Here is a 66,303-nt window from a genome sequence, read left to right as displayed (position 1 = left end):
TTTCTTATTGAACGTGGTATTTATTGGAGTATTTTTATTATATTTAATAGTTATTCATATATATCTATATGGGGGATCGGGTTGCACGCCGCAACAGATTTATTTAAAGTTTATATGGGGGAACGGGTTGCACGCCGCAACAGACTTATTTAAAAGTCTATATTCGGGGATCGGGTTGCACGCCGCAACAGACTTGTTTAAAGTTTATATTGGGGGAACGGGTTGCACGCCGCAATGGAAACAAGTTGAGGGATTGTGATTGCTGAGTTGATTTCAATCATTAATATTATTTACTGGTCTTACTAATATTTCCGTTATTATTATTGTTGTTATTACTACTATTGCGTACAGGTAATGTAAGTGACCCGCTTTAGCCTCGTCACTACTTCGTCGGGGGTTAGGCTCGGCACTTACCAGTACATGAAGTCGGTTGTACTGATACTACACTCTGTACTTCTTGTGCAGATTTCAGAGTTGGTTACAGAGGCGTACTGCAGATTTGCCCGGATACAGCTACCAGTGAAGACTTGAGGTATAACTATACAGCGTCCGCAGTTCTGAAGTCCCCTTCTATATTATCTCAGCTGTGTATTATATTTCAAACAGCTTGAATTTTATTTAGACCTTTATTTGTATTATTCTAGAAGCTCGTGCACCTATGACTCCAGTTCTGGGATGGTATTTAGATATCATGATTATTATGGAATACTCACTTTATTTCAAACTTTATTTTCGCATTTATTTTCTTGTTATTAATTAATTTAAAATTTTGTTAAAAATGGCTAATTATATTTTAACGTTGGCTTGCTTAGCAAGTAAAATGTTAGGCGTCATCACGGTCCCTAAGGTGAAAAATTTTGTGCCGTGACAGAAAACAACTAAAAAATCAATTATTGTGGACCGGATGGAGTATTATTTATGCTTACAACTAGAGAAGTGTCGAAAGTTGTTTTTGTTTGTTTTTTTGGTGGTGTTCGTTTACTACTATGCTTAATGGTGTAGGAAAGCATGACTCATGTGTTTATTATGAAAACATATAGATTTGTTCATTATATATGTTTTACTATATAGATATTTTTAGCTGTTCAATGAAGCAGTTCTTTTGAATATATATTTCTTTTAATTTAATCTCTTATTACATATTTTACCTACCAAAAAAAAACTTCATAACTTCATACAACATTATCATTATGTTTTCAACTGTCAAAGTTTTTCGAGTAAGTTTACCATTCATTATTGAGCTTGTATTGTTTTCCTTTACGATTTGTTATGCGCACTCATTTTAATGTAATTTTGTGCCACTTTAAAAAGTTTGTACTTAACTTGGTATACACTAAGAACTAGTGTATATATATATATGGAAGGGAGGGTCTGGGTGGGTGGGTGGGGTTATTGTTTTTCTTTTTCTTTTTTCCTCCTAAAAATAGTTTTTGTTTTTGTTTCGGTAGGTCCGTATCGTGATTTGGGATTTGGGCGTATGCCCGGAATCAAATTCTGAGGTCTGTAGCCCGAGATATGGAATTTTGATGAAAAATTAAAATGTTTAAGTTCAAATAGTGACCGGATGTCTAACTATGTGAAAATGACCCCATAATATAATTTTGATGATTCCAATAGCTCTGTATGGTGATTTTGGACTTAGAAGCGTGTTCAGAATTTTATTTGGTAGTCCGTAGTTAAATTAGGCTTGAAATGGCTAAAAACAAGAATTTAAGTTTGGAAGTTTGACCGAGGAGTTGACTTTTTGATACTGGAGTCGAAATCCAGTTCCGAAAATTTTCATAGCTCCGTTATGTCATTTATGACTGGTGTGTAAAATTTGAGGTCAATCGGAGTTGATTTGATAGGTTTCGACATCAAATGTAGGAGTTGGAAATTTTAAGTTTCATTAAGCTTGAATGGGAGCATAATTCGTGGTTTTAGCGTCGTTTTATGTGATTTGAGGTTTCAAATAAGTTCGTATGATGTTTTAGGACTTGTTGGTATATTTGGTTGAGGTCCCGAGGGTCCCGGGTGAGTTTGAGATGGTTAACGGATCAAAAGTTGGACTTAAAACAGTTGCTGCAATTTTTCCTTTATGCTGGAAATTCTGGCCCAAAATCGAGGCCCAAGATCGAGGCCAAAAATCGAGCTCCCAAAAATCGAGCTCCCAAGATCGAGGCCGAGGATCGAAACCGAGGATCGAAGCCGAGGATCGAGGGCTGCCTGGGCAGAATTATAAAAGAGGGCATTCATCCCATTCGCCATTTTTAACAAATTGGAGCTTGAGCATAGGTGATTTTTGATAGATTTTCAAGGAAAAGACATTAGGGTAAGTGATTCTAACTTGGATTTGGTCTATAACATAAATATATCATTGTTCTCATCATTTAATTAGTGTTTTGAGATTGAAATTTGGGAAATTTTTAGAAATCTCATAGAAACGAATTTTTGAGATTTCGGTATCGATTCGGAGTCGGATTTGAGTGAAACTGGTATGGCCGGACTCGTAATTTAATGGGTTATCGGATTTCGTAACTTTCGTCGGATTCCGATACGTGGGCCCTACAGACGAATTTTTAATTAATTTCGGGATTTTTATTAAAAATGTAGTATTTTCTTATAGAATTGATTTCTATAATTTTTAGTGATTGTATCGAATTATTTTGGCTAGATTCGAGTCAGACATAGTTGAATAATCCTGAAAAAGGCTTTCTAGTGGATTAAATTGGAGCAAGACGAGGTAAGTATCTTGTCTAATCTTGTGAGGGAGAAATTTACCCCATAGGTGATTAAATTAAATAATTGTTACTAATTGCGGGGGCTACGTACGCATGAGGTGACGAGAGTCCGTGCGTAGCTACTATTAATGCTAAAGTTCTGGTAGTTTAGGACTTAAATCATGAATTACTTGTGTAAATTATATTCTTTATTAATTAAAATATTTGATGTATATACTATGAATTGTTATGAAAGGTAAAAAAATATAAAATTTTCATATGCTTAATTTTTGTTTAGATTAATTAATTGTTGAAATAAATTGTTATCCTCTCGAATAAATTTTACAATAAATACTCTTATTCCAGAGGTACATAAGAAAATGTCCTCCTTTCTTGTGGATCGGGCCGAACGCCTCGACATGATAGATACATCTATGGATCGTGCCGCACGTCTCTCGGCAGTGTACACGACACTCTGGATCGGGCCGTACGATCTCGGCAGAAATCGTGCTTAATAATAATAATAATTACACGATACTTTGACAAATTCATTGAAATTGAATTGCAGCTTGTAAAGCTATTTGATAAATTGGAAATTCATTGAAATTGAATTGCAGCTTGTAAAGCTATTTGATAAATTGGAATTTTTATTGAAATTGAAGGATTTAATATATATATATATATATATATATATAAATTGAAGGATTTAATATATATATTGAGAATTGTTGCATTTTGAAGGAATTTAATTATTTCTGCTGGTTAAATAAATTATTGTTATATTCTGTGAATCATGCTGATTTAAATATTCTAGTTTTATTTTTATTATTATTATTGACCCATAGTGAGTGTCAAAGTCGACCATCTCGTCTCTACCACTTCGAGATTAGGCTTGATACTTACTGGGTACACGTTGTTTACGTACTCATACTACACTTGCTGTACTTTTTGTGCAGGATCTGAGACAGGTACTAGTGGAGGACCTATCATCACATATCCACGTCATCGCGAGGCATAGTGGTGAGCTGCCTTTCTGAGCTGTTCTACAGCTACCAGTGTCTCTTCTTATATTTACATTCTGTCTATTTCATTTCAGATAGTATTTAGAGTTTTGTATAATCTACTAGATGCTCATGCACTTGTGACACCGGGTCTTGGCACACACATTTATAGAATTTGGTATTTTATTATTTTCTTGGATTAAAAATTTAATCAATATACGTTTGATTTATCAGTTAGCTTGCCTAGCTGTAGTGTTGGGCGCCATCACGACCTATAGGTGAAATTGGGTCGTGACAATCGCGATGAGTAAAATCTGGGCAAACAGAACTTAAGTTCTCGAAATGGGATTTCGACCTATTTTCCACCATTTTTGATTTTGAGCTCAGGTAAGACGATTTTTGGACGATTTTTACGGAAAAGCATTAGGATAAGTGTTCCTTATCCTATATTGATTATATTTCATTATTTCATACTCATTTACATCATGAATTCGTGAATTTGTGGAAGAAAAATAAGATTTTTATAAAATCTTCCAAAAATGTAAAATAAAGATTTGAAAGTCAATCTGATGTCGAAATTCGATAATTTTTGTATGGTTGAACTCGTATTGGAACGGGTGTTCGGATTTCATGAGTTTTTCCGGGATTCGAGATGTGGGTCCCACTGTTGATTTTTAAAATGAATTTCGGATTTTTATCCGAAAAATTTATAAATTCATATGGAATTAATTCCTATGATTTGTATTGAGTATATTGAATTGTTTATGACTAGATTTGAGGATTTCAGACACGAATTCGTGAGGCAAAGCTTTATTGGATTCTTGAAATTTGGTTGCAAAGCGAGGTAAGTGTCGTGGTTAACCTTGACTTGAGGGAATAGAACCCCTGAATTATTTGCTATATGAATTTCATGTGCAACGATGTATAGGCAAGGTGACGAGTGCCTATACTTTGTCAATTTAATTATTTGCTTAATTATTTAAACATCTTAAATTGTTTAATACATAAATTAATTGTTATAATAATTGTTTCTCTCATATTTCTTGTCAAATATTAATTTTTGAATTTCTGCAATTATTGTTACATGTTTATTTTATTTATGTGTCTTAATTACTACTTGACCTTTAACATATTAAATATTAAACTGCCTCTTTTCTCCCTGATTTTCACAATTAATTGATAATTATCATTGTTGGTTTCATAAATAAATTATAATTATTGTATGCCTTGATACTTAATAGTTTCTTATTGAACGTGGTATTTATTGGAGTATTTCTATTACATTTAATAGTTTATATATATATATATATATATATATATATATATATATATATATATATATATATATGTGTGTGTGTGTGTGTGTGTGTGTGTGTGTGTGGGATCGGGTTGCACGCCGCAACAGATTTATTTAAAGTTTATATGGGGGAACGGGTTGCACGCCGCAACAGACTTATTTAAAAGTCTATATTCGGGGATCGGGTTGCACGCCGCAACACACTTGTTTAAAGTTTATATTGGGGGAACGGGTTGCACGCCGCAATGGAAACAAGTTGAGGGATTGTGATTGCTGAGTTGATTTCAATCATTAATATTATTTACTGGTCTTACTAATATTTCCGTTATTATTATTGTTGTTATTACTACTATTGCGTACATGTAATGTAAGTGACCCGCCTTAGCCTCGTCACTACTTCGCCGGGGGTTAGGCTCGGCACTTACCAGTACATGGAGTCGGTTGTACTGATACTACACTCTGTACTTCTTGTGCAGATTTCAGAGTTGGTTACAGAGGCGTACTGCAGATTTGCCCGGATACAACTACCAGTGGAGACTTGAGGTATAACTGTACAGCGTCCGCAGTTCTGAAGTCCCCTTCTATATTATCTCAGGTGTGTATTATATTTCAAACAGCTTGAATTTTATTCAGACCTTTATTTGTATTATTCTAGAAGCTCGTGCACCTATAACTCCAGTTCTGGGATGGTATTTAGATATCACGATTATTATGGAATACTCATTTTATTTCAAACTTTATTTCCACATTTGTTTTCTTGTTATTAATTAATTTAAATTTTTGTTAAAAATGGCTAATTATATTTTAACGTTGGAAATGTTAGACGTCATCACGATCCCTAAGGTGAAAAATTTTGGGCCGTGACAAAAAAACCACCAAAAAAATCAATTATTGTGGACCGGATAGAGTATTATTTATGCTTATAACTAGAGAAGTGTCGAAAGTTGTTTTTGTTTGTTTTTTTGGTGGTGTTCTTTTACTACTATGCTTAATGGTGTAGGAAAGCATGACTCATGTGTTTATTATGAAAACATATAGATTTGTTCATTATATATGTTTTACTATATAGATATTTTTAGCTGTTCAATGAAGCAGTTCTTTTGAATATATATTTCTTTTAATTTAATCTCTTATTACATATTGTACCTATCAAAAAAAAACTTCATAACTTCATACAACATCATCATTATGTTTTCAACTGTCAAAGTTTTTCGAGTAAGTTTACCATTCATTATTGAGCTTGTATTGTTTTTCTTTACAATTTGTTATGCGCACTCATTTTAATGTAATTTTGTGCCACTTTAAAAAGTTTCTACTTAACTTGGTTAGTATACACTAAGAACTAGTATATATATATATATATATATATAAAGAACATTATGGTTAGAAACGCCGACTTATGGGCTTAGCAGAAGAATAAGGAAGGGAGGGTCTGGGTGGGTGGGGTTATTGTTTTTCTTTTTTTTTTTCCTCTTAAAAATAGTTTTTGTTTTTGTTTTTTTCCTTATAATTCATTTTATTAATTATTATTTTGGACCCAAATACCAAATGTCATCAGTTAATTCGTCAATTTGCCACATCATTGACGAGTGTATTACACTCTCTCTAGTTTTTTGCTGGTTATCAAAAAAGTGTCTAATTGGTTCAAATTTTGAGTAGATAAGGTGTCTAAAACGAAAACCCGGATAAGTTTAGGGGGTTGTGCATGATTTTAATTGGTTTGGCTTTCTTCAAACCACAACTAAAGCTATTCTAAATGACAGAAGAAATCAGAGGCCGAGCCACAAAGTACTGAATTTCTTCTTTTAGCATTTGCAAATACAATTATTTTATTTGTTTTTACTCTGTACCTATAATTAATTTATGGTGCAGGTATGCAGTAGTTACAGGGGCAAACAAAGGGATTGGATTCGCAATATGCAGGCAGCTTGCTTCCCAGGGAGTAGTTGTGGTTTTGACTGCTAGAAATGAGAAGAGAGGGGTTGAAGCTCTAGAGAAGCTCAAAGGGTTAATTGGTTTAGCTAAAGAAAATTTGGTGTTTCAACAGCTTGATGTTATGGATCCTTCCACTATTGCTTCTTTGGCTGAATTCATTAAGACTCAATTTGGCAGGCTTGATATCTTGGTAAGAAGCATAGCTATGTTCTTGATTTTAATTTCTTGTTTATGATCAAAATAATTTGCTAAGTGATAGAGCTGTGGGTATTTTCAGGTGAACAATGCAGGAATTGGTGGAGTCACTGCAGATGCTGATGCCCTTAGAGCTACACAAGAGTCCAGTGGGGTAAGTCCTTTTAACTAGACTTAATCTATCGATTAATTGTGTCTTAATACAAGACAGTTGGTTACTACATGATAAGTATCAGGTTATATATATACTGGCACACTGACAATCAGTGTAGTATAGGTTTGTTACCGTTTTTACTAGGTCATCAATTAATGTTCATTGTAGAGATTAGCTGTTAATTACTTTATAACTGTGGCCTGATTGTGTAAGTTTCGGATTGATGCTTCAAAAAGAATTACCAGTAATTACCTTATAGCATAACTTACATGTGTTTATAATTGCCGTTAGTGCATAGAAACGTAAACTCATATATGTATGTTTTATAACACGTCAGAGAATTTACAACTCCACAACCCCAGAGGATTTATCATAATTAGACAGCCCTCAAATTAACTAGTAGACCATTCTTTTATGCTAGATGCTTGATTAGAAATTATATGTGCAACTTGATTTGGATATAGAGTTAGTTAACCATGAAAATGGCTTGAGGTTTCTGCTGTAGTTAAAAAACCAGAACAAGTCCTGCTTTATCTCGAAATCTTTAGATTCGACTATCAAGTGGCACAATCAGTAGCCATAACTCTCTGTTTCTGGAAAATTCACCTTTTGACGTGTAATCAATTGAAATCCTTGGCTTTAGACTTCATCTTTTGTACTCTTTAATTTGTCATTCTCTCTGCTATAGACAGGAGGATCTCAAGTCAATTGGAATAACATATTGATTCAGACATATGAATTAGCAGAGGAATGTCTTGAAACAAACTACTATGGTGTGAAGAGAATGACTGAAGCGTTTATTCCACTGCTCCAATTATCTAACTCGCCGAGGATTGTGAATGTTTCTTCCTCTATGGGAAGGCTAAAGGTATTAACCTGGCAACTCTTCTCCTCTTGGAATGGAAGGTCTAATCTACTGAAGTATCTCTACATCCCTACTCTTATCTTTCAGAGTTTTTTGAAATTTTAACACATCAACATAGCTGCATTTTTTCCGTTTGGCGTGATTTAACTTTTAAGGTTTTTGGCCTATACATGCTTGGCCCATAGGAATGATAAATTCTGAAGTAAAACTATGATTAAAACGTTTAGAACTACACAATTCTGCCTTTAATTGTCTTTTTTAGAGAATCCAATGCATATGCCATCTATTCTTTTTAGATTGGAAAAATCATAGATTACTGAAATCTTGCCGTTAACTACACCTTTGTTCTCATCAATTTATTGATTTTCTACATTATGTTCTCCTGCCTTTAACTTAAAGACTTAATCTTTCACTCTACTAGCAACAAAAATGAAGAAAATAGACCCCGAGGAAATCCTAATAGTAGTAGTGTTAGACTGATTTTGTTGTATATAAATCATGATCTGACCTTATTCTTGTCGATTTTCCTTTTGTCTTTAAATGATAAAGGGTATCTTTGTCTGCATAATATGTTAACAAACACAAGAAACTTAATGTAATGTAAGTAAGCTAGGATATTTATGAAGCTTGATAGTTTAAAAGGGCAGCCCGGAGCACTAAGCTCCCGCTATGCGGGGGGGCCCGGGGAAGGGCCGAACCACAGGGGTCTATTGTACGCAGTCTTACCCTGCATTTCTGCAAGAGGCTGTTTCCAAGCAGCTTGTTAGTTTCAATCTTCTTTTTCATGTGGTGACAAGTTTGTCATGCTTTCCTAAGTGTCAGTACCCCGATGTTGGTAATTGGATAATCTCTATGAGTAGCTGACTGAAATTCTCTAATTGCATTTCCAGAAGTTGAAACATGAATGGGCTAAAGGAGTATTAAGTGACAGTGATAACCTCACATAAGAGAAGATAGAAGAGGTGATAGCTCAATATCTAAAGGACTATAAAGAAGATACCCTTCAAGCCAAGGGGTGGCCTTCTTTCATGTCAGCCTATATACTCTCTAAAGCAGCCGTGAACGCTTACACGAGTGTCATGGCAAAGAAGTATCCGTCTATACAGATCAATTGTGTTTGCCCTGGTTTTGTGAAAACAGATCTCAGTTACAATCGCGGGATATTGTCAATTGAAGAAGGCGCGGAGAGTCCTGTAAGGCTAGCTCTGCAGCCGGATGATGGCCCTTCTGGTTTGTTCTTTGATCGGAAAGAAGTTTCATCATTCGAATGAGAGTATGTTGTTCATTGTATACATGTTAGACTAGCATGTAATAATCTTCAGTGATATGCATTAATGTATGTTGTATGAAATACCATTTCATGTAGGCAGTTAGCATCTAAAATAATCCTTGGTTTTAAGTTTTAACAGTGAAAATATAGGGTGAATAAAAGACACAAAGAATGAATTGCCCTTAAAATTTCTGTGTCTGAAATTGCCATTAGCTGTCTCTTCTCCAAATCTTGGAACTTCATAAGGCACTAGAAAACTACTGATTTTATTCAAAGAACAAATCAATATTTGAACATTATCTTTCAGTTGTTTGATGAGTTAAGTTTTCTGAAGAACCCAAAAAGAAAGCAAATTATATTTCAAATATTGTATACTATTCTGTTAAACAAATCACAATCAATTTCCTTGGGAGTCTTCTTTGTTTTATAATCATTTCTTGTCTTTTCATTGATGAAAATGTGAACAAGTAAATTTTTTCCAAATTGTCCCTTATAATTCAGTGACATCCTAAATTGTCGTACTAGTTGAATTATATACCAGAGAAATAAATATTTTATATTTACAATACACTCACTAAAAAAGAAAACAAGTGGAAACGCAGACTAACATTTTGAAATTGGTAGCTAAGCAAGTTGAATTATAGCTTGTTGAATTATAGCTAAGCAAAAAAAACATGCTTTCTTCAGTTCTTGTCCACATAATGGTTGAACCGGCACTAAACACAGGGGATAAGACTAACATATTATATAAAAAATAAAAATAAATTATAGCCTCCTTGATTTTCTCCGTTACCGTATTAGATAATTCCGTCTTCCCAGATTTCAATGAGCACCTTAGACTATTTCTAGCAAACGCAATACATACACTGATAGATAAGCCTGCTTAGACCCAAAAAACTGAATAGTGAATATAGCAAAAATGGCAGAAAAAACCACCAGCCACGAGAATACAAGGTATTTACAAACCTTGTATGTATAAATACAAGTTTTCTGCACTGATCGTAAAAATTTGTTCACTACTGTTATTAGGTAATTATAGGTAAATCTTCTTTAAGAAAAACATGGAGTAGTAATTTTATAAGTTGTATGATCAGGCATGCAGTGGTGACAGGGGGAAACAAAGGAATAGGATATGAAACATGCAGGAAACTACTAGCTGCAAAGGAAGGAGTAGTGGTAGTGTTGACAGCAAGGGATGAAAAGAGAGGAATTGAAGCTCTTGAGAAGCTCAAAGAGGAGTACGATGATCAGATTTTGTTTCATCAACTTGATGTTATGGATCCAGCTAGTATTTCTTCTCTCGTGGACTTCATCAAAACTAAATTTGGAAAGCTCGATATTCTGGTACTATTTATTCTCCCTTCGATTCACTTTAATTGATTTTTTTATGATTCATAATATTTGATTTTTTATGATATTAATAAAGAATTAATTTCTTTTTTTTTTTAAGTTGTCCTTGAATTAAAGAGTCTATGAGTAGTATTTGTTATATTTCTAATAGACACATTAAATTTAACATGATCAATTATATTGTTAATTAATGCTAATTTGTGAATTTCTTAATATACGTGAAAATAACCAAAATAAGATTGACCGTAGGAAATACAATTATATTTCTCGCTCCATCACTTAAATCTGTTTTTTTATAACTTCTTTGGGTGGGGGAGAGGGAACCTTTATGTTTATCAGTACATAAGCAATACTCTTTCTGGTCCCAAATCCTAATCGTTTTGAATAAATAAATATATTTAAATATTTATCGTTTTAAAAGATAAGAAGCCATCTATTATTACGTAGTACTCTTTTATAGATGTTTTGGTCTTTTTATTTTGGTTCAAAATAAGTAAATCAAAATAAGTGTCCTTTTTATATAATCAAGAATGAATTAATTTTAATTTTTAAAATTTATCGTTATTTACATATTATTACCGTTAAAATATTTTTTTTAGGATTTAATATTTTTTTAAGGGGTGTGTCAAAGATTAAAAGGTCATTTATTTTAGACCGAAATGAATATTCCCTCCGTCTCATATTATCTGTCATGATTCTCTTTTATACATCCCTTAAAAAAATTTAATTAGGATTAGATTTTGACTACTTTATCCTTATTCATGTCTTAATATTTAATCTTTCTATTCGAACAAAATTATTAAAATAATTATTACTAAGTGTAAAAAAAAAAAAAAAAAAAAATTATCTTAAAATTTTAAAATAACAAATAATTTGAAACAGACTATTTTTTAGTAACCACTAGTCACGACTCACGAGTGATAATACGAGATGAGGGGAGTATTCAGTACCAAAGAAAGAAAGGCTGACGAGGTGAAAAAGGTGTGGGCTCCTTGAGATCTACAAAAGTTGGTGAACAGTCACATGCAAAATTAACATTTTTTTCCTACCATCACTTGTTAGATGGCTCCTTGAGATTAGTGAAATAAAATATAAATAAAGCGTCGTACTTAACATTGAAATTGTAATATATAGGATTAATATTTTTTTTATTTTTCTACATCTTTCTTCAGTGCTATAGATTGTCTCAGCAAGATAGTCATGATGGAAAATAATTTAGTGCTACTTAATTAGTTTTGGTTTTAATCTCTTGGTGTATAGTGTATACTAACGGAGGAGGTTGTGGTGAGATAGTTGGATCTCTCCGTCCTTAATTAGGGATCTTGATTTTGAATTTCGAAAAATATTTTTTTTTTGTAGGAAATGCTTTAATTTATCCCTTAATTGATGAGTGTGGAATCCAAATTCGCCTGTCAGTAGATTTTGAGCAACAAATGGTTTTAAAAAAAAAACTCATGTGCATACTCCTAAGAAACGTAAGAGGTTCGACCGTTTCTTTCTTTCTAATTAGGTAGTTGTACCTTTTCTAGTTTCAGATGTACATTGTGTTGTTCTATTACACTTTTACCCTTTGAGTTTGACATTCTTAAGTTTTTCTAGTTCCTTTGTTTTTCTTTTTTTTTCCTTTGGAATTTTTACATAGTATATTGACGTATAATATGCATACAATTAAGATACATATTTTATATTTAGTCAGACTATATTTGCATCAATACATATTTCATATATTCTTTACATAGAAATAAGAAATTATAAATGCTTCAATTTAATTTGCAGGTTAACAACGCAGGGGTTGGTGGATTAATGGTGGAAGGAGATGTTGTTATAGTAAAAGATTTAATAGAAGGAGATTTCGTAACCATTTCTGCTGAAAATGGGGTAAGATATATAGTCCAATTCTAATATGTTATCCTAAATTAATTAGAAACACAATCAATGGTGATCTCTTTGATAACTTTTTAGTCATTTTATGTTACATATACATATATTCAAAGAAATAGTAACAAATTGGAGTAATAATTATGCAGGAAGAGGGTGGTATTAAGAAATCAATTGCAGGTATTGAGCGTATTGTTACAGATTATGAGTTGACAAATTAATGCCTAGAGACAAACTTCTATGGTGCAAAAAGAATGATTGAAGCATTTATTCCCCTCCTTCAGCTCTCTAATTCCCCAAGAATTGTTAGTGTCGCTTCTTTCTTGGGGAAGTTAAAAGGTAATGAAATCATAACTGTATATATCATAATATGTGTACCCTCTAAATTATGTTGAGGTTAACTTCTATATACCGATAGTAGAACGGGCAAATGAGTTATTTGGTTTGTATTTGGGCACTGACTCATTAAATGAGTCATTGTCCAATTCTGCTTAAAGTTCACTTTGGTTAAGATGGACCGGTCACGATGGTTGTAACCCAACTCGCCCATATTGATGCAAATCTTTGCAATAACCTCAACTTTTAAATAAACATTATAAAATATTCTCACATATATAACAACAACAACAACAACAACAACAACAACAACAACAACCCAATATAATTCCACTAGTGGGGTCTGGGGAGAGTAATGTGTACGCAGACCTTACCCCTACCCTGGGGTAGAGAGGTTGTTTCCGATAGACCCTCGGCTCCCTCCCTCCAAGAACTCCCCAACCTTGCTCTTGGGGTGATTCGAACTCACAACCTCTTGGTTGGAAGTGGAGGGTACTTACCACTAGAGCAATCCACTCTTGTCCTCACATATATAACAATATTTTTTATTTATTTTTTTCGTAAATATCATTCTGCAATGGTTTATGATGATGAATTTTTTTTTCTTTTTTTCCTGTTGATTCTTGTCTTATGTTTTGAAATAAATGTCAATTCATGCCTAATAGTAAAAGTAATAAATCGTGGGCTAATTTGGGCTACTGAAAATAAATGGGCTTAGTTGGGTTGTGCCCAAACTTAGCCCATCATTAAAGTAGCTCATGCTCAACCCACTAAAACTTGACGGGTTGGACGGGTCAAATGGGTTTGGGTTACTTTTGCCGCCTCTACTCCAAACCGTTTTCTGCTATTCTACAGCTATTGTGTAACAAATGGGCTATAGGAATGCTAAGTGATGCTAAAAGCCTGACAGAAGAAAGGGTGGATGAAGTGTTGAATGAATTTCTTAAAGATTTTAGAGAGAAATCAATAGAAGCCAAAGGATGGCCAACTTACTTCTCAGCTTATAAAGTCTCGAAAGCATCCCTAATTGCTTACACAAGGGTTTTAGCTACGAAATATCCGAATTTTCGGATAAATTGTGTGTGTCCTGGCTTTTGCAAAACAGATGTGAACTGCAATACTGGGAGCTTAACTGCTGAAGAAGGTGCTGAAAGCTTGGTGAAGCTTGCCTTGTTGCCAAATGATGGACCCTCTGGTCTCTTCTTTTATAGAAAGGAAGTCACCTCTTTTTGAGCATTGCCTAATCCAACTATTGGTTTGGCGGGTTCGACGAAACTTAATATTTTGGCGTCTGACTCTTATACATGTACCGAAAACATGTATAGATAAAGTTAGACATAAGTTGCAATGTTTGAATTAAAAATAATGTCCATATTTTTGTATGTACCACTACTTTTTAAATTAAAGGATGCATTCCTCCTTCCTTATTTATTATTTTGTCAATTTTTTCGCATATGGCTTTTCAGTCTTTAATCGTATGTCTTAATATACTCTACTTGTACCCCGCATACGATCTGAACTCATAATTTTTGGTGAATTTTAATAAATATAGATTTGAACTAAAAAGTTTTAATGTACTCGTCAAGTTCTAAACTCTGATTAACCTGGGATACGCCATCAGTTTTGAGTTTTTATTTTTTTTGTATTTGGGGATTTCCATCAAATGAGTTTTGGGATGGTCCCAGTGTTCTCGTTCTCACAACGTGGGCTATAGATTCAACTAGAGATAATGCATACTTTGTTCTTTCCATAAAAGTTAAGAGCTGAGAGACTACTTTTAAGATATCTTTCATGACATGGAGTTAATTTGTTGAAATTGTCAAAAGTCCCATATCGGTGGATGACAATTTTGAATGGGAATTTTACCCTATAAAAGGAGGCCTAATGTTTAGGATTTAAACACACCTCTCATTTGCTTTTTTATCTTTTTAAGACATTTGTATCTTCTCTCTTTAGTATTATTTCACTTGTAATTTTAGAGTGGAATAAAATATTGATTGTGTCCAAGGAAGTAGGCATAATTGGCCGAACCTCGTAAATTCTGGTGTTCTTTTATTGTTGTCTTATTGTCTTATTTATTATTTAGTGGTTGTCATAATTTTTGGTATAGTAGTTGTGACTCATTCACACTATATACATTTGGCTTCCGCAACAATTGGTATCAGAGCCAAGGTACTGTTTAAATATGCTCTGTGGTTGCAGCATAGTCTGATCTTCCACATCAGAAAAGATCTATCTTGGTAACTGAGTCAAGGTTCTGTCTGAGTATGCTCTGTGGTTGCAGCTTAGTCTGATCTTCCACACCAGAAAGGAAATAATCTTGATTTGTGTCGTCAGCTACTAAATAATATTTGTGTCAAAATGGAAGACAATAAACAAGAAGAATCTACATCAAGTGTCAATAATACGCCATCGTTGGCATCTTCGCTTATGACAAGAATTGTGTCGAATGCGAAATTTACGATAAAAATTTTTAACGGGTCAGGACATTTTGGGATGTGGCAAGGCGAGGTTCTAGATGTTCTTTTTCAACAAGGGCTAGATCTTGCCATTGAAGAAAAGAAGCCAGATGTTATTGGAGAAGAAGATTGGAAAATTATCAATCGTGTTGCTTGCGGTACCATTCGATCCTACCTTGCTAGAGAGCAGAAATATCCATACACAAAGGAAGCTTCTGCAAGTAAATTATGGAAAGCACTGGAGGATAAATTTTTGAAGAAAAACAGTCAAAATAAATTGTACATGAAGAAGAGACTTTTTCGCTTCACCTATGTTCCTGGTACGACAATGAATGAACATATCACCAGTTTCAATAAGTTGGTCACAGATTTGCAAAATATGGATGCAACTTTTGATGATGGTGACTTGGCCTTGATGTTGTTGGGGTCACTTCCTAATGAGTACGAGCACCTTGAAACTACTCTACTCCATGGAAATGACAAAATTTCTCTCAGAAAAGTCTGCTCGGCTTTGTACAGCTATGAATAAAGAAAGGGAGAAAAACAGAAGGGCGGAGAAGGAGAAGCACTAATTGTGAGGGGTCGTTTTCAAAATCAAACGAGGACTAAGAAGGGAAGATCCAAGTCGAGATCTAGACCCAGCAAAGATGAATGTGCCTTTTGTCGAGAAAATGGGCACTGGAAGAAAGACTGTCCGAAGTTGAAGAATAAGGCCAGACATAACAATGGAAAGGCCATTATGGATTCAAATGTAGCTGATTGTGATGATTCAGACTTCTCATTAGTTACAACAGAGTTATCAACATCATCAGACATATGGTTGATGGACTCGGCTTGTAGCTATCATATGTGTCCCAAAGAGGACTGGTTCGTGAATTTTCAAGGAGAATATGGAGTCATCCACACAACGGATAACAGCCCTCTTACCTCATATTGCATTGGTTCAATAAGATTAAGAAGCCATGATGGAATGATCAGAACATTAACAGATGTTCGATATGTACCGGGTTTGAAGAAGAATCTCATCTTTGTGGGAGCCCTAGAATCAAAAGGGTTCAAAATCATTGCAGAAAATGGAGTGATGAGAATATGCTCCGGTACACTAGTGGTAATGAAGGCCAATCGGAAGAACAATAACATGTACCGCTATCGTGGTAGTACAGTTATTGGGATAGCAACAGTGACATCCAGTGATGACAAAGAGGCAGAAGCAACCAGGCTATGGCACATGCGCTTGGGACATGCTGGAGGGAAATCCTTGAAAGCTCTATCTAATCAAAGATTTTTAAAAGGCGTAAAGACTTGCAACTTGGAGTTTTGCGAGCATTGTGTCAAAGGGAAACAGACAAGGGTTAAATTTGGTACAGCGATCCATAATACTAAAGGCATTTTGGATTATGTACACTCTGATGTTTGGGGTTCTTCTAAAACACCTTCATTGGGTGGGAAGCACTATTTTGTAACCTTTGTTGATGATTTTTCCCGAAGAGTGTGGGTGTATACAATGAAGAGGAAAGATGAAGTGTTGGGAATTTTTCTCAAATGGAAGACGATGGTGGAGAATCAAACAGGCAGGAGGATCAAGTGTATTCGCACAGACAATGGAGGTGAATACAAAAATGATCATTTCAATAAGGTCTGTGAAAATGATGGCATCGTCCGACACTTCACTGTCAGACATACACCACAACAGAATGGAGTGGCAGAACGTATGAACCGGACTTTACTGGAGAAGGTACGGTGTATGTTGTCCAATGCTGGCTTGGGCAAAGAATTTTGGGCTGAGGCAATTACATATGCATGCCACCTAATTAATCGTCTACCATCTGCTGCTATTGATGGCAAGACACCATTTGAAAAATGGTATGGAAAACCTGCTGTAGATTATGACTTTTTGCACGTGTTTGGCTCAATTGCATACTATTATGTGAAAGAGTCAAAATTGGATCCGAGAGCAAAGAAGGCTATATTTATGGGGATTACTTCTGGAGTCAAAGGATACCGCTTATGGTGTCCAGAGACAAGGAATATTATATTCAGCAGAGATATTACCTTTGATGAATCTGCCATAACAGATAAGGTGACAGTTGAAGATGTCAAACAAACTGGTGGTGCATCAAAGCAGGTGGAGTTTGAGGGAAAATTTATTTTTCCTACACAAGAAGCAGAGGAGGAAACTCATGAAGATTACCCTCTGGAAGAAGAGCCAGTAGAGAGGGAGATTCCAACTTAGGAATCTCGACAACAACTTGAATCAATAGCAACCAGCAGGCCAAAAAGGACAATAACGAAACCTGTTCGTCTCATAGAGACGGTTGCTTGCGCAACCTCAATTGTAGCTGATGGTATTCCTACCACTTATAAAGACGCAATCCAAAGTTCAGAAGAAGATAAGTGGAGGATTGCCATGAATAAAGAAATGCAGTCCCTTCATCAGAATCATACATGGAAATTGGCCAATCTCCCGAAGGGAAAGAAAACAATTGGGTGCAAATGGGTATTTGCAAAGAAAGAAGAATTTCCTAACCAAGAAGATGTTCGCTACAAAGCAAGATTGGTGGCCAAAGGATATGCTCAGAAGGAGGGAATTGATTACAATGAAGTATTTTTTCCAGTTTTAAAACATTCCTCCATTAGAATTATGTTGGCTTTGGTAGCACAGTTGGATTTGGAACTAGTTCAGATGGATGTAAAAACTGCATTTTTACATGGAAACTTGGAGGAGAAAATCTACATGAATCAGCCAGAAGGATTCAAAGTTGCTGGAAAAGAAAATATGGTATGCAAACTTAAAAAATCGTTGTACGGATTGAAACAATCTTCTAGACAATGGTACAAGTGATTTGACAAGTTTATATTGCGGCAAGGGTACAAGAGAAGCAAATACGATCATTGTGTGTATTTGCGCAAACTTAATGATGGTTCCTTTGTATATCTTCTCATATATATTGATGATATGTTGATAACTTCCAAGAATTCGGAAGAAATTGATAAGTTGAAGATTCAACTGAAGGAGGAGTTCGAGATGAAGGATCTGGGTGAGGCAAAGAAAATTCTTGTCATGGAGATAATAAGAGATAGACGTTCAAAGAAACTCTGTTTATCTCAGAAAGAATATTTGAAGAGAGTACTACAACGTTTTGGCATAGATAAGAAGACTAAGCCAATTAGTACGCCACTTGCTCCCCATTTTAAGCTAAGTACTACTATGTCGCCAAAGAATGAAACTGAACAGGAGTATATGTCAAGGGTACCATACGCAAATGCTGTTGGTAGCTTGATGTATGCAATGGTTTGTACGAGATCTGACATATCACAAGCCGTTGGAGTTATTAGCAGATATATGCATAATCCAGGAAAGGAGCATTGGCAAGCTGTGAAATGGATTCTACGGTATATTCATAGTACTGTAGATGTTGGGTTAGTTTTTGAGCAGGAAGGCAATCGGTCTGTAGTTGGATATTGTGACTCAGATTTTGCGGGTGATCTGGACAAACGAAGGTCAACTACTGGTTATGTGTTTACTTTTGCAAAGGCACCAGTTAGTTAGAAGTCTACTTTACAGTCAACAGTTGCTTTGTCTACAACAGAGGCAGAGTACATGGCTATTACAGAGGCTGTAAAGGAGGCAATTTGGCTTCAGGGGTTGCTAAAGGAACGTGGTATTGAACAAAAAAATATTACAATTTTTTGTGATAGTCAAAGTGCTATTCAATTAGCGAAGAACCAAATTTATCATGCAAGGACGAAGCACATTGATGTTCGGTATCATTTCCTACGAGAAATCATAGAAGAATGTGGAGTCACGATGAAGAAAATTCATACTACGGAGAACCCTGCTGATATGCTGACAAAAGTGGTGACTGCGATCAAGTTTCAACATTGTTTGGATTTGATCAACATTATTGAACACTAAAGATTGAAGATGAAGACACAACCAAAATTTGTTATTGAGAGAAAATTGAAGATGTGGAATTTTGCCAAGGTGGAGATTTGTTGAAATTGTCAAAAGTCCCACATCAGTGGAATTTTGAATGGAAATTTTACCCTATAAAAGGAGACCTAATGTTTAGGATTTAAACACACCTCTCATTTGCATTTTTATCTTCTTAAGGCAATTGTATCTTTTCTCTTTAGTATTATTTCACTTGTAATTTTGGAGTGGAATAAAATATTGATTGTGTCCGAGGAAGTAGGCATAATTGGCTGAACCTCGTAAATTCTGGTATTCTTTTATTGTTGTCTTATTGTCTTGTTTATTATTTAGTGGTTGTCATAATTTTTGGTATAATAGTTGTGACTCATTCACACTATATACATTTGGTTTCCGCAACATAATTCATAAGAAAGTACCCACAGATGACATAATTTCTAGATTTGGAATTACAGGGCCACCTAGGTGTTGTTGCTGCAAAGTCTTAAAGTACTATTTTTGTTTTTTTTAACTTTATAATACAATTAATTTGTTCTATAAGTAAGTCCACAATGTAAATTAAAAAATTATAATATTTAAAGTAAAAAAGAAGAAGACAAAAGTTGATAATTTAGAGGGTAAAATGAGTATTTGGCAATCAAAAGTTTGAAAAATCTAGTTGAGTGATCTTTTGATTGCTATCGGCATAATTAAATGACTTTTCTGTTACAAACGAAAGAAAAATGACTTTAGTAGATAATTTCAAGTAGTTGGGTGACCATTTGAGTAATACACTCTATAATATCACATTCCAAAAAAAAAAAAATAGTGGACGAGCCACAAAATAGATAAAGGAAATAAGAAAAGCTAGTACATTTAAGTAATTATATATGCTAGTTATAAAGAAAAAGACGGGAAAATATCATAAAGTAAGGAAAGTATATATGGGATCACGATCCTTCTCCACATATCCCATCCAATCAACAACTTCCACGTAAAACCCTAAAAGAAATAAGGAAATAAATCATGCATTGAAAAATACGCTATATATTCAATTCCACGCCCCATATAGCTATAAATATAGAGTACCTCAAAACTCAACCATCAATTCATAGCTAGTAACTGTATCCATTGTTGATCGATCATCAGTAACAACGTACGTACTAGGGTTTTCGCCAGTCTACTATTTCTTTCTTACTCATATATTCGTCAGATAACAATATTTTAGCTTGTTTCTTCGCGTCAGTACTACTGTTAATGGAGTATTCTCAGGCTAAGTGTTTTTCTCGTTCGATGGGTCATCGCTTTCATCCGACGGGCAGGGAAGTGCTCAAGTATCTAGTAGGGTTTGTGAGAGACGAGCCACTTCCCTTTCAGAATGAACTCATGCAAGTGGCGGATCTCTACGCCGACAAGGAGCCATGGCAGATTTTCGAAGCTTATGATAGGGGAAACAACAACAACAACAACACTCGTTACTTCATAACTCCGCAAAAGAAAGAGAAACCTACGTGGAAAAGAGTTTCAAGAACTGTTGGGAAGGGCACTTGGAAGCTTCAAAACAAAGGTCGAGATGTGTTTGATGATAAAGGGAGACTCATGGGCTACGTGAAAAGTTTGAAGTACATCCCCGCTAATAAATCGTCAAACAACGTGAATGGCGAGTGGTTGATGGCTGAGTACTCTTTGTTTGATCATTATCTCGTTGCTAGGGAGACTAAGAACAAAGGTTTCGTAATTTGTAAGATCAAGAAGAAAGGCAAACCTGGTGACAAGAAAAATGGAAACAATATTGAGGAGGTAGTTAATGATGAGAAGATGAGAGAAATTGAAGAATTTATCAAGTCCGTGCTGCAAGAAGATGTTCAAGTTGAAGACAATGGAATAAGATCGAGTGGTACTATAGCAAAGGATGATCAAGAGAATAATATTATCCAATACGTAGAGGGAGATCAAGTTAGAGACCATGTACTTGGTTTGTTGGGCTCCCCAGAGGATATTGTTAATGGCGTGGATGATGAGAATGTTCAATATTGCGTAGATCAGGGAGATGAAGGCCAAGTCCATTTACTTGAAGAATATATTGATTCCGTTATGCAATCAGAAGATGTTCAAACTGAAGACAATGGAATAATAATGTCGAATGATATTATAGCAAAGGATGATCAAGAGAATATGGAATACCAAGTCGAAGACCATCAACATGCTACTTTGTGGGCTTCCCCGGAAGATGTCGATCTCGATACTATCAATTTCTGTTAGTTAAAGGATATATTTGCTAGATAATATATGTAGTTTAATCCCAAGCTAGCTCTTAGATAAAGTTACAAACCTGTACTACAATACTATGATTTATCAATAAATAAAATTATTATTTATTTAAAATACTGATCGATTTCGGTCGGTATTTAAAAATTAAAAAAATATTAATTAGTACCGACCGATTTCGGTCGGTAATTAAAGTTTGACAGTCAGTCAACACTTTAAATAAACCGACCGACTTTGGTCGGTACACGTTAGCGACCATTATTTTTTCGAATAATTAAAAGCGGTCGGAAATTAATCGATTTTTATCAATTTTCGACCGATTTCGATCAGTTTTGGTAGACGAATTTACACAGTTTCATTGTTTGTTATAAGAAGCATTACAAAACATAGTCGATTTTTTTTTCCACATTTTATAGATGTAATATTGAACGATTCCATGATGTGTGTGCCTAGCTATATATAAGAAAGCACTTCCATGTGAATGTGAAATCCATGAGCAGTTCAATCAGAGTCGGAATCAAGATTTTAAGTTTATGGATTCAGAATTTTAGTGCGCTTAAGTTACTAGGTTCTAAATTAATAATCTGTGCATATTAATAAATTTTTTAAAACAAATACAATATTTGAACCAAAAAACTGAGTTCGGTCGAACACATATTCCGCATGCTAGCTCCACCCTGAGTTCAATTATGTACTTAATAAATGGCAATGTGAGGTTTGTATTCTAAGGTAAAATTATTGTCACAATATCAACCCTTTTGAATTATTTACTAATCCACATTTATTGTAAATAATCTCTTTTAATTACCTACTAAATAATATGATAAACAAAAATATGCATGGAGTTATGTATAATATCAAAGTAAACAAGAATTTTATTAGCCAATGTTTGTATTTTGCATTGTGATGACCCAAAAGGTCATCTTATGTTTTAGAACTCGAATCTATGATCTTAAGCCTTAAAAATCTCATTTTACCCTCCTCGATTTGCGTGCGCAGTCCGGGCAGGTTTCTAGAAAGCTTTTATGTTGAAAATTAATGAAAATAAGAATTTTTGCCTTAAAAATTAATTTTAGTTGACTTCGGTTAATATATTTGGTAAACGGGCCCGTATCCATATTTTGATGGTCCCAGTAGGTCCGTATCGAATTATGGGACCTGGGCGTATGTCCGAAATTGAATTCGGAGGTCCCTAGCTTGAGTTATGAATTTTTGATGAAACTTAAAAACCTGAAAATTATTTGTTTTTAAAATTAATTTATATTTGTCAATGTTAGTATCGGGTCCGTATTTTGATTTCGGAGCCCGGTACAGGTTAATTATGATATTTAAGACTTGTCTGTGAAATATGGTGAGAAACGGAGTTGATTTGACGTGATTCGGACGTCCAGTTGAGAAAATAGAAATTTAATAGTGTTCTTAAGAATTTCATTTGATTTGGTACTAAATTCGTAGTTCTAGGTATTATTTTGGCTATTTGATCGCGTGAGCAAGTTCGTATGATGCTTTTTGACTTGCGTGCATGTTTGGTTTGGAGCCCCGAGGGCTCGGGTGAGTTTTGTATAGGTTACAGAGTGATTTGGACTTAGAAAAAAATAGCTAGTGTGCTTCAGCTGTGTTGTAGGCCTCAGACCTCGCAAATGCGAGGTCATGGTTGGCATTTGCGATCATTGTTGAGGTCGCATTTGCAAACTTCTGATCGCAAATGCGAAGAGAAGCTGGGCCAGCCTGTGTTTGCAATTGCGAACTTTTCTTCGCATTTGCGAAGGGAGTCTGGGAGGGGTATAGATCGCAAATGCGATATTTTGTCCACATTTGCGAGGTCAGTGATCGCAATTGCGATACTTTCCTCGCATTTGCGAAGGGTAGTGGGATTGTGAAGGCTTCGCAATTGCAATAGTCCCTTCGCAATCGCGAGCTTCGCATTTGCGAAGCTCAGGTCGCAAATGCGACGTCTGCAGCTGAACAAAATGATTTTTGGACGGGAATTTTCATTCACTTCCTAAATTTTCAAGACCTAAAACACAAGAGGTGATTTTTCAAAGACCATCTCTTCCCCCAAATCTTAGGTAAGTGATTCTAAACTGGTTTCTTTCAATCTTTCACTACATTTTACAAGATTTCAACCAAAAATCTAAGGTTTTCACGGTAGAATTAGGGGTTTTGGGTAGAGAGTAGGGATTTCGGAAATTTGGGGATTTAGACCTCAATTTGAGGTCGGATTCCAAAATTAATTATATATTCGGGCTCGGGGGTGAATGGGTAAATGGAATTTGGTCCGAACCTCGGTTTTGACCAAGCGAGCCCGGGGTCGATTTTTGACTTTTTGGAGAAAAATTTAGAAAATCTAAATTTATGCAATGTAATTGATTCCTTTAGCAAAATTTGATATTATTGAGTCATTTTTGAATAGATACGAGTGGTTTGGAGGTGAATTTCAAAGGAAAAGCTGTGATTGAGAATTAAGTGGCCTTCAGAGCAAAGTAAGTGTTGTGTCTAACTCTGACTTGAGGGAATTAGGAACCTTAGATTGTTTGCTAAGTGAAATTCATGTGAGCGGCGTATATGTGAGGTGACGAGTACTTATGCGCCGCCAATTTTCTTGTTTTTCATGTTTCTCTGTTTTTCTTATATTGTCTTATTCCTATGCCAAATTGCTAAGTGTTATACTGGTGCTGTTCAAATTATCGTTCTTATCATGTTTACGGAATTTTCTGGTAATAATTGAGTTTTTATTTCAAAGTTGAGATTGATATTATGGAACTAAATGTTGAAGTAAGGTTTGTACTTATTATTCTATCTCCATGTTGTTATTCATGCATTGCATTATGGTAAGGGAGAGTGTTAATGCACGAAGGGTGATGCCGTGCCATATTGTGAGTGCTAATGCACGAAGGGTGATGTCGTGCCATATTGTGAGTGTTAATGCACGAAGGGTGATGCCGTGCCATGATATGAGAGTAAAAGCACGAAGGGTGATGCCGTGCCGTTTCTATTAATTTTATGGTGAGATTGAGAGTAAAAGCACAAAGGGAAATGCCGTGCATTTTTCTTTACTGTATTCATTATTCCTATTGATTCATGGTATATTGACTGCTCCGGTGATCATTCTGTTGTAGTTCTTTATCTGTATTCCCCTTAGTATGTCTCCCCTCCCGACATTTCATATTTAGTTCTTCATTCTTGTTATTTGCGTATACACTGTTAAATTGTATATGTTGATTGTAGGTGCTACTTCGTCGAGGTTAGGCTCGACACTTACCAGTACATGGGGTCGGTTGTACTGATGCTGCACTCTGCACTTTATGTGCAGATTTTGATACCGGCTCAGGTTGATCGAGATTTGCTATTGACCCATTGTCCGGAGACTCAAGGTAGATCTGTCGGCGTTCACATACCTTAAAGTCTCTGTCTATCTTTTTATGTCCTACTGTTTTCTTTCATTTAGACAGTTGTATTTTTTTCAGACTATTACTTGTAGTAAATTCTAGAATGCTCGTGAATTGTTACTCCAGATCCGGGTGGTAGTAATTAATATAATTTTATGATATTCCGCACTTAATATATTTTATCTTAGTTAATTAATGTTAATTACTGAATGGTAATAAAAAATTAGTTAATGATTCTCTAACGTTGGCTTGTCTAGCAAAGTGAAATGTTATGCGCCTTCACGGTTCCGTCGGTGGAAAATTTCGGGTGGTGACATGCACTCTACATTTTTTATTTATTACAATTTATAAATAAATTATTTATTTAAATAAAATTATTATTTATTAAAAATCCCGACCGAAATCGATCGGTAATTGAAGTTTGACGGTTAGTCAACACTTTGAATAAACCGACCTACTTCGGTCGGTACACGTTAGCGACCATTATTTTTTCGATTAATTACAAGCGGTCGAAAATTGGTCGATTTTTATCAATTTTCGACCGATTTCGGTCGGTTTTGGTGGACGAATTTACACAGTTTCTTTGTTTGTTATAAGAAGCATTACAAAACATAGTCGATTTTTTTTTCACATTTTATAGATACAATATTGAACGATTCCATGATGTGCGTGCCTAGCTATATATAAGAAAGCAATTCCATGTGAATGTGAAATCCATGAGCAGTTCAATCAGAGTCGGAATCAAGATTTAAAGTTTATGGATTCAGAATTTTAGTGCGCTTAAGTTACTAGGTTCTAAATTAATAATTTGTACATATTAATAAATTTTTTAAAACAAATACAATATTTGAACCAAGAGTTCGGTCGAACACGTATTTCGCATGCTAGCTCCACCCTTAGTTCAATTATGTACTTAATAAATGGCAATGTGAGGTTTGTATTCTAGGGTAAAATTATTGTCACAATATCGACCCTTTTGAATTATTTACTAATCCACATTTATTGTAAATAATCTCTTTTAATTACCTACTAAATAAGATGACAAACAAAAATATGCATGGAGTTATGTATAATATCAAAGTAAACAAGAATTTTATTAGCCAATGTTTGTATTTTGCACACTACATTTTTTATTTACCCATTATCCTTATATTTTGTTATTTACCCTTAAACCTTAATCTATTCATTTATTTGCAAATAGCACAACAACCAGTGACTATTCAGCTCACCTATAAACTACTTTCTGCTTCCGCTCAACTTCCCAAGTTGTCAGTCACCGTTGCCGCCTAAGCGCTATAAAATCCTCGCCGGAGCCACTCCGTTTTCTTACCGGATTTCAATTTTCCGGTGAGGATAGAGAGAGCGAAAGAGATCGAGTGCTGAATTTTCTAAGGTAAGCCAAAAAGATTGATTCATTATACATTGCGATTTTGCATTTGCCAACTGTGATATACATATCTCTTACCGCATGGTTTGTATTGTTTCATTCATCTTTAGATCTTTTCGTTTTCCTTGTGTTTTTTTATTTGGAAAATGAAGTAGAAAAGTGAGATCTTTGGATGCAGTGAGAGTTGTAGACTAAATGGCTGTAAGGAAGGCTGGCTTAATTGCTTTGTTTGATGTGGATGGAACTCTTACAGCACCTCGCAAGGTATCATTGGCTCTTTGTAGTTTTCTCTTAAATTGTTCATTTGCAAGTAAAACTGTATGAGATGATACTGAATAGAGTAAGATGGATATGGAGGATCCATATAACTGATTCCATCCTATAGAGTAGAATGGATGTGGAGGATTCATATAACTGACCCCAAGTAATAGTGTAGTAGTAGTAGTAGTTGTTGTTGTTTTGTAACTTAAACTATGTTCTAATGTTTGCTTATCGTGATTGGAGATGAGATTTCTTGCTTGCATGTACAAATATTGTCTAGAATTCATTAGTGTTTCAGATGTCCCCCTCTCATGATGTTTCAGATGTGCTCCTTCTTTTTCTTTCTTTTTAAACCAATTTACTTCCTAGTCAAGTTTATCATCCCTTTAAAGATTTTGAATTTTCTTCTTTCGAATTTCCCTCACACTTTCAGGTAGTTACTCCAGAAATGTTGGAGTTCATGCGGGAACTCAGAAAGGTAGATGATCTTTGTAATATATTCCTTATTTTCCTCCTTGTGGAGAAGTCTTATTCTTTGTAGTTGTTATTTTAAAAAAATCCTTCAAGTTTGTCTTTACAGGTTGTCACTGTTGGAGTTGTTGGAGGTTCAGACCTTGTCAAGATATCAGAACAGCTTGGAAAGACAGGTTAGTTTAGCCAGATTTCAGTGAGAGATTTATAGTTAATGATTCACGGTTGATGACCTGAAAATTTGTGGATAGGATTGTAGTTGATGTGCTGCATCAGTTCAACTAGAGCTCATGTGTGTAGCTCTGAACCTAAAGTTCCTCCTAGCATTAGTGCAAGAGTAGAACCATGGTTGCATCAGCCTAAAGGCTAATGGAAGAACATTGAACGAATTTAGATTTGGAGATTTTGTTTTACTAGGTACCCTTTTTGTTATGGCTCCATCTAAGCTGGTGAAATTGTTTTATCCTCCTAAATTTGGTTCCGTCCTTTGAGGTCCTTGTGTGTTCACATGAGAACTATCCCATGGAAGTGTAGATATGTCATATGTAGTAAGTTGCTACCCCTTCATCCCCCAAATGACCAGAAAAGAAAGGAGAAACAGTCATGATGTGATCACCTCATCCTCTGGTTGTATAGTATCTTTCTTTCTCCAGAGGAAAATTTGAGCCTAAATACAAGGAAAGCAATCCATCTTTGACACACTTGGAACTGTTGGCACTCTGTGTATCTTACATGATTCAAACAGTCAAAATAAATCAAATGGCTAGCCACTGAAAAGAATGTGCCTGTCTCTTTGAGGGTGTCTTTGAGGACTCTCATGAAGGTCACCTGAAAGTTTAATATACATGGACCTTCAAATTGGAAAAAAAAGAAGAAGAAGGGAATAAAGAAAGAAATACACTCTTTGTGAAACCTTAGTTGTTGACGTTAAGCATTTTAGGTGTGCCATTAATCATAAAGCCCCTGCGCTCTCCAGCTTCTTTCCTTCCCCATTGCCCAAGTCTCTTTTGCTTACTCGTTCCATCCTAAAAGACTTCTCCCTCCCATTTATGTCATCCCAATATGCTGTCCATTTTCATTTAGATGTCATCTGTTCCTGTCAATACTTTATGCAGTTTTTAGTTTTATACTTCTTAAAATGCATTCCACTTTCAACCTAGTAAAAATCTCAAATATTTAGAAAGAGTATCCATTAAACTCATTTTTGTACCCACTTCTATGGTAAATATGCATATATTCGACGCTGTACCCTTAAGCTATATGTCCAATTAATCTAGGAAAATGACAACAGGAAAATGGGTGTTTATTGTGCCTTTTAACTTCTTCTCATGATTATCTTGGATAACAAATATTGGAAAATACGGCTCTTGGATTGATGTGGTAGTTACCTACTTCTTCTGTGTATTGACTTCTCTTATACATTTTGTATGCAGTTACAAAAGATTATGATTATTGTTTCTCTGAAAATGGCCTTGTAGCACATAAGGATGGGAAGCTTATTGGAACACAGGTAATGGGAAAGATTTGGATTTAATCTTATAATTTTGCTTTCGATTGTGGTTTTGGTTAAAGTCGAAAGATATCTTTGGATACTATGACTTCTTTTTCTCTACGCCTGCACCATAGAAGCTTTAATGAGGAAGGGGACACTGATACCTATGCAGGTTATGTATATCATGTCATGTTTTGCCTTTGTTCGATACTTAAACTGAGATTTCATTTGCTCTTGGGAGTATTTGGCCTCAAATTTTAACCAAATCCTTTTGTGTCCAAACATAAGCTTGTTATTGAAACTTTTTAACATGAGAATAAAATGTAGTTGCAATTTGTCACTCAAGCCCAGTTTGCAACTTTTCACCCAAGTTATAGTTTAGTCCTGAACTGTTAGTTCCAGTTTGTATGTTTCTTCATAGAAATGAAAACTTTGTCTACCAACTGCCATTTACGTAGATAATAATATCAAGAGTTGAGGAATGACTTCAAGATATGTCCCTATGTTCCCATTTTGGAACACATTGCTATATTCTTTCTTTTAATTGCTCATTTGTGAAGCGATTTCTTCTTAAAGTGATGTGAACCCCTTTATGCAGAGCTTGAAGTCATTTCTTGGCGATGAGAAGCTCAAAGTAAGTGATTGCTTCTTCCGCTTAATGATTTCTCCATAAGAACCAAGTATTAAAGAGGTCAATGTACGTTATTGTGTAAAGTCGGGAGGGAATTTTACAGTCTTACCTGCCTAAACTAATGATAGCATATGTGGAAGACCAAGATGTGTTGATGAACTGAAAATGATGTGCAGGAATTTATTAACTTTACACTCCACTACATTGCTGACTTGGATATTCCAATAAAGAGGTGAGCATAATGAAAGATTTAGTGAGCTTGTTTCTGGCAAAAATCTTAGTCGCTGTCTCTTTTGCAGAGGAACATTCATCGAGTTTCGAAGTGGCATGCTAAATGTATCACCCATTGGGAGGAATTGTAGTCAGGAAGAAAGGGATGAGTTTGAAAAGTATGACAAGGTATAAACACTTATTCTAGTTTATCACAGAAAAAGAAAAAGTATAATCGCTTCCTGCGGTACTGCAAATCGTGATTGCAGCTATTTTACTAAGATGTGCTTCTTCCTTTTTGATTGTTCTTAAAGTAATGGCTTAACAAAATATATCCAGGTTCAAAAGATACGTGAAACAATGGTAACAGTGCTCCGCCAAAAATTTGCACACCTTAATCTCACCTTTTCTATTGGAGGCCAAATCAGTTTTGATGTGAGCAGCTCAAGTCTTTGCTTGCGCTAAGTAGTCTTTTAGTTCATAACAGTAGCTTCTCAAGGGATAACTTGGAAAATTTTGCTTGTGTTAGGTTTTCCCTCAAGGCTGGGATAAGACATATTGCTTGAGATACCTCGATGAATTTAACGAAATTCACTTCTTCGGGGACAAGACATACAAGGTACTATGTCCTTATATACTTGAAGCTCTTTTCTTTAGTAGTTACATGGTCCTAGAATCTCTGGATAGTTTGGTTGAGAGTGAGTGTCTTTCTTTATAACTGAACAGGGAGGAAATGACTACGAAATTTTTGAATCCGAAAGAACTGTTGGTCACACAGGTCAGCATAATTCTTCAATTCATTCTTGTCATATTTGGATTATTCCTAAGAACCACATTACAAATTTATTGCGGTTCTTCTTTAAATATATTTTTTACTTTTCTGTTGCTTACTTCAGTTACTAGCCCGGAGGATACCGTAGAGCAGTGTTCTATTCTTTTCCTTGGCAAGGATAACGGAAGTTCTTGAGCATGCCGCAATTTTCCTCTATGCGGTGGTATGCCAGTATTTGGAAGATGCTTGTAATTGAGTTTACTCATCAAAATCTGCATTATCTAAATGTACATTTCATTCTTAAAGTTATTATCATTTGCAAATATATTTTTAATATAATTATGGAGAGTAAGCATTTGGTACAAGTACAGGGAGTATTTTAGCCAATATTTAGACTTTATTGCATTTCTAAGAATGCAAATTCGAAATTAACATACACATGCTATCTCGTTCGTCACGAAATTAACAGGGAGTATGATAGCTTCTGCAGTTTACAGAAAAATAAAATTCTAAGCTAGTAAACATCAAATGTTAGATCACAATTAACGATGAAAAGAGTGCAACAATAGTGTTATATTTCAAACACAAGTCTGTAAAATCTTTACGAGTGCAAAATATTGTACCCTCTAGAACAGCAAGGCTATCACATGTTTCTCACCTAACTAGAGTAAGAAATAATCTCGATGGAGATCGAGATCCTCTTTCCCTATTTTATATTTTTTCTCCAATTTCAACACTAGTCTAAAACAGAGTGTTTCAAATTTTCTTTTCCAAATTAAATTCACGTGCGGACATAGTTTCTTTTGGCAATGCAGTTTTCTGAAATTTCCCCTAAAATGTGCACTTTTGGTTCAATAATTCTAGTGGTATATTGTTTTTAAGAGAATACCATAAATATGTAAGCATTTGTAGAATGCGACTTAGATAAATCATAACAGAAAGAATAGAGGCTAGTCATTATTATACATGCCATAGATTCCATATGCCGAATTCGATTTATAGGAAGTATTGATAAGTGTGATTTATAAGTCTTATTTGATTCATAAGTCAAATTTGACAAAATGCAGTTCATGAGTCGCAAATGCAATCTATAAATTATAGGCCAAATAGGTGTACGACCTCTTAAACTTGGCTCCAGTTTCCATTTTGATACTTTAACTTAGCGTTTTTCCTATTGAACACTTTAATATTATATAAAGTGATATATTGAACACTTTACTCATAACCAGTAAAAACAATAAGGTGCATGTAATTCACACATGAATGACTTAGCAAAATGACAAATAAGAGGGAGACACGTGGCATTTGGGTCCAAATAGTCAAAAAGAAGTTTTGAAAACAAAAAAAGATTTATTTTAAACACCCCCTCCCACCGTCACCTTCTTCCCAACCACCCCCTTTCTTTTTTCATTCTATGGAATCCCACCAGCCCCTTTCATAGAAACCCACCTCTGCCTTCCCCAATCTCCTTGGCTCTTCAACCACCAGAAGACTACCGTTTTCATCTGCCAAAAGGAAAAAACACATATACCGTTTTTGGATTTTCAGATTTGGGGAAGGGAGAAATTTATGTCAATTTTTTTCTTTCTTTTTTGGGTTGAAAATCCCTTCTTTTAGCTAACTGGAGAAGAAAAAATCCAAGTTGAGAAAAAAAGGGAAGAAACAAAAAAGAATCCGACGATTCTAGCAACCACCGGCCATTGCTCATTTCCTTTCCTCCTTCATCTCTATTATTCTGTTTCGTTGTTGTTTTAACTGATAAAAGAGCAGAACTGAAAGAAGTAACCGGACATTTAATATTTCGGGGGCTACCATTAAAATCGGCGACATTTATCACCTTTTCTGGTCTTCCATCGTTGTGATATCGGAGATTCATTCGTGTTCTGTCTATTACTGATTTCGTGGTTGATGTGTAAATGTTAAAACCTTGATAACATATTACTGTTGCTTGTAGCCTCTTTAGACCTGGCCGGAATTCTGACTTTTCCGGCGATCTCCATTAATTCCGGCAATAAAATTTATTGTCGTTCTTCTTCTGCTTTCGTTATTCGTCGGGGATCAGGTGGTTATGGGTGGCCTTTAGAAAAAAAAGTCAATTTTGATTTAAAAAAAAAAAAAAACATTCTCAAACCCATTAAATTCACGCGCGTAAGAGGGGGTAAAATACAACTCTCTTGCCATGTCAGTTTTTGTGTTTAATAGGCATACATTGATTTGGGTTGAAGTGTTCAATAGGTAATGGGCTTAGTTAAGATGTCAAAATAGAAACTGGAGCCAAGTTTAAGGGGTTGTACACCTATTTGGCCTAAATTATATTTACTGAATGCAATTTATGTTTCGCACACCTTATTTTTTTTTTCCTTTATCGATTCTTGGTAGTATACTTATTCGTTTCATATAAATTTTTTTTTTAAAATTTTGTTCTTCATTTATAGTTCTTCGATAGAGAATGACTTTAGAAAAAGAATAAGAGAAATTTCTCCTACACATAATAGTGAGCAATGTAGCATATCACATATTTACTAAAAGCTTAAAAAAATCAACTAATAAGCACTTTTAATTACACACATATACATTAGTAAATTTCTATATTTATCAAAGAAATTGACAAATATTAATTATGTGTAACTAAAAAGGGGCAACCGGCAAGAGATCATAAATAGCAGAAAAGAAATTGCATTAGAAAAAGACTTATAAATAGCGGTTTTTTGTGCGACTTATGGTTAGTTCTTTTTCCCTTTCTTCTTCTGTATATAGCGGAAGTAGAGGGGAAATGGCTGCCGAAGTTGCTGACGAGACTTCAACATTCTTCGTGGCCGTACACGTCGGCGCCGGATATCACGCGCCGTCGAATGAGAAAGCTCTTCGTTCCGCCATGAAACGGGCCTGCCTCGCCGCTGATTCTGTTCTCCGAAAGGTTCCTCTTCTTCCCCCACCCCAAGAACAACAAACCTTCGCCAGAAAATTAGTATTTCATGAAAATTCAATTGGTTTTTTGCTATTCAGGGTCCAGGTGGATGTATAGACGCTGTATCGGCCGCGATTCAAGTCTTAGAGGTACGCATGTCTTTTAAATGCTTAATGAATGGATTTAAGTTATATACGTGATTTTTTTGTTACACTAGCAATGAATTTTATTCTGTGATAGCAGGTAAGTTACCAGTCTAACAGATTAACAGTTGTGCTTATTAAGAGAACTACCTGTAATTACGGAATAAATGACCTAATTGTATAAATATTTTTTGCTCTATCAATGCATTGAATTTAAATTCTGAATGGAATGGTTTGGCATAGAGCGGAATAGATATAGAAGATTCTTATAGTAGAATGCAACTGGTTTGGGTTTAAGATGTAGGTAGATTGACTTCATAAAAAAAATATGTAGGTAGATTGATGAAATTTGAGTATATATTTTTTGATAACCCAAATGTTATCTTCTTGAAAACTTGGTGGGGGCAATTCCTCCATAAATTTTGAAATCTTCGAAAAAGGTTTGGTGTTTTAGGGTAGAAGGATAAGTTATCATTCAAAAGATGATCAGTAGAATGCAAAAAGTTAGTATCCTTACGTGAGATGACTCCACTGTGTTCAAATTATGTCGAATTTTTTTGTAAAGTCGTGGAGTTTTGATTTTTCAGAAAAAGAAAAAAAAAAATTCGTTCAAAAGATGATCAGCAGAATGCAAAAAGGTAGTGTTTTTGCGTGCCATATACCTGAGTTAAAGTGTCTGGACGTTGATTATAAAGTCAGCGTAACTCACTTGTCACTTGAGATTTCCTGGAGCAGTGTTGTAAAGAGCGTGAAGCGAGAAAAAGCGACAAGCTCCTTTTCGCTTAAAGCGAGAAGCGAGAAGCGAAGCGCTCGCTTTTTTGAAGTGAAGCGTAATTTTTTAAAAAAATATTAAAATAAATATTGAAAGAAAAAAAAGGCAGTAAGAACTAAGAAGAACTGAAACAAAAAAGAAGGCAGTAAGTAAGAAAAAAATTGGGCAGCATTTCGCTGCAATTTAAGACTGAAACAGTGAAAATAGAAGAAGAAGAAGAAGAAGAAGAAGAAGAAGAAGAAGAAGAAGAAGAAGAAGAAGAAGGAAGAAGAAAAAAAATTGGCAGCATTTCGCTGCTATTTTGAGGCTGAAACAGTGAAAGAAAAAAAAGAAGAAGAAGGAGGAGGAGGAGGAGAAATCACATACCCGGGCTTGAACTTAATGAAATTGAACTTGAAAAGTGCTGAAAATGGAACCCTAGTCGCTGTTTTTCTCTGCTGCTAGATGATGTTTTGAAAAAAGACAGTTTTTTTTTATTTAATTAACGTTGGCAGCCACTTAATATAGTGAAGCGCTCGCTACTGTCGCTTCTCGCTTTTTTGGCAGAAGCTCACGCTTCATATCACCTGTTATGCTTCACAGCACAGAAGCGACCATGTGCCCGCCTCGCTTCGCTTTGGAATGTTTTAGCCTTTCAAGGATTGGTATAATTTTGACGTTTAATGGAGGGAACAAAAGAATACTTGTAACTTCAATGTTTACTGAAAACATGATGCCGTTGTTATATTCTTTGCAGGATGATCCTAACACAAACGCTGGTCGAGGTTCAAATTTGACTGAAGATGGTCATGTTGAGTGTGATGCCAGCATCATGGATGGTGATTCTGGCACATTTGGTGCTGTAGGTGCAGTGCCAGGTATTCTTAGAGCAGATGCATGCACTTTTTGCTCGAACAAATCATCCATTCACTACTTCTTTTTGGGGTTTACTTGTTATTTTCTCCTTTCGTATTCATACCCCTAGTTAATTGTTGCTTCTGTTTTGGTTTACTCTTGCTTTATCTTCTGTGAAGTTAATGTTACCAGGTGTGAGAAATTCCATTCAGATTGCAGCTTTGTTGGTCAAGGAACAGATGTCTGGTTCGCCACTTCTGGGACGAATATCTCCAATGTATGATTACTGGTGATATATAGATATGTTTTTTTTCTCTAACAGTAATTTAAAAGAAGATCAATTAACTTTCTCCGTCTATCACATCCTATGTGACGAGATTTGTCTAGAAACGAAGTTTAACGAACAAAGAAGAACATATACACAAGCTAAATATATGCAAAGTACCAAAATTGTTCTTAAAGCCAACAAGTAAATGTGAGGAGGTGAGAGTTTCACATGTCCTTTATTATTTCTATCCTAATAAAAATGTGAATTTTTTATCAAGTGGGTTTCAACAGGTCATGTCATTAAGAGTTAAAGACTAAAAGGAAAAATGCGCCACATAAAATGGGACCGGAGAGAGTATCTTTTTCTATTGCGCACAGTTCCGTCCCAGAAAGATTGGCACCTCTTTGAATATGTACATTCTCATTTTACCCTTTAGTGAGATGCTCTTGGAAGTGACATAATTTGTTGTGGGCTCTTGGAAAAGTGTGACATGATTTCTTAAACTCTGTGTCCAGTCAAATGGTGCCAAACAAATTGAGTGAAGCTTTTATTTTTTGATTGATCTTTTTGCATTTTACTTTAACTGTTTTTTCGTCCTACTGTCATTTTCTGATGTAGCTTTTCTCCCTCCCCACCTCATCCTCCACCCCTCAAAAATTACCTTTCTTATTCAGGTTTTTGGTTGGTGAAGGTGCTCGTACATGGGCAATGTCCAGAGGCATTGTTTCTCCATCAACTGTGTCAGAGGCTGAAGAGGTAGTATTTGCTTGTTTCATGATAGGTTTTTATTTGCACTGAAACCATTCATAAACACTATTTCTAAGCTTGTAGTTAATTGAATTCGTGCTACTTCCCGCTAATTTGGAAAATGACATGGACATTTTTGTCTGATATGAAACCTGGAGAACGCTGAAATTGAATCAAAATCGTGAAAATGCTGGCAGTTTGTTTCGGATTTCATTTCGGGTAGTTTGCAGAACTTTTGCTGCTTCTGTGTAGCTTCTTGTGTGTGTCTTTTGAGTGTTGACCTTTTGCTTGCATCTACTAGCGCCATATATTGTGCCTCATTCCCATGTCAACACCTAATAATTTGTCTCTTCTTCCTTCCCAACTTTTGTTTGTTCGCATAATTTGCTGAGCCTTCCCCTTCTTCCTGGTTAAGTTTCCATAGTTGCAACAACCACCCTTTTTTCCCCTAGGCCTAGAGATAGATGTATTGCGAGGCAAAAACTGGTATAGACATATTGTTTGCTGATGTTTCTCTGAACTAAGGGCATCAATGATGGTTATTTAACAGCATTGGAGGTCTATATTTAGTTAGAAGGGTGGTCTCTGTCCATTTTAAACTATCTGGATAGGTCCTTGTGTACACTCTTCTGTTCAGAAAAGTTAAATTTGCTCTAAATATGGAATGTGGAATAATGTAGCTTGTTTTGTGGAGACAGTGGCTTGTGACTGAGAGGGCCAGAACCCAATGGGAAAGGTACAAAGGGATGCTTGATGACGCCAAGGATGTTAATGACGTTTCTGCCGCTAAGATGGCACACCCTAAGGATTCTGGTACAGTATCAGGTATTTCACCACTGTCCATGCCCTTTTCAATTTATAAGCTGTTAAATACATAATTATGCAACAATTTAAGCTTTTAGATAATGTGGTCACACATTTTCAAAATGAGGCTACAATATTCTCTGATTTCTTTACAATCATTGGTTATCATACTGCAAGGAAGACTAATAATTGATACCATTAGTACCCCCCACCCCCACCCCCCAAAAAAAGGGGAAGGAAATCTTAATAATTTTTATGTTTAGAATCTTTGCATGCATAATGTTGCATATTCTAGTTTAAGAAGCCTTACATCAATATACACTTTATAGGCTGTGACAGAGGTTGTCCATTGCATCATTTACATTTTTCTTGTGCTTTAGGGTGCTAGACAACTACACAACATTTGAACTTTATCCTTAAAATATGATGTAGCTTAGAAAAGATTGTACTATCTTTATTTTTATCTATTAGTTAGAAATAAAGTTGTATCTAGTATAGGAGCCGGAATATTTTTTGTAAGCTCAAATGCCAAATCATGTACTTCTTGCATCTTCTTGGTGCCATCTATTGAAATCACTTACTTTATCAAAAAAAATAAAAATTAAAGTTTTATCTATCAAATAATAATCATATCTTTTAGCTAGAGATAGGGTTCTAACTTGTTTAGAACTCCCTATTTTATAAATAGGATGATAGGTTCTAAGGTAATTTATTAGAAACTTGCATAATTAAAATTTAGTATTAAAATCCCTCTCCTTTTTCCGTCTGTCTCTTTCTGTAATTCCCTTCTCTCTCTCTCTCTCTCTCTCTCTCTCTCTCAATCTTCTCTTCTTATATTTGTATTCTTTTTCTTGTTTCTCTCTTTGATCTCCTTTCCTTGTCCCTTCCTCATTTATTCACCTTCCCTTTTCCCCTCCACCCTTCTTGGTAATACATCATCGTATAAGTTCATATTTTCAAAAAAAGAAATTGTCAAATGGAATGAGTTCTATCCCTCTGGGGTAGGGGTAAGGTCTGCGTACACTCTACCCTCCCCAGACCCCATTAGTGGGATTCTAGCGGGTTGTTGTTGTTGTTGTCAAATGGAATGAGTTGTCCAGAAGACATCTCTTTTTGATTGAGCATTTATATCTAATCAATGACTGTTAATTTTCTTGAAAACTTTCAGATACTCCAGAAGTGGATAACCAATCAAGAGGAAATGGAGCGAGAAATCCGATCTCAATGCTTGGTGCATTAGACGAAGACTTTATTTCTGACACAGTTGGAGTTATCTGTGTCGATACAGAAGGACATATAGCTTGTGGGTCCTCAAGTGGTGGTATAGCTTTGAAGGTGATATTCTGAAAATGCTCGAACATTTTCAATTATACATGTGAGCAATTCACGCTCTTGTCCCAAACCATCTTTTGATCAGGTGGTCAACTCTCTGTCTGTGTGGCTTGGTGGAGGGGGTGTAGGATCTTATGATTGATCTTGTCATCTTGCTGTATCGGTAGTAGTTTCTTCATCTGGGGACAGTGTTCAGAATTTGTTTTACTTTTTGTGAAAGGGAGAAGTGTGAATACTGTCACTATGCAGTTGAAAGGTTGTAATTGAATACAATGATATTTCTGGAATAGAATGGTTAGGTTAAAAATTGTATTGGCCCGTGTAATAGATAAATTTGCTCACGAAGTATTTGTCTCAACAAGATAAATATTTTCAACATCCGGGGCAACTTCTTTCTTTCTCCTTGTCCATCTCATTCCGCCTCTCCGTAGCTTTTATATGAGCTGCTGGGAACTCTTTTATAATTTAAAACGGACAACTAGTACTTGCACTGTTTAGCAAGGGCCAAACATTCATATAGGACTTGAGTAGTGTGTGCAGGAACAGCCGTTTGTTCCTCAAGATCCTTTGCTGTTTATCTATGTTTTCTCCTCTTCAAGGGGTGTATCTCTATAGCAACAGATGGTGATGGCGCGCACCAGCCATGGGATTTAGTTGGATAGTTGAAAAGCATTGTGTAGCTCAGTGTTTTGGTGGTTTTGAATATGTTCCTTATGATTTAAATCGAACAATTCATTCCCGTCATGCTTTACCTTTTTTATGCTTGGAAATGATTGTCATCCTACTACTTTCCCCTCCTCTATAATTCCTAAGTTCCTTTTTTTTCTTAACTTTTTACTTTGTTTCTGATTAACTGATTTGGAAGGCTTATTAGGGAAGTATTTTTTTAAGCAACCACCATGCTTGCAAAAGTGTCTTAACATTGTAGTATATTTTCGAACAGCTAACAGGAATATCTCCGTCTTCTTTGACCGTTGGATCTTATTTTCTTCAGTTTTTATTACCAAAGTTTTCATTTAATTCAAGTTTTTTTGTATGTCCAAGGCCAGTAGCCCATTTTGTTCCTACTCTGAAATTCTGTGGCAGATAAATTCATTGGATTACTGTTCTTACTTCCCTGGAGCTTATAACAGGTTGGTGGACGTGTGGGTCTAGCGGCAATGTATGGTTCTGGTTGTTGGGCGTCTTCAAAGGGACCTTTCGGCGCTCCTTTTATAGTTGGATGTTGTGTCAGTGGTTCTGGAGAGCACCTAATGAGAGGATTTGCTGCTCGGGAATGCTGTGTTTCGTCAGCACTGTGTGTTTGACACTGCTACTTCTGTTTTTCTCTATCTATTTCCCCTACTGAGAGCGATCCAGCAATAAGTTTGAGTTATGTTTTTTCCAGAAACCATTAAAGAATTATTAACCTGAAATCCGATCTGATTTATTGCGCAGGTCTCAAGCTGGGCCATCTTCTGCCTGTAAAAAAGTTTTACACTCTGTTGTTCAGGAGAATAGTCAGTGTGGCACTGAAAGTAGTGCTGGCTTCCTGCTAGTTCAAGCAGAATCTCCTAGAATGGTAACACCATTCTCAAGATTTTGTTATCTTTTTTTTTTTTCTGTTCTACCCTTGTTAAATCTAGGAACCTATCATTCCAATACCCTTAGCTATTAATTTTCCATAGATTGCGGGTGGTTTGGCTAAGATGGATGCTGTTGAGATTGCAGCTGTTTATTCATCGTCTTCTTTTGGAATAGGTTATTTTGGCAGCTCAATGGAGAGGCCCAAGGTATATTTTCATATTTTGTGTATTATATTTGGTGGTACTTATTTACTATTGAAACTAATGGTCAAGAATCAGTAGTTGAACATTTTGTGTTCTCTCTTCTTGTTCCTCTTCTTATTTTTCTTTGTTCAACTATAGAGAAATAAGTTAATTATGGTTTTAGAAGAGTGTGATTACCCTAAATATAGTTTGGCGTTCTTCTTCTTCTTTGTTCATCTCTAAAAGTTAGACGCATGTGTAAAAGACCAACTAAGAAATTTGTACCCAAGTTTAGGACAGAAAACTGTAGTACACAACAACAACATACCCAGTATTATCCCACACCGTGGGGTCTGGGGAGGGTAGTGTGTACGCAGACCTTACCCCTACCTTATGAGGATAGAAGAGAGGCTGTTTCCAATAGACTCTCGGCAACATAATTAAAAATATTTGAACAGCATATTTCTACTTTTATAAGTCAAGATTTGTAATTGATTCAAGGTAAACTACTTTCTAAAGAGAAGAAAACAAATATGTTCATTATCCACCGAGTTTCGAAGGCTGCGGTTGGTCCAAAGGATCGGCCCCAGACGGATTTCTCGGTCTATCAAAAAAAAAAAAAAAAAAAAATATGTTACCATTTCAAAAAGAAAAAAGAGAAGAAAACAAATAGAAGTTGATATGGAACATACCCTGTCTAGTTTCAACACTTCCTGGAGTCATGGTAGCTTTTGCTTTGTCAAAGTGCAGTAGTATCAAGTTTAGCAGCTAACATTTGAGCCTGATCAACAGGACAGATAGACTTATGCGTTCTAAAGAATTGGTACAATTTGTTTACTAAAGGGGCCATATTCCATGCTTATGACTAACTAAAATTCATCTGATGAAGAGAACCTTTCATTTATATGTATCTCATGTACTTCCAAGCATCACTCAGCGAACTTAGAGGAATCTTCGATGGTACATTGGTGTCCTTTTCATTTTGATTAAACCATGTTGTACAGGTTTCAGTGCTTAGGAGTACAAAGAAGCATGGTAAAACAGCAATAGGTGAGTTTGCAGCACGAGTCAGTCTTGCAGCCAAGAAAATGTAGGGTTGCAGCCGGAAAACAGTAAATGGCGACCTTCCTCTTCAATGGCATCATCATGTGGACATGCTATCGTATAATCTGAATCGCGAGGAGGACTAAAGTGCATTTTCCTTAATGTTGGGGAATTTATTTCATCTGGAGTTTTTTTGCATAAAATGTCGGGGAATTTGATTTGTATACTCTCAAAACCACATTTTAGACAGATAACCAAAGATGTAATTTACTTAAATTGCACTAGCTAGCTCCCTGAAATCCATTTATATGGATCTAATACACTTCTAAGCATCATTGAAGTTCGAGGAATCTTTGATTGTAAAGGTGTCCTTTTCATTTTGATTAAAACATGATGTAAAGGTTTCAGTGCTCAGGAGTACAAAGCAGCATGGTAAAAGGGATAATAATATAATCGTATCATCACCAAAAAAGAATAACTTATTTTTGATATTAATATTACAAAACCATATTTTGCGAACTGACGTCGCCGTATTATTTAGACTTGTGAACTGTTGTTCTTTTCCTAGGAATTACTAGGGGTGTACAAAGAAAATCGATAAACTGCATCAAACCAATAATTCGAGTCAAACCGGAAAAAAAATCCGATGTGATTTGGTTTGGTATTGAAAAATAAAACTCGACCATAATTGGTTTGGTTTGGTTTTAATTAAAAAAAGTCAAATCGAAACCAAACCAACCCGATAACACATTTATATAATTTTTAAAAATATTTTATACATATAAATATTTATTATAATGTAATTTATAAATATTTCTTAAACTTTTTCATAGTTTTATCTTTTAACGTATTATTTCAAGTTTAGACTTAACATTCTTGAATGGTAAATAAATTTTATAGCCCATAAATATAGTAACTCAAACAAAGTTCAAATCAATACTAATGCTAACAAAAGAAATTCAATTAAATACTAGGAATGACGATAGTGTTGGATAATTATTTTAGTTTTACATTGGTTTATAATGAAAATGCATAACTTAGTTTATCTTTTTCTTTAGTGCTTAGTGATGTAATTAATATTAGTACTTATTAGGTATACTTATTTTAGCATGACCTATATAGTATTTTAGATTATGTTAATTTTTATTATGGCTTATTAATTAGCAATATTTATTTTATGTAATTTTATTATTTTATCTTTGTTGTTGAATATTTTTGTATAATGCTATGACTTATCTCATATTATTGTGTTAGTTTTTTGGAAAATATATTATATAGTTGTATTTTAGTAAGGACTTAAGAAATATTTGGAGCACAACTTACATATTTTATGCTATGAAGACTTTACCGGAAAAAAAATTCGAAAACCCGAAAAATCCGAGAAAAATCGAGATTGAAAAACCCGACTTTGTTGGTTTGGTTTGGTTTATAAATTTAAAAATCCGACACTATTGGTTTGGTTTGATAATTGAAAAATTCGAATCAAACCGACCTATGTCCACCCCTAGGAATTTCTCATACGTAACATAGCTAATTCACCTCCTTTCCGAATAACTATAATCACCTCCAATCCCAATTATTTCTATATCATATATTATAAATACAAACTTCTTTCTAGTCACTTTGTATTTATTCCCCAATAGTCACTCTGTACATAAGGTGGTCGCTAAGTTTGTTGGTCTTTCTTTTAGGCTCAGAATCAAAACCAAGTCTTTATTAATTTATAAGTAAAAATTGCATGGGGCGCACTATTTGGTTGCCCCTTTTAAACTTATACTCGTTTTATTTTTCCGTTTGCATCCGTACACATTTTTTTTTGTTAAAAGCGTTTTAAAAAGACGATTTTGCCCTTCTTTAATAAAAGACTATTGACAAAACTGTAGACTGCAAGGCAAAACTTCAGCATGTTTTGGTATGAAATTTTAGCAAATGAACTAAATAACTTCAACATGCATTAGAAAAACACTAATTAGAAAATTACATACTGCAAGACAAAAACTTAAGCATGTTTAGTTTGAAGTTTTAGCAAATGAACTAAAAAACTTCAGCTTGTTTAGACTGAAATTTCGGATAAAACTCATGATAAAACTGTAGACTGCATGACAAAATTTCAGCATATTTTGGTATGAAGTTTTAGCAAATGAACTAAATAACTTCAGTATGCATTAGCAAAAACTCATTAGAAAATTATATACTGCAAGACAAAAATTTAAGCATGTTTAGTCTGAAATTTTAACAAATGAACTAAATAACTTAAGCATGTTTATTCTAAAGTTTTAGCAAAATGAATTAAAAAACTTAAGCATGTTTAGTCTGAAGTTTTAGCAAATGAACTAAATAACTTCAGCATGCATTAGCAAAAACTCATTAGAAAATTACATATCGCAAGACAAAAAATTAAGTACGTTTAGTCTGAAGTTTTAACAAATGAACTAAATAAGTTAAGCATGTTTAGTCTGAAGTTTTAGCAAATGAACTAAAAAAATTAAGCATGTTTAGTCTGAAGTTTTAGTAAATGAACTAAATAACTTAAGCATGTTTAGTCTGAAGTTTTAGCAAATGAACTAAAAAACTTAAGCATGTTTAGTCTGAAGTTTTAGCAAATGAACTAAATAACTTCAGCATGTTTAGACTGAAGTTTCGGATAAAACTCATGACAAAACTGTAGACTGCAGGATAAATAATTTCAGCATGCATTAGCATGAAATTTTAGCTTCAATGTGAAACAACTTCATGCTATATTAGTATGATGTTTTAGCTTCAACATGAAATAATTTTATGCTACATTAGCATGGAGTTTTAGCTTTAAGGTGAGAGGAGAGGAGGAGATCTCACGTGATTAATGCGTGATGCAGGTTTTATATCTTTTGTCAGAGGTTTAATTGCCATATCACTACTAGAAATTCAGCAAAAACCGACCAAGGTCGACCGACCAACTTTGGTCGGTCAAAAAACCGACCAAAAAACTGACCAAAGTTGGTCGGTTTTTCAAAATATTTTATTTTTTAATTTTTTTTACGAAACCGACCAACTTTGGTCGGTTTTCTTTGGCGCAAAAATGCGGGAAACTATTTTTGAGTCCCGCGAAATTTATTTTTCAACAAACCGATCAACTTTGGTCGGTAATTTTACTTTTTAATAAAACCAACCAACTTTGGTCGGTTATTTTCATGCGAAAATACAATTAAAGAGTATAAATGAAATAAAAGACAGTCTTAAAACAAAATGCACCAATGATCTAGTGGTAGAATAGTATCTTGCCATAGTACAGACCCTGATTCGATTCTCAGATGTTGAATCTTTTGATTACATAATTAAAATACCGACCAACTTTGGTCGGAAAAAACCGACCAACTTGGTCTTTTTTTAATATATAAGCTTAAAGAGCGAAGCTTGCTTACGCCTCAAGAAAGTATTCCCTCGTTGCTTAACCTATACCTTGAAAATACTACCTTTTCGAAGTGACCCTACTAATAAACATTCCAATAAACTTACATACTAACAGAAAAAAGTTAGGAAACTAATGGACGAATCAGAAAATAAATAAGAAAAGCTACATTTTAAATTCCTAATTAAGCATGCTAAAAGAAAAGAAAAAACTGAAAATATGCCCTAAAGAATGGGGTTAATTTCACACGTCACCACTAAAATTTACAAGTTGTAATAAAGTCATGAAACTATTTTTTGAACTTTATTGTTTGTATTAGTAATATAAGTTACAAATTACATAATTATTTTTTTGTATCATTAAAGTAAACAATTGAACTATGCGTTAATTTCTTAAAAATTAGTCACCTTTTCATTTAAGAAAACTAAAACTTGAAAAAAGTTATTTCTTTGGTACGTGAATCTCAAGCAATAAAATATGAAAATGAAAAACCCTAACAACCTTTCATGAAGAGGAAAATATAGGAAATGAATTAAGGAAACAAAAGAAATGGAAGAAAGCAAGCCAATTATTAGTAGGAATGGGATTTCCATCAGCTTGATCTATAAATACCTACTAAAACCCTATTAGCAAATTAGAAACAACTCATCAGTATCACCATTTTAGGGTTTAACAACTATAGTTCTTCATCACATAACAACTAAAGTTTTCAGCTATTTTGCTTCCGTTCTCTCTCAGTTTCTTTCTTTTTCTGTTTCATATCATATCCATCGTCCGATCCGTCAATATTTGATCAGCAGCACAATGGCAGAAAACTCTTCTTCTCATCGTTCGATGGGTCATCGCTTTCATCCGACGGGCAGGGAAGTGCTCAAGTATCTAGTAGGGTTTGTGAGAGACGAGCCACTTCCCTTTCAGAATGAACTCATGCAAGTGGCGGATCTCTACGCCGACAAGGAGCCATGGCAGATTTTCGAAGCTTATGATAGGGGAAACAACAACAACAACAACACTCGTTACTTCATAACTCCGCAAAAGAAAGAGAAACCTACGTGGAAAAGAGTTTCAAGAACTGTTGGGAAGGGCACTTGGAAGCTTCAAAACAAAGGTCGAGATGTGTTTGATGATAAAGGGAGACTCATGGGCTACGTGAAAAGTTTGAAGTACATCCCCGCTAATAAATCGTCAAACAACGTGAATGGCGAGTGGTTGATGACTGAGTACTCTTTGTTTGATCGTTATCTCGTTGCTAGGGAGACTAAGAACAAAGGTTTCGTAATTTGTAAGATCAAGAAGAAAGGCAAACCTGGTGACAAGAAAAATGGAAACAATATTGAGGAGGTAGTTAATGATGAGAAGATGAGAGAAATTGAAGAATTTATCAAGTCCGTGCTGCAAGAAGATGTTCAAGTTGAAGACAATGGAATAAGATCGAGTGGTACTATAGCAAAGGATGATCAAAAGAATAATATTATCCAATACGTAGAGGGAGATCAAGTTAGAGACCATGTACTTGGTTTGTTGGGCTCCCCAGAGGATATTGTTAATGGCGTGGATGATGAGAATGTTCAATATTGCGTAGATCAGGGAGATGAAGGCCAAGTCCATTTACTTGAAGAATATATTGATTCCGTTATGCAATCAGAAGATGTTCAAGCTGAAGACAATGGAATAATAATGTCGAATGATATTATAGCAAAGGATGATCAAGAGAATATGGAATACCAAGTCGAAGACCATCAACATGCTACTTTGTGGGCTTCCCCGGAAGATGTCGATCTCGATACTATCAATTTCTGTTAGTTAAAGGATATATTTGCTAGATAATATATGTAGTTTAATCCCAAGCTAGCTCTTAGATAAAGTTACAAACCTGTACTACAATACTATGATTTATCAATATATTTTGAATTTTTCTTATGTTTATGTAATACTTTTTACTAGCTAGGGATATATGGTCGAACATATTAAAGATGGCCGTTGATAGTTTATGTAGTACTCCTAAAAATTAATACTACTGAAAGTTCTGCCAAAATTTTGGGCGTTCCTGTTTTTCGCTTATTATATTTTTGCGTCGATTCCCTGTTGAAGCTGCCTAGTTGGAGTGTTTAGTTTTCGAGATTATGTGGTAGCTCATTTTTGGAAGTAGTACTAGCTAGTATTAATTGTAATTAAGTATGCCCTAGCTCTTAATTAATTAGTTGGTGTTACTGTTACTACTTGTTAATGCTCTGCCTTACATTAAAGTCAGATTTTTTCCCAAGTTTTTCTGAATAGTGGTAACCAATACTCCTACTAGTGTGGAATAACAAACAACAGCAAGATTCAGGGAGTTAGCTGCAGAAAGAGTGTTTCTTTTCTCATAGTCAAGAATCATGATATATGTGTATAAGTGGAAAATCCACCACCAAACATTGTGGATAGATGTCATCCTAACCAGATGTCTTGAGTGTTTTGAGTATGAGAAACTTTTGGTAGGTTGAGCTCATGGGCCGAGTTAGAATGGGGAAAGGGCACACCCTCTTCGTGAAAATTACATTATGAATATATGTAAGGTTAAATTTGATGTAAATAGTTTTTATGTTTTTCGCATTTATCAATGTACTACTCTTTGAAGATACAAATACAAGATTCGGATATCAGATTTTGCTACAGAGAAATGTATAGAATTTCTTTTGGAAAGTTATTAATGTAAACATTTTAATTCAGAACTATTTGATGGTCATGTACCTGCAGGGGGTGCTTATATATATATATATATATATATATATATATATATATATATATATATATATATATATATATATAGAGAGAGAGAGAGAGAGAGAGAGAGAGAGAGAGAGAGAGAGAGAGAGAGAGAGATCGAAGAGAATTTGGATGGGGATGATGAGTCAGAATGCATTTTGGGTCTGTACAAGCAGTACTAATTAGTACTAGTAATTTACAATAGGTTGCTGTTTTATGAAGGTGAGTTGGAAGTATATAGCAAAGCTTCTCTGATATGAAACTACATACTACTCAATAATCAAATTTAATTCAACCACATATGCATCTGAGGAAGCGGATCTTTGGTTGGAACTTCCTCTGTTGGATATGATGATGTTGAACCAGATGATGAAAATGATTATTTGGCAGGTCCAATTGAATACGAAGAAGTTAGAAGAAGAAACAGAAGATGTGTTAAGATTTGAACTCAATTGGACTCTTCAGTGAGCAATAATAAAAGATAACAAGTTGGTTTCGGTAGAATTAACACAAAATAGAAATGAAAACAAATTAAGATGAATCGTTACTATATTCTCGTGTCTCAATATTGTAGTTAAGTTGAATATATATAGGAAATCAATGAAAATAGAATAGAGGATTGTCTCATTACTTCACCTGTTAGAAGTTTTCATTGAATCTTAGGGGCTTCGTTAAATTGATACACTTTTTACTTAATTGTGTTTTCAAATCCAATACCAATAATAACAACATGCATATGAATCCTCAATATCAATTTCACAATATTTGAATCCATTTCATTTTGATATTCAATAATTTGGAATATGATCCCAACCCTAAAGATTGTTTACATAATTCTACATTTCTACTGATAAAAAAGTTTCTAGATGCGCAAAAAAGACTCCTTTAGAAAATGGACTAACTGGGAGTTTCATCTTTTTCAGACATAGATGTACTAACTACGAAAACCTAGTTTTCAAGTCTCATCAAATATATGAGCACAAACCATGCACTTCTCTTTTGCAATTTATTAAATTTTCTTTTGACTAGTAGTAGTATATATAAGTGAGTTGTGAGAGGACTGACATTGGGCATTCGGAGACTATGCTGTTTATCCATTGTACAATTTGCTTGGTTTTGTGGGACACGTCAATAACATTAAAAATATGGATCGCCTTTTCAATAAATTCCATTCGCATTTCATAACAAATGACTAAATTTCACGAGCGTCCATCTCTAACTTTGTTTTTATTACACAAAAGTCACAATTCTTTATTTTGTTACTTAAAAGTTATTTTATTTTGCTCTACTTATCACAAAAATAACTTTTGCGTATTTTTATAAAAAAAATACGCCTGAAATGTGAGAGAAAATAACAAAAATAATTCTTATAATTGGGGGTAAGTTTAATTAAAACGGGCCTTAAATATACTCCTTAGCAGTTTTGATCCCATACGGCTGTCATAAGCGAGTACTTTTGATTTTCGTTGAGCATAGTGTATACGGTCGAAATAGATTTCGGCCTTCGTACGTCTGATCGAGTTCGAAAGATAATCGATTGAAGTGAGACGTCGAGATGGGTTTCGAAGATGTTACAAATAAGCTTTGAACCCGAGGGGCCGACCAATGTCGAGTTCGATATCATTATTAAGCTCGAATCCAAATCGAACTATGATGCAAAGTAAAGCTATCAAGCTTATGATCCAGAGACCGACCAACATTGACCCCGAATCAATTTAAGGGTCCCAGTCAGAATCGAGCTTTAGCCAAGATCGAGAGCTCGAGTCAAGATCGAGCTCACAGACAAAAGCCGTTGCAATCCCACTAGAGGAGAGAATCTTGGCAGGAATTGTGAAAAAGCTAATTTATCATGGATCTCCCACTGAGTATTTTTAATTATATTTAAAGTAAGATCCCTCTACTATAAAGGGAGGGTTATCATTTCTGTAAGGGCAGTTTTTTGGAGCTCACATTGTAGTTCAAGCACCATATCCTCTTATATTTAAGAGTCACTCTTTTAAGCCTCATAAACTGATTCATCTTGCTTAGTCCTAAAAATCGTCTTCTTTACAACTTTGTTTATTTTGCATTCTTTGCGGTCCATATTTGATATTTTCTTTTATCCTTACGATTTGTATTAAGCTATATCACATATCCTTATAACTACGAATAAATTCAACTATATTCATTTTTCGGGTAAACAGTATGGCGCTCACCGTGGGGCTAAGGATAACAGTGCTTATTTGATACGAATCTGAAAAAATACGCCATTGTGTTTTGCGCTTGTTTCCAAAAATATCTTGAATTTCGGATTAGCTACGACTAATCATTAATCAAATGGCTTCACCAATCGACAACGGGGCCAGTCTTCAAGACGAAAACAACAACTTGACACCCATTACTGAAAGACCACTTGTAAACGCCGTTGGAGTTCGAATCGGAGTGCCAATAGATATCAATTCGCATGTAGCCATTGAAGCGAACCTACATGCTGAACCCGAGAATAGCATCCATGTTGGCACTCGGTCTGTAGCTCGAGATACCCATAACGTCGAGGAAAACGGTGTTAACTTGCGTATGATTTTCGAAATGTTGCAAGCCCAACAGGCAGCAATAGCTCAGTTGCAGAGCCAAACCCAGCTACAAAGCAGGCCAGAGCCCAATCCACCTCGAGAAATCACCCACAGAACGGAGTCAGCCATAGTGAAGTCAAATGAGCAAGAATCGGGGACTGCTCCCGAAATTGCTAAATTGCTCGAGGAACTCACAAATCGAGTCGAAGCCAACGATAAAAAAGTAAAAACTTATAACTCTAGGGTCGATCAGATCCCGGGTGCTCCACCAATGATAAAAGGGTTGGATTCGAAAAAATTTGTGCAAAAACTTTTTCCCTCGAGCGCAGCCCCGAAACCAATCCCCAGAATATTCCGTATGCCCAAAATTCCCAAATATAACGGAACGACCGATCCCAACGAGCACGTCACTTCTTACACATGTGCCATCAAGGGCAATGATTTAGAAGACGATGAAATCGAATCTGTGTTGTTAAAAAAATTTCGGAGAGACCCTCTCGAAGGGGGCAATGATTTGGTATCACAACCTACCACCAAATTCCATCGACTCATTCGCCGTGTTAGCAGATTCTTTTGTGAAAGCACATGCTGGCGCCATAAAAGTCAAAACAAGGAAATCGGACCTCTTCAAGGTAAGACAAAAGGATAACGAGATGTTGAGGGAGTTCGTATCTCGTTTTCAAATGGAACGAATGGACTTGCCACCAGTCACAGATGATTGGGTTGTTCAGGCTTTCACTCAAGGTTTGAACGAATGAAGTTCGACGGCTTAACAATAATTAAAGCATAACCTGATCGAATACCTAGCCATCACGTGGGCCGACATGCACAATCGGTACCAATAAAAAATTAGGGTCGAAGATGATCAATTGGGGTCTGAACCCGCTGTTCGAAGGGATACTAATCGAGTACGAGGTCCGATCGGGGATCGATACCAATCGTACAACGGAAGCCACAGAGTCAGTGAATCAAGACATAACCTCAGGCAAAATAACAAAAGAAGTGATCGAGGTCAAGGATCCCGGGGGCTGATGAACAGAAGCAGGTTCGATAGGCATGCCGGATCTAAGGAAGCACCTCGGTTATCGGAATATAACTTCAGCATTGATGCATCCGACATCGTTTCGGCTATCGAACGCATCAAAGACACTAAATGGCCTCGACCCATGTAGACCGATCCTGCCCCAGAGAAATCCCAATCAAATGTGCTAATATCATGGCACCCATGGCTGCAGAACGGAAGATTGCAGGCAACTAAGAGAGGACGTAGCCCAGTTATTCAACAAAGGGCACCTTCGAGAATTTTTTAGCGATAGGGCGAAGAACCATTTTAAAAATAGGAATTTCGGCAAGGAAAACAAATAAGAAGAACCACAGCATGTCATTCACATGATCATCAGCGGCGCCGATACCCCTCAGGGACCAGTGCTTAAACGCACTAAAACATCGATTGTGAGAGAAAAACGATCTCGAACTCAAGATTACACACCCATAGAAACTTTGTTCTTCAATGATGAAGATTCAGAAGGAGTCATACAACCTCATAATGATGCACTAGTAATATCCGTACTCATGAATAAAATTAAAGTTAAGCGTGTGTTGATTGATCCAGGTAGCTCGGCCAATATCATCAGATTGAAGGTCGTAGAACAGCTTGGCCTGCAGGACCAGATCGTACCCGCAACCCTGGTTCTAAATGGATTCAATATGGCATGTGAAACCACAAAATGTGAGATAATTCTACCAATAAACATGGCCGGAACCATCCAGGAAATGAAGTTCCACGTGATCGAAGGCGACATGAGATATAACGCCCTTTTCGGAAGGCCATGGATCCACAACATGAGAGTTGTACCTTCGACCCTACACCAGGTCCTCAAATTCCCAACATCGAAAGGAGTCAAAATAGTGTACGGAGAACAACCAGCCGCAAGAGAAATGTTCGCCATCGAGGAAGCGAAACCAATATCCTCGCCTTCGCCAGTAAAGGGATCGGGCTCAGAAGGGGAACGATATACCAAATAGCAATCACAGACATCGGCTTTGACCTAACCAGATAACCAGAAGATCGAAGAAGATGATGATCAGAGGATCCCTCGATCCTTCATGATTCACGATGACTCCGACGCCACCAAATCAACGATTGAGGAACTGGATAAAGTCACACTAATCGAGCACTGGCTCGAAAAGAAGGTATACCTGGGAACGGGGTTGAGCCCCGAACTCAGGAAGAAACTTATTCAATTTCTTATCGATAACATTGATTGATTTGCCTTGTTCCATTTAGATATAACAAGGATCCCACCTGACATAACGACGTATCGGCTAAGCTTGGACCCTAGGTTCAGACCGGTGAAGCAAAAGAGAATACCCCAGTCCGAGGTAAAGCATGCATTCATAAAGGACGAGGTAACCAAACTTCTCAAGATAGGGTCCATTCGGAAGGTGAAATATCCCGAATGGTTAGCCAATGTAGTTGTAGTTCCTAAAAAAGGGGAACAAACTTAGAGTGTGTGTAGATTATAAGGATTTGAACGAAGCATGCCCCAAAGATTCTTTTTCGCTGCCCAACATCGATCGCATGATCGATGCCATGGCCGGCTATGAGATTCTCACTTTTCTCGATGCCTATTCCGGGTATAATCAAATCCAGATGAACCCGGAGGACCAGGAAAAGACTTTATTTGTCACCAAATATGGAACATATTGTTATAATGTCATGCCCTTCGGGAAATGCAGGGGCTACTTACCAACGCCTAGTAAATAAAATATTCGAAGAACAAATAGGTAAATCAATGAAAGTTTATATTGATGACATGCTAGTTAAGTCCCTGCGCTCAGAGGACCATTTGACCCATTTACAGGAAACGTTCGAGATTTTGAGGAAATATAACATGAAGCTCAACCCCGAAAAATGTCCTTTCGGGATCAGTTCGGGCAAGTTCCTCGGCTTCATGGTGTCAAATCGGGGAATTGACATTAACCCCTATAAAATCAAGGACATCAAAGACATCACCATCGTGGACAGCGTGAAAGTTGTACAAAGGCTAATGGGATGGATAGCAGCCTTAGGCCGATTTATTTCGAGATCATCAGATCGAAGTCACAAATTTTTCTCTCTACTCAAAAAGAAGAACGATTTTGCTTGGACCCCGGAATGCCAATAGGCGTTAGAGGAACTAAAACGATATCTATCGAGCCCACCACTTCTTCACACTCCAAAAATAGACGAAAAACTTTGCTTGTACTTGGCAGTATCAGAAATCACAGTAAGCGGTGTCCTAGTTTGGGAAGAGCAAGGTACGCAATTTTCTGTTTATTATATAAGTCAGACCTTAGGAGAAGCATAAACTAGATATCCGCACCTAGAAAAATTGGCACTTGCACTGATAAGCGCCTCTAGAAAGTTAAGACCGTACTTTCAATGTCACCCCATATGCGTATTAACCACTTACCCGCTTCGTAATATTTTGCACAAGCCCGAACTATCAGGCCGATTGGCCAAATGGGCCGTCGAACTCAGTGGGTACGATATCGAATATCAATCTCGTACGACCATCAAGTATCAAATTTTAGCAGACTTCGGGGCCGATTTCACGCCAACCCTCGTACCCGAAGTCGAAAAAGAACTCCTGTTGAAATCGGGTACGTCATCAGGGTATGGACCCTTTTTACGGACGGGGCTTCGAACGTGAAGGGGTCCGGGCTAGGCATAGTTTTAAAGTCACGCACGGGTAACACTATTAGGCAATCTATTAAAACTACCAGGTTGACTAACAACGAAGCCGAGTATGAGGCCATAATTACAGGTCTCGAGCTAGCTAAAAACTTGGGAGCAGAAGTCATTGAAGCCAAATGTGACTCTTTACTGGTGGTAAGTCAAGTAAACAAAACCTTCAAAGTTCGAGAAGATAGAATGCAAAGGTATTTGGACAAACTACATGTCACTTTGCACCATTTCAAAGAATGGACTTTACAGCATGTTCCACGAGAGCAAAACAGTGAGGCTGATGCACTTGCGAATTTGGGATCATCGGTCGAGGAAGGTGACTTGAGCTCGGGGACTGTCGTTCAACTCTCGAGATCTGTGATCGAAGAAGGTCACGCCGAGATAAATTTTACGAGCTTAACTTGGGATTGGAGAAATAAGTATATTGAATACTTAAAGAACGGAAAGTTCTCATCGGACCGTAAAGATTCAAGGGCCCTACGGACTAAAGCTGCTTGATTCACGTTGGCTTCAGATGGAACGCTATACCGAAGGACATTTGATAGACCATTGGCAGTATGCTTGGGTCCAGGAGATACCGATTACATCCTACATGAGGTGCACAAGGGCACTTGTGGGAATCACTCCGGTGCCTATCCATTAGTCCGAACAATAATCAGGGCAGGGTATTATTGGATCGATATGGGCAAAGATGCGAAGGAATTTGTTCGAAAGTGTGACAAATGTCAAAGGTTTGCAGCAATGATCCATCAACCCGGAGAGCAACTTCACTCAGAACTATCCCCATGGCCATTCATGAAATGGGGAATGGATATCGTGGGCCCTCTGCCATTGACCACAGGTAAAGCTAAATTTATTTTATTTATGACTGACTATTTCTGTAAATGGGTTGAAGCACAGGCATTCGAGAAAGTAAGAGAGAGAGAGAGAGAAGTTATAGACTTTATTTGGGATCATATCGTATGTCGATTCGGGATACCCGCCGAAATAGTATGTGACAATGGGAAATAATTTGTTGGCAAAGAAGTGATGAAATTCTTCAAAGATTACAAAATAAGAAGGATATTATCAACACCGTATCACCCCAGTGGGAACGGACAGGCCGAATCAACGAACAAAACTATCATTCAAAACCTAAAGAAGAGGCTGAACTACGCTAAAGGAAAGTGGAGAGAAATCCTACCTGAAGTCCTTTGGGCATATCGAACAATGTCAAAATCTAGTACGGGGGCAACCCTGTTCTCCTTAGTATATGGGTCCGAAGCCTTGATACCAGTCGAAGTCAGCGAACCCAGTGCCAGATTTTGATATACAACAGAAGAATCAAATAACTAGGCTATGAACACTAGCCTCGAATTATCGGACGAAAAATGAGAAGTTGCTCTCATCCAATTGGCCGCCCAAAAGCAACAGATCGAAAGATACTATAATCGAAGAACCAAGCTCCGCCATTTTAAGCCCGGGGACTTAGTGCTAAGGAAAGTCACCCTCAATACCCGAAATCCGAATGAAAGAAAACTAGGACCGAACTGGGAAGGACTATATTAGGTTCTCGAGAATGTCGGAAAGGGGTCATACAAGCTCGGCATTATAAACGGCAAACAACTATCAAGCAATTGGAATGTGTCACATCTAAAATGATACTACTGCTAAGGTACGACCCTACCATATTCATTTACATTTCAAAACTAACCCCTGCAGAAGTCCGATCAGGAGCTAAGATGGATCCTTCAATACGAAGCCTTAGATTTGAAAGCATGCGTTGTACTCTTTTTCCCTTAGACCGGTTTTATCCCAAATGGGTTTTTCGGCAAGGTTTTTAATGAGGCAACCAATGATCGTACTACACTTACAACAGTATCCGAGGCCTCTTTACAATCGACCTCGAATACTGGGGAGGCATTAGCCCTCAAATATATCAAGTTCTGATGCAAGAAAGTAATTTCGCAACAACGGGGTTCCAATAAGAAAAGTTGTAAGAGCCAAATGGGCAAAACGAACTATGCTCATGTAGTTGACCCGAACCCGGACGAGAAACATGAACACATGTATAATGACTTGCAAAGAAAGTTCTCCTCTTTACTGACATCTTATATCCAAGAAAAATTCCTCTATTTGGAGATTTATTACGCAAACAGAATTAAGATAAACTCGACTACTAAGCCTACAGGCTACTTTTATTTCGAGTTCGAGCAAGCACTCACTCGACCGTCACGCCTACGGGCTACATTACTTCGAGTTCGAATCATTCACTCGACGACTAAGCCTATGGGCTACTTTTATTTCGAGTTCGAGCAAGCACTCACTCGACCATTACGCCTACGGGCTACATTACTTTGAGTTCGAATCATTCACTCGACCATTAAGCCTACGTGCTACTTTTATTTCGAGTTCGAGAAAACACTCACTCGACCATTACACATACGGGCTACATTACTTCGAGTTCGAATCATTCACTCGACTACTAAGCCTACGGGCTACTTTTATTTCGAGTTCGAGCAAACACTCACTCGACCATTACGCCTACGGGCTACATTACTTCGAGTTCAAATCATTCACTCGACTACTAAGCCTACGGGCTACTTTTATTTTGAGTTCGAGCAAACACTCACTCAACCATTATGCCTACGGGCTACATTACTTCGAGCTCGAATCATTCACTCGACTACTTAGCCTACAAACTACTTTTATTTCGAGTTCGAGCAAACACTCACTCGACCATTACTCCTACGGGCTACATTACTTTGAGTTCGAATCATTCACTCGATGACTAAGCCTACGGGCTACTTTTATTTCGAGTTCGAGCAAGCACTCGCTCGACCATTACGCCTTACGGGCTACATTGCTTCGAGTTTGAATCATTCACTCGACTACTAAGCCTACAGGCTACTTTTATTTCGAGTTCAAGCAAGCACTCACTCGACCATTATGCCTACGGGCTATATTTCTTCGGGCTCGAATCATTGACTCAACTAATAAGCCTAAAGGCTACATCACTTCAAGTTTGAATAAGCGCTCGCTCGATTATAGAGGCTATGAAGTCCAAATTTTATTAAGTTGTTTAAATCCTTGTGAAAACATTCATAAGGCGTGAATAAAGTCTACACAAGACTGGAAACAAAACAAAAGCAAGTCGGTAAAAAAGGGGATATTCCTATATACAAAATTGTTTACATGATTGATTACAACGTAAAAATTAAGGACTAAGCTTCCTGGTCATCTCTAGGAGCGGTCTCTTCTCTATCGGGCTCCCCCCGTTCTCGGATCCGCTCTTACTCCCATCGTTATCATCATTGTCATCATGGGAAACCAAGGCTTCAGCATCGGCTTCGAGTTCTTTGGCCCTTTTTATCTCTTCAGCGAAGTCGAAACCACGAGCATGGATCTCCTTGAGGGTTTCCCTCCGAGATCGACACTTAGCAAGTTCAGCGATCCAATGTGCTCGAGTATCGGCGGTCTCGGCTGCCTCTCTTGGTTGGACCTGGGCAGCTTCAGCATCGGCCCGATAGACGGCCACGAGTGCATCCGCATCGGCCTTTGCCTTTTCGGCATCAGATTCGGCCTTGGCAAGTACAGAGGCCAACCGAGCCTCGAGCTCCTCTATTCTTCTTGCTTGAACCAGGCCTTTTTCCTTCATTCTATGAAGTTGGGTTTCGGCCGATGATAACTGGGCTCGAGCAGTTTCTTTCTCTGCAGCAAAGCGGTCCATACCTTTTTTCCACTGCAAAGACTCCGCTTTTATCACGTCGACCTCCTCACGAAGCTTCCCGGTCATCTCATTTTTTTGCTGCAACTGTGAGACCAAAAAATTAGCCATCGTTCCGGTATCAAGCCCATAGGCTTTTAAAAGTATCATTACCTGCTCAAACAGATCGATCTGATCTCGGTAAGCCTTGGCCAACTCAGCTCAAAGGTCTTTTATTTCCTCTTCCCTTTGCCCTAAGAGAAGTTTTAGGGAGTTCCTCTCATCAGTAACCCGTTGAAGGTCGGCCTCATATCGACGCAGCTCGTTTTGGGACCGAGAACATGTTTCTCGATGAACTGTCGCTGCCTGCAAAGAAATGAGAAATGAAAAGTAAACATAAAGGTAGTACCGACAAAATAATTTTAAGGCTTACATGATTCAAAGCCTGCTGCACCCCGTGAAAAAGATCTGATTCATCACTAGTACCGGCAACGTCCTCGATACCGGTAAACATGTCACGAAAGGGATCCTCCCCATTATGAGGCATGTCTAGATCGAGGGCCCCCAAAGCTTGGGCTTCCCGAATTACCCCTGCAGAAAAAGCAGGAAAGGTGGGCGAATCTTCGATTGTTGCTGCCCCAAATGAATCACTTGGAGCATTCTCTTCGGTTCGAAGGGATTCAAGAGGGGCCCCTTCAGACATATCCCCCATCTGTTGGCTCCGATGGGATGCATTTTCGATCTCCGATAATTTAGGGATTCCGCCTGAATCTTTCTCCGGTATATCCTCAGTTCGAGGCAGAGTCTCATGAAGCATCATCGATCCAGCTGTCGATGGGGCATCGGTGGTTCTCTTCGTTCGGGCCGCCAGCGCGGACCCATCGTTTTCTTCTTCTTCTTCTTCTTCTTCTTCTTCTTCTTCTTCTTCTTCTTCTTCTTCTTCTTCTTCTTCTTCTTCTTCGTCATCTTCATCCCTTAAATGCAAAACTGATTCCATGGTCAAAGGAATGGTATTCTTGTTCGGCTTACAATCCGTCCTCTTCTTGGATTTTGGATCTTCGGGAATATAGGCTCTTTTCCTTTTATTTTCCTTCACCGGCTTTGGGACAAAGGCCAAAGTTTCTTCCTCATTGGACAAGGGCCTCAAAACCGCATCTTTGCCCAAACCTGCATATGGAGAATTTTATTCAGACCTTTATTTATATTATTCTAGAAGCTCGTGTACTTGTGACTCCAGTTCTGGGATGGTATTTAGATATCACGATTATTATGGAATACTCACTTTATTTCAAACATTATTTCCGTATTTGTTTTTTTGTTATTAATTAATTTAAAATTTTGTTTTAAATGGCTAATTATATTCTAACGTTGGCTTGCCTAGCAAGTGAAATGTTAGGCGCCATCACGGTCCCGAAGGTGGGAAATTTTGGGCCGTGATAGTTGGTATCAGAGCACTAGGTTACGTAGGTCTCACGAGTCACGAGCAAGTTTAGTAAAGTCTGAAGGATCGGTACGGAGACGTATGTACTTATCTCTCAGAGGTTATGAAGTTTAGGAACAATATCCCTTCTTTCTTATTCTATCGTGCGATTTTATTCTATCATCGATGATTGAACCATTCTATTCTTATTCGCTCGCAGATGGCGAAGACACGTAATACATCTACCGACTGACAGAGACCAGAGCCCCCGGTGGAAACTATGGTCAGGGGTAGAGGTTGAGGCCGAGGTCGTGCTAGAGGTCGAGGCCGAGGCGGAGGTAGAGCTCAGTCTAGAGCTCGAGCAGCAACACCTATTGTAGAACCTCAGGTGGATCTTCAGGAGGAGGTTCCAGTTCACACTATACCAGTTAGACCAGTTCAGATCCCGAAAGGATTCTTAGCTACTCCAGTACTTTAGGACGCTCTAGTCCGTTTGGTGAGCCTAATGGAGGGTGTGGCCCAGAATGGTACGTTTTCAGTTGCACCAGCCGTTTCACATATTGGGGAAGGAGCACAAACTCCTACTACTCCAGCTCCGGAATAGATGGCTCCCCACAATCAGGCTCCAGCAGCCCCGCCAGTTGGGGTAGTTCAGCCAGTTGTTGCGGCACAGAACGGTGATAGTCCTGCCATGTCTTTTGAGGCCTTATTGAGACTGGATAATTTTACCAAGCCCTTTCCAGTTCACTTCAGTGGTACACCTTCTGAGGACCCCCAGGATTATCTTGACTACTGCCATGAGGTGTTGCGGAACATGGGTGTAGTTGAGACCAATTGGGTCGATTTTGCTGTATTTCAAATGACGGGTTCCGCCAAGAGGTGGTGGAGAGATTATACATTGAACAGACCAGTTGGATCGCCTGCACTTACCTGGGAGCAGTTCTCGCAGCTATTTTTGGAGAAGTTCCTTCCTATCACACTGAGAGAAAATTACCGCAGGCAATTTGAGCATCTGCAGCAGGGCAGTATGACTGTTACTCATTATGAGTCTCGTTTTGTGAATCTAACCCGTCATGCTCTTCTTTTACTTCCTACCGAGGGAGAGAGAGTGAGGAGGTTTATTGAGGGACTTGCTCACCCTATCAGGCTTCAGATGGCCAAGGAAACCGGAAGTGAGATTTCCTTTCAGGCGGCTGCTAATGTCGCGAGGAGGATCGAGATGGTTCTTGCACATGAGAGAGGGCAGAGGTATGATAATAGGCCTCGTCAGTTCGGTGGTTTTAGTGGTGCTTCTTCTGGAGGCAGGGTAATTTTGGTTGAGGTCATCCTCCCAAACCGTTTTATTCAGAACTTCAGGCATATCCCGGTGCTTCAGGGAGTCACGGTCGGTCCTATTATGCCTTACTCTGGGCAGCCAGCATTTAGTGCACATTCAGCTCCTATTAGTGCAACATCACTCCAGAGTCACTACAGCAGTTATCCGGCCCGTTCGGTTCAGCTTCAGCTTCAGCAGCCACGACATCAGGATGGGTGTTATAAGTGTGGGAACATTGGTCATATCAAGAGGTATTGTCCGAGGTTGTCGAGTAACAGATCTCGGCAGGATTCTCGTGCCATCATACCGGCACCGGTTTCTTCACCGCCTGCTCAGCCAGCTAGAGGTAGGGGTGAGGCAGCTAGAGGTGGAGGTCAGGCCATTAGAGGTGGAGGTCAGGCCGTTAGAGGTGGAGGCCAGGTAGTTAGAGGTCGTCCCAGAGACGCAGTTCAGAGTGGTGGGGGCCAGCCCCGATTTTATGCTTTTCCAGCTAGGCCTGAGGCCGAGTCATCCGATGCCGTGATCACAGGTATTATTCCAGTTTTCCATAGAGATGCTTCAGTTCTATTTAATCCATGATCTACTTATTCCTATGTGTCCTCCTATTTTGCTTCGTATTTGGTTGTGCCTCGTGATTCTCTGATTGCTTCTGTGTGTGTATCTACACCGGCAGGAGACTCTGTTGTAGTAGACCATGTCTATCGTTCATGTGTGATTACTATTGGTAGTCTTGAGACTAGTATGGATCTTCTACTTCTTGATATGGTAGATTTTGATGTCATCTTGGGTTTGGATTGTCTATCACCTTATCATGATATATTGGATTGTCATGCCAAGATGGTAACCCTAGCCATGCCGGGGTTACCTCGGTTAGAGTGGAAAGGAACTCTTGGTCATTCTGCCAGTAGTGTTATTTCTTATATGAAAGCTCGGCGTATGGTCGAGAAAGGGTGTCTAGCCTATTTGGCTTATATTCGCGATCCCAGTGCGGATGTTCCTTTTATGGACTCAGTACCAGTTGTTCGTGAATTTCCAGAAGTATTTCCTGTAGATTTGTCGGGGATACCACCCGACAGAGAATTGATTTCTGTATTGATTTAGCTCTGAGCACTCAGCCATTTCTATCCCACCATACCGTATGGCCCCGCTAGAGTTGAAAGAATTAAAGGAGCAGTTACATGACTTGCTTGATTAGGAATTCATTAGACCCAGTGTCTCGCCCTGGGGTGCACCAGTACTATTTGTAAAGAAAAAATATGGTCTAATGCGAATGTGTATAGATTATCAGCAGTTGAACAAGGCCACTATCAAAAAAAAATATTTGTTGCCAAGAGTTGATGACTTATTTGATCAGCTTCAGGGTGCCAAGGTATTTTCGAAGATCGATTTGAGGTCTGGTTACCATTAGTTGAAGATTAGGGCATCTGATGTCCCTAAGACAGCTTTTCGGACTCGATATAGGCATTATGAATTCCTAGTGATGTCATTTGGGTTGACAAATGCCCCGGCAGCATTTATGGATTTGATGAATCGGGTGTTCAAGCCCTATTTGGATTCTTTTATGGTTGTATTCATTGATGATATCTTGATTTACTACAGCAGTCGAGAGGATCATGAGCAGCATCTTCGGAGTGTGCTTCAGACTTTGAAGAATAATCAGTTATATGCTAAATTTTCAAAATGTGAATTTTGGTTAGACTTAGTTGCCTTTTTAGGGCATGTTGTATCGACAGAAGGCATAAAGGTGGATCCTAAGAAGATTGAGGCTGTTCAGAATTGGCCTAGACCTACTTCAGTTACAGAGATCCGGAGTTTCTTGGGTTTGGCAGGTTATTATCATTGGTTAGTGGAAGGGTTTTCATCTATAGCAAGCCCATTAACCAGACTGACCCAGAAAGGTGTTCCATTCGGATGGTCATACGAGTGTGAGTTGAGCTTTCAAAAGCTCAAGATTGCTTTGACTACGGTACCGGTGTTGGTATTACCCACAGGTTCAGGATCTTATACAGTGTATTGTGATGCTTCTCGCATTGGGCTTGGTGCACTATTGATGCAAGATGGTAGGGTGATTGCATATGCGTCACGGCAGTTGAAAGTTCACGAGAAGAATTATCCTGTTCATGATTTAGAATTGACAGCCATTGCCCACGCACTGAAGATTTGGAGGCATTACCTCTACGGTGTCTCGTGTGAGGTATTTACTGATCATCATAGCCTTCAATATCTGTTCAAATAAAAAGATCTTAACTTGAGGCAGAGAAGATGGTTGGAGTTGTTGAAAGATTATGATATCACCATTTTGTATCACCCCGGAAAGGCCAATGTGGTAGCCGATGCTTTGAGTAGAAAGTCTGTGAGTATGGGCAGCCTTGCTTATATTCCGGTTGGTGAGAGACCGTTAGCTGTAGATGTCCAAACTTTGGCTAATAAGTTCGTGAGGTTAGATATTTCGGAACCCAGTCGGGTTTTAGCTTGCACAGTCACTCGGTCTTTTTTATATGAGTGCATTAGAAGGCGGCATTATGATGATGAACATTTACTTATCCTCAAGGACACGGTGTGGCACGGTGATGCCAGACAGGTTGTTGTGGGGAAAGATGGAGTTTTGCGAATGCAGAGTAGTATTTGTGTGCCTAATGTGGATGGGCTTCGTGAATTAATTTTGGAAGAAGCCCACAGTTCTAGGTATTCTATTCATCCAAATGCCGCCAAAAATGTATCAAGATTTGTGGCAATATTATTGGTGGAGGAGAATGAAGAAGGAAATAGTTGCATATGTAGCTCGGTGTCTGAATTGTCAGCAAGTTAAGTACGAGCATCAGAGACCTGGTGGTTTTCTTCAGAAGTTAGAAATTCCTGAGTGGAAGTGGGAGATAATCAGTATGGATTTTGTTGTTGGGCTCCCACGGACTCAGAGAAAATTTGACGCAGTTTGGGTCATTATGGACAGGTTGACCAAGTCAGCACATTGTATTCCGGTGGCAGTTACCTATTCTTCAGAGCGGTTAGCTAAAATTTATATTCGTGAGATTGTCCGCCTTCACGGTGTGCCCGTGTCTATTATTTCAGATCGAGGTACACAGTTTACCTCACACTTCTGGAGGGCTGTACAGCGTGAGTTAGGCACGCAGGTTGAGTTGAGTATATCATTTCATCCACAGACAGACGGACAGTCAGAGCGCACTATTCAGATATTGGAAGATATGCTACGCGCTTGTGTTATAGACTTTGGAGGTTCTTGGGATCAATTCTTACCACTTGTAGAGTTTGCTTATAATAATAGCTACCAGTCGAGCATTCATATGGCTCCATATGAGGCATTATACGGGAGGCGATGCCGATTGCCAGTTGGATGGTTTGAACCGGGAGAGGCTCGGTTGTTGGGTACCGATTTGGTACAGGATGCCTTGGATAAGGTCAAAGTTATTCAAGAGGTGGAGGCCAGCTAGTTAGAGGTCGTCCCAGAGACGCAGTTCAGAGTGATGGGGGCCAGCCCCGATTTTATGCTTTTCCAGCTAGGCCTGAGGCCGAGTCATCCGATGTCGTGATCACTGGTATTATTCCAGTTTGCCATAGAGATGCTTCGGTTCTATTTGATCCATGATCTACTTATTCTTATGTGTCCTCCTATTTTGCTTCGTATTTGGTTGTGCCTCATGATTCTCTGATTGCTTCTGTGTGTGTATCTACACCGGCAGGAGACTCTGTTGCAGTAGACCATGTCTATCGTTCATGTGTGATTACTATTGGTAGTCTTGAGACTAGTGTGGATCTTTTACTTCTTGATATGGTAGATTTTGATGTCATCTTGGGTTTGGATTGTCTATCACCTTATCATGCTATATTGGATTGTCATGCCAAGATGGTAACCCTAGCCATGCCGGAGTTACCTCGGTTAGAGTGGAAAGGAACTCTTGGTCATTCTGCCAGTAGTGTTATTTCTTATATGAAAGCTCGGCGTATGGTCGAGAAAGGGTGTCTAGCCTATTTGGCTTATATTTGCGATCCCAGTGCGGATGTTCCTTTTATGGACTCAGTACCAGTTGTTCATGAATTTTCAGAAGTATTTCCTACAGATTTGCCAGGGATACCACCCGATAGAGATATTGATTTCTGTATTGATTTAGCTCCGAGCACTCAGCCATTTCTATCCCACCATACTGTATGGCCCCGCCAGAGTTGAAAGAATTGAATGAGCAGTTACATGATTTGCTTGATCAGGGATTCATTAGACCCAGTGTCTCGCCCTGGGGTACACCAGTACTATTTGTAAAGAAAAAAGATGGTCCAATGCGAATGTGTATAGATTATCGGCAGTTGAACAAGGCCACTATCAAAAACAAATATCCGTTGCCAAGAATCGATGACTTATTTGATCAGCTTCAAGGTGCCAAGGTATTTTCGAAGATCGATTTGAGGTCTGGTTACCATTAGTTGAAGATTAGAGCATCTGATGTCCCTATGACAGCTTTTCGGACTCGATATAGGTATTATGAATTCCTAGTGATGTCATTTGGGTTGACAAATGCCCCGGCAACATTTATGGATTTGATGAATCGGGTGTTTAAGCCCTATTTGGATTCTTTTGTGGTTGTATTCATTGATGATATCTTGATTTACTACAGCAGTCGAGAGGATCATGAGCAGCATCTTCGGAGTGTGCTTCAGACTTTGAAGAATAATCAGTTATATGCTAAATTTTCAAAATGTGAATTTTGGTTAGACTCAGTTGCCTTTTTAGGGCATGTTGTATCGACAGAAGGCATAAAGGTGGATCCTAAGAAGATTGAGGCTGTTCAGAATTGGCCTAGACCTACTTCAGTTACAGAGATCCGGAGTTTCCTGGGTTTGGCAGGTTATTATCATTGGTTAGTGGAAGGGTTTTCATCTATAGCAAGCCCATTAACCAGACTGACCCAGAAAGGTGTTCCATTCGGATGGTCAGACGAGTGTGAGTTGAGCTTTCAAAAGCTCAAGATTGCTTTGACTACGGTGCCGGTGTTGGTATTACCCACAGGTTCAGGATCTTATACAGTGTATTGTGATGCTTCTCGCATTGGTCTTGGTGCAGTATTGATGCAAGATGGCAGGGTGATTGCATATGCATCATGGCAGTTGAAAGTTCATGAGAAGAATTATCCTGTTCATGATTTAGAATTGACAGCCATTGCTCACGCACTGAAGATTTGGAGGCATTACCTCTACGGTGTCTCGTGTGAGGTATTTACTGATCATCGTAGCCTTCAATATCTGTTCAAACAAAAAGATCTTAACTTAAGGCAGAGAAGATGGTTGGAGTTGTTGAAAGATTATGATATCACCATTTTGTATCACCCCAGAAAGGCCAATGTGGTAGCCGATGCTTTGAGTAGAAAGTCTGTGAGTATGGACAGCCTTACTTATATTCCGGTTAGTGAGAGACCGTTAGCTGTAGATGTCCAAACTTTGGCTAATAAGTTCTTGAGGTTAGATATTTCGGAGCCCAGTCGGGTTTTAGCTTTCACAGTCACTCGGTCCTTTTTATATGAGTGCATTAGAAGGCGGCATTATGATGATGAACATTTACTTGTCCTCAAGGACATGGTGCGACACGGTGATGCCAGACAGGTTGTTGTGGGGAAAGATGGAGTTTTGCGAATGCAGAGTCGTATTTGTGTGCCTAATGTGGATGGGCTTCGTGAATTAATTTTGGAAGAAGCCCACAGTTCTAGGTATTCTATTCATCCAAATGCCGCCAAAAATGTATCAAGATTTGTGGCAATATTATTGGTGGAGGAGAATGAAGAAGGAAATAGTTGCATATGTAGCTCGGTGTCTGAATTGTCAGCAAGTTAAGTACGAGCATCAGAGACCTGGTGGTTTTCTTCAGAAGTTAGAAATTCCTGAGTGGAAGTGGGAGATAATCAGTATGGATTTTGTTGTTGGGCTCCCACGGACTCAGAGAAAATTTGACGCAGTTTGGGTCATTATGGACAGGTTGACCAAGTCAGCACATTGTATTCCGGTGGCAGTTACCTATTCTTCAGAGCGGTTAGCTAAAATTTACATTCGTGAGATTGTCCGCCTTCACGGTGTACCCGTGTCTATTATTTCAGATCGAGGTACACAGTTTACCTCACACTTCTGGAGGGCTGTACAGCGTGAGTTAGGCACGCAGGTTGAGTTGAGTATATCATTTCATCCACAGACAGACGGACAGTCAGAGCGCACTATTCAGATATTGGAAGATATGCTACGCGCTTGTGTTATAGACTTTGGAGGTTCTTGGGATCAATTCTTACCACTTGTAGAGTTTGCTTATAATAATAGCTACCAGTCGAGCATTCATATGGCTCCATATGAGGCATTATACGGGAGGCGATGCCGATTGCCAGTTGGATGGTTTGAACCGGGAGAGGCTCGGTTGTTGGGTACCGATTTGGTACAGGATGCCTTGGATAAGGTCAAAGTTATTCAAGATCGTCTTCGCATAGCTCAGTCTAGGCAAAAGAGTTATGCCGACCGTAAAGTTCGTGATATTTCATTCATGGTTGGAGAAAGAATATTGCTCCGGGTTTCACCTATGAAAGGTGTAATAAGGTTGAGAAATAAGGGCAAGTTGAGCCCTAGGTATATTGGACCCTTTGAAATTCTTG

General features: G+C 37.3%; 4 protein-coding genes and 2 pseudogenes across 6 annotated transcripts; all 6 read left to right on the top strand.

Moving 5' to 3' along the window:
* The first annotated feature begins 6,631 nt into the window (after window positions 1-6,631).
* On the top strand, window positions 6,632-9,509 carry LOC107827202 ((+)-neomenthol dehydrogenase-like; annotated as a pseudogene).
* Window positions 9,510-9,724: 215 nt separating this feature from the next.
* Window positions 9,725-14,405, top strand: LOC107772723 ((+)-neomenthol dehydrogenase-like; annotated as a pseudogene).
* A 5,201-nt stretch (window positions 14,406-19,606) lies between these two features.
* Window positions 19,607-21,684, top strand: LOC142173815 (NAC domain-containing protein 53-like). Its single transcript, XM_075239569.1, has one exon. It carries the CDS (start codon window positions 20,610-20,612, stop codon window positions 21,612-21,614), a length of 1,005 nt encoding a protein of 334 aa, XP_075095670.1. The 5' UTR covers window positions 19,607-20,609; the 3' UTR covers window positions 21,615-21,684.
* Window positions 21,685-26,226: 4,542 nt separating this feature from the next.
* LOC142173268 (phosphomannomutase-like) lies at window positions 26,227-30,572 on the top strand. The gene is made up of 12 exons (XM_075238305.1): window positions 26,227-26,402; window positions 26,575-26,660; window positions 27,091-27,135; window positions 27,238-27,304; window positions 28,562-28,638; window positions 29,219-29,254; window positions 29,428-29,483; window positions 29,551-29,650; window positions 29,801-29,896; window positions 29,991-30,080; window positions 30,188-30,239; window positions 30,358-30,572. Exons 2-12 carry the CDS (start codon window positions 26,592-26,594, stop codon window positions 30,426-30,428), a joined length of 759 nt encoding a protein of 252 aa, XP_075094406.1. The 5' UTR covers window positions 26,227-26,402; window positions 26,575-26,591; the 3' UTR covers window positions 30,429-30,572.
* A 2,366-nt stretch (window positions 30,573-32,938) lies between these two features.
* Window positions 32,939-41,197, top strand: LOC107772834 (putative threonine aspartase). Of its 3 annotated transcripts, none has more exons than XM_075238304.1 (11): window positions 32,939-33,150; window positions 33,240-33,290; window positions 34,793-34,913; window positions 35,083-35,167; window positions 35,833-35,914; window positions 36,586-36,730; window positions 37,878-38,044; window positions 39,175-39,338; window positions 39,479-39,602; window positions 39,782-39,813; window positions 40,794-41,197. In XM_075238304.1, exons 1-11 carry the CDS (start codon window positions 32,953-32,955, stop codon window positions 40,837-40,839), a joined length of 1,215 nt encoding a protein of 404 aa, XP_075094405.1. In that variant the 5' UTR covers window positions 32,939-32,952; the 3' UTR covers window positions 40,840-41,197. The 3 variants fall into 3 exon arrangements, with proteins under 3 accessions (XP_075094405.1, XP_075094403.1, XP_075094404.1); XM_075238302.1 differs by having other exon boundaries at window positions 32,940-33,150; window positions 39,709-39,813; XM_075238303.1 differs by having other exon boundaries at window positions 32,941-33,150; window positions 36,604-36,730; window positions 39,709-39,813.
* A 3,716-nt stretch (window positions 41,198-44,913) lies between these two features.
* LOC107822535 (NAC domain-containing protein 53-like) lies at window positions 44,914-46,246 on the top strand. The gene has a single exon (XM_016649091.2). It carries the CDS (start codon window positions 45,026-45,028, stop codon window positions 46,022-46,024), a length of 999 nt encoding a protein of 332 aa, XP_016504577.2. The 5' UTR covers window positions 44,914-45,025; the 3' UTR covers window positions 46,025-46,246.
* Window positions 46,247-66,303: the final 20,057 nt, after the last annotated feature.

This window comes from Nicotiana tabacum, chromosome 19 (assembly GCF_000715075.1).
Source record: "Nicotiana tabacum cultivar K326 chromosome 19, ASM71507v2, whole genome shotgun sequence".
Lineage (NCBI taxonomy): Eukaryota > Viridiplantae > Streptophyta > Magnoliopsida > Solanales > Solanaceae > Nicotiana > Nicotiana tabacum.
Note: the sequence above shows the minus strand (reverse complement) of the source record. Positions and strands in the feature narration are given on the sequence as shown.

What these genes read in the sequence shown, in the direction of transcription:
- LOC142173815 (XM_075239569.1), top strand. Translation starts at nt 20,610, where the DNA reads ATGGAGTATTCTCAGGCTAAGTGTTTTTCTCGTTCGATGGGTCATCGC.
- LOC142173268 (XM_075238305.1), top strand. Translation starts at nt 26,592, where the DNA reads ATGGCTGTAAGGAAGGCTGGCTTAATTGCTTTGTTTGATGTGGATGGA. An exon ending in AGAACAGCTTGGAAAGACAG is followed by an intron (nt 27,305 to 28,561) that starts GTTAGTTTAGCC and finishes TTTTGTATGCAG; the next exon opens with TTACAAAAGATTATGATTAT. An exon ending in AGTTTGAAAAGTATGACAAG is followed by an intron (nt 29,651 to 29,800) that starts GTATAAACACTT and finishes AAATATATCCAG; the next exon opens with GTTCAAAAGATACGTGAAAC.
- LOC107772834 (XM_075238302.1), top strand. Translation starts at nt 32,953, where the DNA reads ATGGTTAGTTCTTTTTCCCTTTCTTCTTCTGTATATAGCGGAAGTAGA. An exon ending in CTGGGACGAATATCTCCAAT is followed by an intron (nt 35,168 to 35,832) that starts GTATGATTACTG and finishes TTTCTTATTCAG; the next exon opens with GTTTTTGGTTGGTGAAGGTG. An exon ending in GGATTCTGGTACAGTATCAG is followed by an intron (nt 36,731 to 37,877) that starts GTATTTCACCAC and finishes GAAAACTTTCAG; the next exon opens with ATACTCCAGAAGTGGATAAC.
- LOC107822535 (XM_016649091.2), top strand. Translation starts at nt 45,026, where the DNA reads ATGGCAGAAAACTCTTCTTCTCATCGTTCGATGGGTCATCGCTTTCAT.